Genomic DNA, 72,089 nt, shown 5'->3' with positions numbered 1-72,089 from the left:
GTAGCACGGGACACAGGTACATTCCCGTTCCGGTAGAGAGCCAAGCACCATGACCCTCTTTAGACAGAGGAGAGATTTTGGAATCACTGTTGCTATCGTGGTTGCCATTACAGCTGGAGTAGTGGGAGCCACCAAGGCTGCCATTGCCATGCATTCCACTGTTGACTGCAGCTGCCTTAAATAACCTGTCAGCAAAAGTAGCCACTGCTTAATTAAAAGGTGGTATTATGGTCCTAAATCAATGAATTGATCTAGTTCAGGAACAGATTGACACTTTGTGGCAGCACAAATAGAATGGGAATGGAAGATGACGGGGCTATGTGTGACCTCTGTGCCATATCAAAAGTCAAAAGCATGCCTCAGTATGGGGCAATATTTGGAATGGAAAGCCATATGGCATGATCTTAGCCAATCACAGGCCTCCATTGATTCACGATTAAAAGGAGGATTGATGGTAGTCAGAGAATTGATTTGGTGCAGGACCAAATTGACACACTCTGGTAGCTAGCCCAACTGGGCTGTCAATGAAAATATTCCAATTTATGTGTCACCAGTGTACAATATGAAAATTATACAAGAGCTGCAAACCTTTCTAAACAACTTTTTCAGTATCTTTTAGGTGAATGGACAGGAGAATTTGATAGCCTGAAGGACCAACTCCGAATGGCCATCATCCATGTGAATTCCACCCATGTGGACACCTCTCTATCAGAAGGATCGTTCTCCTGGATCTCCACCGCTTTTTCCCACTTTAAGGATTGGACAGGTGTAATGGGGTTTGGCCTGCTGTTATGTGGTGGGGTGGTGCTCCTGCTCTGGTTGGTGTGTAAGCTACGTGCTCAACAGACACATGACAAAGTGGTTATCGTCAAGCCCTAGCTAATATGGAGATAGACTCCTCTCCCACTGTGGGGCTAAGCATGTTTAAAAATGGACATTAATTGTCCAATAGGACAGCCCTTGCACCCTGAGTCTTCTATGACATTGCACCATGTTAGGGTGTCCATTTTTTACCAGAACAGACCTAATGCTCTGCGGGGTTTTTTCCCATTGCACGCAGACAGGTGCTTCTTTAGTTTAGCCTACTGTAATAAATTCTTCACGCTCAGGTTGTTTGGCTTAGCACTGCACTCTGTGTTTACTCTGGCCATGAGCAGCTCCAAGAAGGGCAAGTCTGGTTGCATGTGGGTTGGTGTCCAAGGCCCCACCTCCAGGGAAAAGATGCCGGACGGGTATGGCACTGACTTGGCTGACTACCAGGATTCAGGGTCATTACAATGTCCATCTCATTACTGGAGATCAGACCACTACCCTTGCCTGTTGCGTTTATAAAACAAAAAAGGGGGAGATGTAGAGAGCCACCGGTGCCATTCCCGAAGATGGTGCCGGTTTCCTGTCCATAAGCCAGCAAGGTGTGGATGTGCGATCCATGTCATGGGGTGACCGTTACAAGTGTTTCGGGCTGCAACTGTCAGTAACGGACACGGCTCCTCTGAGCATATAAAAGCAGAGCCCTTTTTCCTCCTCGGGGTCGTCCCTCAACTTGCTGTAATGAGCCGCGCAATAAACATAGCTGCAGAAGAATCCTGTTGTTGAGCGTCGTTCTTGCAGGCAAGGTGATAGCACTCGACAGTCCTTCAATGCCGTTCACTGACCATGGTAATGGGACAACATCTGGAGGTAAGGGACAAATCAGCTTGCAGGGAAGATAGGAGACCCAAGGGGTGTAGAGGACCCATGGGGGCAATTTGCCCCTTCCTGAGAGCCTGCCTGATACCACTGTCATGTTGCAAATTGTCCCTCTACCTAGAGAAGTGCCTCTGCAGGGGATCTCAGCTCTCTGATCTCTGAAGGTAGTTGCATGATCCATCCAGCTACTCTCCCCTGCCCCTACCCACATACTAGAAGCAATGAAAGAAAGAATATTCCTCAAGCTTATTCATAGATGCAGAGTCTCCTTTCAAATTACCTGTAGAATTCATAAGTCTGTGGGTTGAGAAGCTTGGAGGAAGTGACCATATTCCACAGGCACTCAGGTCTTTTTGGAGAACCCCAAACATCCTGACCTGTCACTCAAGTCAAATGTCTATAGTTGGAACAGCAATACAGGTGCAGAACATGAGCACCAGACTCCCAGTGGGACATCACTGGCAACTCAGGGCACACAGAGAAGGTTCACAGTACTTCAAGTTATCCACTTCTGTTCAAGTACAGTGATGACTTGCCTTATGCTGAGCACACGCCACTAGTCCCTCCCTCATTCTGGTCTCACTTTTGATACTGGTCCTCTCAAGCCTCACTGTCCTGTAAGACTGCAAACCAAGAGCTCCCAGGTGAACTTTGAGCTTTTGCCTTGCCAGTTTCTGACATTTCATGGAGTTAGGTTACTAACTTAGAATCCTCGACTTCCCAGAGACATGTCAGGAAGTGAAGTCCAATATCTTCCAAGAAACCCCAATTCCTGTGCCTCCATTACCCAAATTTCAGCTGAAGGCAAACTTCTACACAGAGCTCCTCATCTCCTGCCTAGAACTTTCTGTTCTTTCTTTTGATCCATTTCTTTTTTCATGGTTTTTACTAAAGCTGAATGTCAGCTTTCTTCACTCTCTCTCTTGTCTGTCTCCCCTGTCCATTTTCTCTCCTAAGGAGATTCTCAATCTTGCCAGTGTGTTCCTCATGAACCTTAATGGCACTGAAGGTCTCTAAAAGGCAGTTGGTGTTGCTACAACACAGGTGACATCACAGGATTCCAATGTGTCCAGGATACAATTGAGTGTTTAGGAGTGGGGCTGCTGATGTCATATGGAATGAGCATAGCCTCCCTGCTAACCAGCTTTCCTCATAAGTCAGAAACAGTTAGGTATTCCTATCCAGGAATCTCTCTTGGGACATAAAGCATACTCTGCAGTACCTCCTTCTTTTAAAATCAGAGATCTCTGGTTGATTGGAAATCATTTAGTAACTTCCACATGGGGAAATACCTCTTCTGTCCTAATGAGTAGGTTGTGTAAAGCCAGCTAAAGGGCCAGGGAGAGGTCCAGTCCTATTCAGGGTTCCTGGTCTATCCCAGTGCAAGTAGCCCCACAAAGAGTCTAAGCTACCTCAGTCGAGATGATTTTTTTATCCTTATTCATTCGTCTATAAATTTCATAAGTACCACATTTTCTTTATCCGTTCTTCAGTTCTAGGTCATCCAGTTTATTTCCAGGGTCTGCCTATTTGTAATAATGCTGCTTTGAACCTAGTTGATGAAGTGTCCTTGTAGTGTGATTGAACATCCTTCGGGCATATGCCCAAGATTGATTTAGCTATGTCAAATTTTCTGGTTGAAACTGACAAATTGATTTCTAATTGGCTGTACAAGTTTGCATTCTTACCATAATTTGTGAAATGTTCCCCTACTCTGCATCTTTCTAATGCAAACTGTTACTAGTTGTTTTGGTCTTAGCCATTCTGACAGGTGTGAGGTGGAATGTTTGTATTAACATTTCCCCATTGGAAAAGGATGCTTCCCAATACTCCAAGTGTATCTGGACCATTTGTGGATCTTCTCTTGTTTAGATGTGTCCCACATGTTTAATTGGATTATTTGGTATTTAGGTGTCTAGTTCTTTGGGTTCTATATTTAAGAGTAAAGCTCTCTGTCAGATGTGGAGTTGTTGAAGAACTGTTCCAATTATGTAGGCTGCCCTTTTATCTTATTGACAGTATCCTTTGCCTTATGGAAGCTTGTCCATTTCAGGAGATCCCACTTATTAATTGTTGCTCTTAGTGTCGGGACTACTGGTGTTCTATTCAGGAATTTGTCTCCTGTGCCAAAGTATTCAAGACAAGTTTTCACTTTCAGTTTCAGTAACTATATTCATGTTGAGGTCTTGGACTTGAGTTTACTGCAAGGTGATAGATATTGGTCTTATTGTATCCTTCTACATGCTGTTATGCAGAATGCCAGCACCATTTTTTAAAGATGCTTTTTTTTCATTGTAAAATTTTAATTTCTTTTTCAAGTTAAGGTGCTCATTGGTGTGCGTATTCACATCACAGTCTTTCATTCAATTTCATTTATTCACCTGTCTGTTTTTCTGTCAATATCATACTGTTTTTATTAATATAACTCTATAATAGAGCTTGAAGTTAGAGATAGTGATGCCTTGGAACTTCTATTACTGTACAGGACTTTTGTACTACCCAAGGTGGTTTTTGGTTTTCCATATGAATATGAGTATTGCTTTTTAACATCTGTATAAAATTTAAATGGAGTTTCGAAGTAAATAGCATGGAATCTGTAGATTGTTTTTTATAAGATTGCCATATTTCCAATTGTGCATCTAATAAGATGATCGTGTGTTTTTTTTTTTCCTTTTGGTTTATTTATATGGTGGATTATATTCACAGACCTTCCTATGATGACCTATCCTTGCATCTCTCAGATGAGGTCTACCTAATTATGGTCAATAATTTTTTGGATTTGTTCTCAGGTTCAGTTTACCAGTTTTTATTGTATATATTTGCATAATGTTCCTGAGGCAGATTGGTGTGTAATCTCTTTCTTTGTAGCATCTTTGTGTGGTTTAGCTATCAGGGTAACTGTAGCCTCAGAAAAAGAATTGGCAATGTGCCTTCTTTTTCTCTTGTGTGGAACACTTTGAAGACTAGCAGTTTTAACTGGTAAAATTCTTTACTAAAACCATCTGGCCCAGGGTTTCTGCCTCTGTTTCTATCAGCTACTATGATAACATATAAGTTAGTCAGGGAAGGGCATTTAAGGCAGCCCTTCCACTGTTGCTCACATTGTTAGTTAGGGTCATCCTTGTAGGTCTCTTGGCATTTCTCTAGAGTCAGTTTCATCTTCAAATATATAATGGCTCCCTCTATTATGATATCTTTTTTTTTTTTTTTTTGCTCTCGTCTATTTGTCCCCTGACTCAACCTTCCTAGTCCCACATGTTCTCCTCTCCTCCACTTTTCTTTCTCCTACCTCCCTCTCCACTCACTGTCCCCCTACCCACTCCCAATGTGCACAAGAGCTCTTGTTCCTTTCCCCTTCTGTGAGGGACTTTGCATGAATCTCTTAAGTTCCTCCTTGTATCCTAGTTTCTCTAGCGGTGTGAATTATAGGCTGGCGATCATTTGCTCTATGTCTAAAATCCATATATGAGTGAGTACATAACATGTTCCAAGTTTTGTGACTGGGTTACCTCATTCAGGATGGTTTCTTCAAGTTCCATTCACTTGCCTGCAAATTTCAAAATTCCATTGTTTTTTTTTTTTCACACTGAGTTGTATTCCATTATGTAAATGTGCCACATCTTCTTTATCCATTCTTCAGTTGAGGGGCATCTCAGTTGCTTCCAGGTTCTGGCTATTACAAATAGTGCTGCTATGAACATAGTTGAACAGATGTTTTTGTTGCATGAGTGTAGATCAATTGGGTACATGCCTAAGAGTGAAATTGCCAGGTCCTGTGGTACACTAATTCCCATTTTCCTGAGGAACCACCATACTGATCTCCAAAATGGCTGTACGAGTTTGCACTCCCACCACCAGTGGAGGAGTATTCCCTCTCTCTCCACATCCTCTCCAGCATAAACTGTCATTGGTGTTTCTAATTTTAGCCATTCTGACAGGAGTAAGATAGTATCTCAGAGTTGTTTTGATTTGCATTTCCCTGATGGCTAAGGATGTTGAACACTTTCTTAAGTGTCTTTCAGCCATTTTGGATTCCTCTATTGAGAAATCTCTCTTCAGTTCTGTACCCCACTTTTTAATAGGGTTATTTGGTGTTTTGGTGACTAATTCTCTTGAGTTCTTTGTACATTTTGGAGATCATCTCTCTGTGAGATGTGGGGTTGGTGAAGATCTTTTCCCAGTCTGTGGGCTGCTATTTTGTCTTGATGACTGTGTCCCTTGCCTTACAGAAGCTTCTCAGTTTGAGGAGGTCCCATTTATTAATTGTTGATCTCAGTGTCTGTGCTACTGGAGTTATGTTCAGGAAGCTGTCTCCTGTACCAATTTGTTCAAGCATACCTCCCACTTTCTCTTCTAGGAGGTTCAGTGTGGCTGGATTTATGTTGGACTTAAGTTTTGTGCAAGGCGATAGACATGGGTCTATCTGCAGTCTTCTCACACCGTCATCTAGTTGTGCCAGTACCATTTGTTTGTATAATTTTAGCTGTTTTGTCAAAATTCAGGTGTTCATAGGTGTGCAGGTTAATATCAGGATTTTCAATTTGATTCCATTGGTCTACCTGTCTATTTTTGTGCCAATACCAAGTTGTTTTAGGGCTTCTGTCCTTCATCTTATGCTAATATTCTTAGGGCTGGTATTTTCATATGACCTCAGATTTCCTGTATGCTTTTTGTTAGAAATTTTTGGGTTTAGCATTTTCTTTGACCAATGAATCTATTTTTTATTGTGTCTACAATGCCAGATATTCTGTCTTCTTTTATTCTATTGGTTATGCTTGTTCTGTAGTTCCTCTGTGCCTAGCCAGAGTTTCCATTTCCTGAAATCCCTCAGTTTATGTTTTCCTCATTGCTTCTATTTCAGTCTTCAAGTCTTGAACCTGTTTGATTGTATATTCTTGCCTTTCTATAAGGGATTCATTGGTATCTTCCATTTTTGCTTGCACTTTCCTCCATATTTTTAGCAAGTTTAATTTCCTATTTAAGAGACTCTATCATCTTCATAAAGTTGTTTTTAAGGTTGTTTCATTATTCTTTAACAGTGATGGACACTTCAGGTCTTGCTCTTGTTGGATTTTTCTGTTGCTACATTACCCACCATTTAATTTTATATATTCTTACACTGGCATTTACTTATCTGGGTATGGGATAATTACAGGCATGAGTGTTGATTCTTGTGTTTTCTTTGTTGGATAGGTGTTTTGTTCCTTTTTGTCTGTTTCATTTATTGTTTTCTGTACTGAGTGTCCATGGGTTTTGGTGAGTGTCAGGTATCCCTGTCCAGTAGAGATTTACAACTGAGGTTTGTGAGTGTTTTGGTGCCTAGATTCAGTGTAGATTCCTGTTCTTGTCACTGGCATGTGTTGTTCCTGGCCTATGGAGTCTGTTATTTTTCCAACTGCTGTGGGTTGTGTCTGTGCTTGAGGGGTCTGCAGGAGTTTCAAGAGAAGGCTGGCCATGGGGAGCATGACAATTTGGGTGGGTGTCTTACTTTAGCTAAGTATTGTACCCAAATCTTATCAGCCACGGGTACAACACTGCAACAGAAAAACATCACCTTTTACAATAGCCACAAACAACATAAAATATCTTGGGGTAATCTATCCAAACAAGTGAAAGACCTGTATAAGAATTTTGCATCTTTAAAGAAAGAAATTAAAGAAAATACCAGACTTTGTTCACAAAATGGCTTTGGGAGCACATGTCCCATGGAGGGATACTCCCTTAACCTAGAGATAGGAGGGAGGGCCTCCTTGACTTGAAAGATTTTGTTGATCCCTTCTGGAAGGCATCACCCTCCCTGTGGAGTGGTGGTGAAGGAGGATGGGTTGGGAGGGTTGGGGACATGGAAGGGAGGGAGGAAGGGAGGGAGGGAAGGAGAGGATACTGGGATCGATATGTAAAATAAGAAAAAAAAATTTTAAAGGATATGATAAAGGGTAAAATTAAAAAAAAAAGAAAATACCATAAAATGAATAGATCTTCTATGCTCATGGATAGGCAGGATCAACATAGTAAAAATGGCAATATTGCCAAAAAACAATCTACAGATTCAATGCAATCCCCATCAAATTCCCAGCACAATTCTTCACAGACCATGAAAGGACATTTTGTTTGATGTTGGCTGTTGGTTTACTGTATATTGCTTTAATTATGTTTAGGTATATTCCTGCTATCCCTAATCTCACCAAGACCTTTATCATGAAGGGGTGTTGGATTTTGTCAAAGGCTTTTTCAGCACCTAGTGAGATGATCATATGATTTTTCCTTTTCAGTTTGTTTATATGGTGGATTACACTAATAGATTTTCATACGTTGAACCATCCCTACATCCCTGGGATGAAGCCTACTTGGTCATGGTGGATGATTTCTCTGAATTCTATTTGCCAGTATTTTATCAAGTATTTTTGCATCAATGTTCATGAGGGATATTAGTCTGTAGTACTTTTTCTTAGTTGTGGCTTTGTGTGGCTTGGGTACCAAGGTAATTATAGCCTCGAAAAAAGAGTTTGGCAATGAACCTTCTGCTTCTATTGTGTGGAAATTTTTGAGAAGTATTGTTATTAGGTCTTCTTTGAATTTCTGGTAGAATCCAGCACTGAAGCCATCTGGCCCTGGGTTTTTTTGTTTTTTTGTTTGTTTGTTTGTTTTGGTTTTTTTGATTTTTGTTTTTTTTTTTGTTGTTGTTGTTGTTGTTGTTTTGTTTTTTTGGTTTTTTTTTTTTTTGGTTGGGAGACTTTTGATAACTACTTCTATTTCATTAGGGGTCTAGGTCTATTTAAGTTGCTTATATTTTCTTGATTTAATTTTAGTAAGTGATATCTATCCAGAAATTTTTTCATTTCCTTTGAATTTTCTACTTTTGTGGAGTACAGGTTTTCAAATTATGACTTGAAGAGTGTCTAGATTTCCTCAGTGTCTGTTGTTATGTCCCCCTTTTCATTTCTGATTTTGCTGATTTGCATGTTCTCTCTTTGCTTTTTGGTTAGTTTGGACAAAGGTTTGTCTATCTTGATTTTCTCAAAGAACCAACTCTTTGTTACATTGATTCTTTGAATTGTTTTCCTAGTTTCTACTTTATTGATTTCAGCCCTCAAATTGATTATTTCCTGGCATCTACTCCTCCTGGTGAGTTTGCTTCTTTTTATTCTATGGCTTTCAGTTAATTCTCCAATGTGACTATCCTCTGTTTTCTTCATATGGCCATTCAGTGAAATGAACTTTCCTCTTAACAGTTTTCAAAGTGTCCCATAAGTTTGAGTATGTTGTGTATTCATTCTCATTAAATTCTAGGTAGTTTTTAGTTTTTTTTTTTTTTTTTTTTTTTTTTTTTTTTTTTTTTCATTTCTTCCTTGACCCAGGAATGGTGCAATTGCGCATTGTTTAATTTCTGCAATTTGTGTTGTTGTTGAATTCCGACTTTAAAGTATGGTGGTCTGATAAGATACAGAGGGCTATTCCAATTTTTTTCTATTTGCTGAGGTTTGTTATGTTGCTGAGTATGTGGTCCATTTTAGAGAAGATTCCATGTGGAGCTGAGAAGTGTAAGAGTAGGTTTTTCCGCCCACCGCTGGCCTTGTCCCGCTGCTGCGCCAGCCCCAAATAACGCACAGAGACTCTGTATTTGATATAATGCTGTTGGCCAGGTACTTGTTTCTTATTGGCTAGCTCTGTCTTAATTATTAACCCATTTCTGTTAATCTACATATTTCCACGTGCTTTCATCTTACTGGGGAATGGAGCCTGCATCTGGTCTCCCCAGTCTCTCCATGCTGACTCCTCCTTACTACTTCCTCTTTCCTCCTTGTCTCCTAGTCCCTCCTATCTTCCTTTCCTATTGGCCAACAGTGCTTTATTCATTAGCCAGTGTGAGAAACATATTTACAGAATGACATCTCCCATCATCTTTTTCCTTCGCTGCTCTTAATATTCTTTCTTCATTCTATTTGCTAGATGTTTTTATTATTATGTGGTGAGGGGACTTTTTGGGGCCCAGTTTATTTGCTGTTCAGTATGCTTCTTGTACTTTCATAGGCATGTCCTTCTTCAGGTTGGGAAAGTTTTCTTCAATGATTTTGTTGAATATGTTTTCTGGCACCTTTGAGCCCAGCTCAAAAGACATTTTTAAAACAGGTGTTTTACTTTACTTTTAGTTATATGTATGTTTGCATGTCTGTGATGGGAATATACAGGTACCCAAAGAGGCCAGAGCAGGATGTTATTTCCCTTTAGGCTGAAGTTAAAGGTGGTTGTGAGCTGCCCACTGTGGATGTTGAGCACAGAACTCAGGTCCTCTGTAGAGCTGTATGTGCTCTTAACCCTTGGGCCATCTTTATTTCCTTGCTTGCCCAAGCTTTAATTATGGAAATTGAGTATTTATTCCTTCAGGAGCTCTTCCAAGTACAACCTGTTTGCATTTCCTTTGTCTGGATTTGGTGGGTCATTTCTTGTCTAATTATATCAGTTGAAAATTATATCAGTGGTATATCAGTTGAAAATGTAGCTCCTTCAAGATGAGTGTGGCTCCTCAAAAATGTTGAGTCCTGGTTAGTGACACATCATTATGGGTCATTATAATGTAATCATTATGTGAGATTGATAACACTGGGGCTTTCACTGTTGTGTCACAGTATAGAGAGTGGACTGTAGTCAGCTGCATGCATATCTCTCCATCCACTCCAATAGGATCCTTCAGAACGGTGATGGCTTGGGGAGACAAATCACAAAAACACATCCTTTATTTAAAAAGTAATAAAATTCAGACAGAGGAGCAAAATCAAATTTGAGAATCAGATTGCTCAACATCCAGGTTTCTCCTTCTAACTGAACCATTGATAAAAATTCAAACACTCGTTACAATGTAAGGAGATTGTTTTTCAAAAGCCCGCAGAAGGGTCTGTTCTGTGTAAATTAAGGGTATATAAGGGCCAGCTAGGGACTGAGTTGACAGCTATTCCTGTAATAAAATGATGAATCATGGGGATAGTTAAAGAAGCAAGAGATTCCATATTCTTGCTTTGTTAGAACACTTAAGCAACAAAACATCTGGGTCCTTTTGTTAATCACCACCAAGTACAATTCACACAACAGAATTTAGTTGTTTAATTACATTATTTATTCCAACAACTTCAACTAATCCTAGTGCTAATAATAGAATTCATTTCGTAATAAATATCTTTAAAAATGTTTGCTCTTCAATAATTATTGCCCTTTATAAGGCTGCCATTTGAAAATTTTAAGTTCCACTCCTGCCTCAATATGCTTGTTTTAAATATAGATAGGTCTGGAGGAGATGGGTCTAGCCAGTGCTATTCAATAATACTGTTTGGTGACTGTAGAATATTTTATAACTGTGTTCACAGGTTCGGTAGCAATTAGCCACAGGTGGCTATTGAACTCTTGAAATGTAGCTAGTACACACAAGGAACAGTTTGAAATTTTTCTGAATTGCAGTGAAATTCCATCAATATGGACACACTAGATTTGTGGTCATCATATTGGATGGTGTTAGTCTATAGCAAGTCTAAGACTGGAAAAACACAGTAGGCCTTGACTTGAAAGTTAGAGAAAGAATACATATTATTTTGGATATTTTAGGGATACAAACTTCTTCCCAGTTCTTATTTAAAACAACTATGCTCCACTATGCTCTGAGTCAGCCCAAGGCCAAAGTCATCTTTAATGCAAAGTTTCTAAGTTTACCATACAGAGAGCTAATTCCATCCAGAGAGCAATGGGCAAGAATGTTTTTTGTATTTTCCTCAACACCACCCTAACTCCCTGAGCAAACTTTGTAGCTGAGCCTCCATTCTGCTCATGTTGAGGTGGATTTCCCTCAACCATGAAAATTTAAGTGGAAACCACATTTAGGTGCCACTTGCCATTGTTGTGGGTTCCTAAATGGCCCTCGAAAGCCTCGGGAGCATTCAATGGCCAGATCCATGTTGTCTTGTAAAGATTTTGGCTCTGATGCTGGCATCTTTGCTCTTCAACCATTTCGGTCCAAAGGTAGCTATGTCTCATCAAAGCCAGCACAAGCCTTCTAGGGCATTAAGATAGTCTCTCTACCATGGCACCTTTGTTCATGAGCCTGCTCAGGTGTGTTGATCCTTCCAGTGCTAGTGACTGAAGTGTGGGTAACTGAGCTAGAAAAGGCTAGAGCAGGTGAATGGAAGTAGAGAGTTTTAAAGGAACTGTCCTAAAGGTAAAGATGTCTTACCCACGTCTGTTGACTCTTCCCTGGACCAAGCTGAGCTAGAGAGTTGGGACAAATATCTCTCTAGTCTTCTTATCAGCCCCACCCCATCTCCCTCCATTCCCTTCTGCTTCCTGTTGAGCTAAAGTTCAATAAAATATATGCTAGTAAGCCTAATCAAAGATTGGGACCACTAGGCTATTACATGCCCTTCACTCTAACTTTCACAACTAGCCATGTACACCATCTGAGTAAGGTCTATGAAAGGTCAAAGAAATTTATCTTGTGCATTTTATGTCTCCTGGAGTTGCTGTCAGACAATGCATATGCCTCTCTCTATAGTCAGAGATAAAGCAAAAGTTAAGTGCTCAGTCAGGAAAGAAAAGATACTGCTCTGCTTTGTGATGGTCATTTCTGAAGATGGACACAATGACTCCATTGCTTCTTTCTAAATAACAGCCAGCAGTTGATGACATAAGGAACATGGAGAGATTTTCTGTGTTTTTTTTGTTTTGTTTTGTTTTTTTGTTTTGTTTTTTTTTTTTTATGGAACTTTGTTCCCTCCTACACCAGAAGCCTGGGCACAGAGGACTGGCCCAGGGCACTCAGGGGCAGTACTGTGATGCTTAGCATTTGCCTTGCTCTCCACCACTGTTACTCAGTGTTCATCCACAGGGTAGACCTGGTCGAATTGCCACAGCTGACTGGTCCTCCCATCACATTGACTCAAGTGCAGATCCTTATTGTCTGGATTAACCCCAGCTTCCATGCATTTCCCAGAAAGAATGTGGGTGATCATTCCATCCTGAAAAGAGAAAGGAGCCAGTTCCTAACAAAGTCAGCAAAGGAGTACATGTTTAAGATTTTGCAGAGTCTCCTGAGGCCTGGGGACTGTGCATGGGGGAACATGTCCCAGTGGACCAGGCTGTCTACAGTCTGCCAGTCCCATCACCCACAGGAAGAGAAGACCCATCAGAGAATTGGACCTGCTTGCACCCACCAGAAGAGAACCTTGAACCCATAGCCACCAGGAAAGGGAGAGACACCACAAGTACTCACTGCAAGAAAGGATGAGAAGATGACAGTATAAGAACAACTTCAACAACAGAAAGATAAATATGATGCCACCAGAGTCTAGGGACTCACACCAGCAAGACCTGAACATCCCAGCATAGATGCAGCAGAAGAGAACGGCACTGAAAACAACTTTATGAAGGTGATAGAGATACTAAAAGAGGGAATAAGAAAATCCCTTAAGGAAATGGAAAAAGCAAACAAAATTTCAAGAAATGGAAAAAAAGACAAACCAAAAATTGCAAGAAATAAACAAATCAAAAAAAAAAAAAAACAAGTAAAGCCAAGGAAAAACACAACCAATCAAGTGAAGGAAACAATTCAAACAATGCAAGCCTTGAAGGCTTGAAAGCTAAAATAGAGGCAAATAAAAAATAAATAAAACAATCTGAGGGGAATAGAAAAGCTGGGTAAATGATCGATTAGAACTACAGATGCAAGCATGACCAACAGAATACGAAACATGGAAGAGAGAATCTCAGGCATTGAAGATATACTAGGAGAAATAGATACATCAACCAAAGAAAAATTTAAGTCCAACAAATTCCTAATTAAAAATATCCAGGAAATATGGGACACCATGGAAAGGTCAAACCTAAGAATAATAGGTATAGAAGGTAAAGAAACCTTCCTCAAAGGTGCAGAAAATATATTTAACAAAACCATAGAAGAAAACTTTCCCAACCTAAAGCAAGACATGTCATTGGAAGTACAAGAAGCTAACAGGACACCAATATTTGGACCACAAATAAAGCTCCCTTGCCACATAATAATGAAAACACTAAATATACAGAATAAAGAAAAAAATATTAAGAGCAACAAAGGAAAAAGACCAAGTACCATATGCAGGCAAAGCTATCAAAATTACACCTGACTTCTCCATGAAAAAAAAAACTGAAAGTCAGAAGATCCTGGATAGATATTCTACCCAAACTAAGAGACCACGGATGCCAGCCCTGACTACTATACCCAGCAAAGCTTTCAAACACTATAGATGGAGAAAATATGATATTCCATAAAAAAAACAGATTTAAACAATACATATCCACTAACCCATCCCTACAGAAATTTCTGAGAGGAAAACTACAAACCAGGGAAGTTAACAACACTCACAAAAACATAGGCAATAGATAATCCCACTTTACCAATGGCCAAAAGAAATACAGGGGGGAAATCCACACACATTACCAACAACAACAGCAAATGCAAAACAAACAATAATTAACAAACAATGGTCATTAATATTACTCAATATTAATGGTCTTAACTCTCCTATAAAAAGACACAGGCTAACAGAATGGATATGAAGACAGATCTATCCTTCTGCTGCATACAAGAAACACATCTCAACTTCAAAGACAGACGTTACCTCAGAGTTAAGGGTTAAGAAAAGATTTTCCAATCAAATGGCCCCAAGAAACAAGCTGTTGTGTAGCAATCCTAATATCTAACAAATTAGACTTTAAACCAAAATCAATCAAAAGAGATGAAGTGGGTAATTTCATATCCATCACAGGAAAAATCCATCAAAATGAAGTTTCAATTCTGAGCATCTATGCCCCAAATACAAAGGCATCCACATTCATAAAAGAAACATTACTAAAACTATCTCACATAAAACCTCACACACTTATAGCAGGAGACTTCAACACCCCACTCTCACCACTAGACAGAAACTTAACAAAGAAACAAACTAACAGAAATTATAACCCAATTGGGTTTAACAGACATCTTTGGAACATTCCATCCAAACACAAAAGAATAATACCTTCTTCTCAAAGCCACATGGAATCTTATCTAAAATCAACTAGTACTCAGTAACATAGCAAACCTCAACACATACAAAAAAGAAAAAAGAAAGAAAGAAAGAAAGAAAGAAAGAAATAGCCCCCTGTACCTTAACAGACCATCATGTTTTAAAGTTAGTATTCAACAACAACACAAATTACAGAAACCCTACAAACTCGTAGGAATTGAACAATGTGCAATTGCACCATTCCTGAATCAAGGAAGAAATAAAAAAGAAATTAAAGACTTCCTAGAATTCAGTGAGAATGAAGGCAAAACATAAACAAACTTATGGGACACTTTGAAAGCAGTGCTATGAGGAAAGTTCATAGCACTAAGTACCCACATAAAGAAACAGGAAAATGGTCACACTACAGAATTAACAGCACAACTGAAAGCTCCAGAACAAAAAGAAGAAAACTCACCCAGAGGAGTAGATGCCAAGAAATAATCAAACTGAGGGCTTAAAACAATAAAGTATAAACTAGGAACAATACAAAGAATCAAAGTAACAAAGAGTTGGTTCTTCAAGAAAACCAACAAGATAGACAAAACTTTATCTAAGCTAACCAAAAGGCAGAGAGAGAATATGCAAATTAACAGAATATGCAAATAATCAGAAATGAAAAGGGGGATATAACAACAGACACCAAGGAAATCCAGAGAATCTTCATGCTATGCTTTGAAAACTTGTACTCCACAAAATTCGAAAATCTAAAGGAAATGGACAATTTTCTGGACAGATATTACTTACCAAAATTAAATCCAAAACAGGTAAATAGACCTATAACCCCTAATGAAATGGAAGCAGTCATCAAAATTCTCCTAACCAACAAAAGCCCAGGGCCAGATGGTTTCAGTGCAGAATTCTACCAGAAATTCAAGGAAGAGCTAATACCAATACTCCTCAAATTGTCTCAAATTATTCCACACAATAGAAGCAAAAAGTTCATTACCAAATTCTTTTTTTTTTTTTTTGAGGCTACAATTACCTTGGTACCCAAACCACACAAAGACACAACTAAGAAACAGAACTACAGGCCAATGCCCCTAATTAACATTGATGAAAAAATACTCAATGAAATCGACTGGAAAATCGAATCCAAGAACACATCAGAGAAATAGTCCACCATGATCATGCAAGCTTCATCCCAGTGATGCAGGGATGCAGGGATGGTTCAACATATGAAAATCTATCAGTGTAATCCACCATATAAACAAACTGAAAAAGAAAAACAACATGGTCATCTACTACATGCTGAACAAAACCTTTGATAAAATTGAACACCCCTTTATGATAAAGGTCTTGAAGAGATCAGTGATAACAGGAACATACCTAAACATAATAAAAGCAATAGACAGCAAACCAACAGCCAACATCAAACTAAATGGAGAGAAACTCACGTGATTGCTCTAAAATCAGAAACAAGACAAGGCTGTCCACTCTCTCCATGTCTCTTCAGTATTGTACTTGAAGTTCTAGCTACAGCAATAAGACAACAAAAGAAGATCAAGGGGATAAAAAATGGAAAGGAAGAAGTCAAACTTTCATTAATTGCAGATGAGATGATAGTTTACATAAGTGACCTGAAAAACTCTACTAGGGAACTCCTACAGCTGATAAACACCTTCAGCAAAGTGGCAGGAAACAAGATTAACTAAAAAAAATTAGTAGCCCTTCTATATACAGACAATAAAGGGGCTGAGAAATAAATCAGAGAAACATCACCCTTAACAATAGCCACAAACAACATAAAATATCTTGGGGTAATGCTAACCAAATAAGTGAAAGACATGTATACCAAAAAAAATTGAGTCTTTCCAGAAAGAAATTAAAGAATATACCAGAAAATCTAGAGATCACCCATGCTCTTAGATAGGTAGGATCAACATAGTAAAATTGGCAATCTTGCCAAAACCAATCTATAGATTCAATGCTATCCCCATTAAAATCCCAGCATAATTCTTCACAGACCTTGAAAGAGCAATACTCAACTTTATATGGGAAAAAAAAACAAAAGACCCAGGATAGCCAAAACAACCCTGTACAATAAAGGAACTTTGGGAAGCATCGCCATCCCTGACTTCAAGTTCTATTATAGAGCTATGGTCCTGAAAACAGCTTGGTATTAGTGCAAAAATAGACAGGTAGACCAATGGAATGGAACTGAAACCCTGTTATTAACCCACACACCTACAAACACTTGATTTTTCACAAAGAAGCTAAAATTCTACAATGGAAAAAAGAAACCATCTTCAACAAATGGTGCTGGCATAACTGGATGCTGGCACGTAGAAGACTGCAGATAGATCCATATCTATCACCATGCACAAAACTTAAGTCTAAATGGATCAAAGACCTCAACATAAATCCAGCCACACTGAACTTCTTAGAAGACAACGTGGGAGGTACCCTTGAACAAATTGGTACAGGAGATTGCTTCCTGATCATAACACCAGTAGCAAGGACACTGAGATCAACAATTAGTAAATGGGACCTCCTGAAACTGAGAAGCTTCTGAAAGGCAAAGGACACAGTCAACAAGAAAAACCGCAGCTCATAGAATGGGAAGAGATCTTCGCCAACCTCATATCTGACAGAGGGATGATCTCCAAAAACACCAAATAATTCAATTAAAAAGTGGAGTACAGAACTAAACAGTGTATTCTCAATAGAGGAATCTAAAATGGCTGAAAGACACTTTTAAGAAAGTGTTCAACATCCTTAGCCATCAGGGAAATGCAAATCAAAACAACTCTGAAATACCATCTTACACCTTCCAGAATGGCTAAAATCAAAAACACCAATGACAGTTAATGCTGGAGAGGATGTGGAGAAAGGGAGTAGGAGGGGGGGTGGGGAAGTGCAAACCTGTACATCCACTTTGGAAATCATAATGGCGGTTCCTCGGGAAAATGAGAATCAGTCTACCTCAAGATCTAGCAATTCCACTGTTAGGCATATACCCAAAGGATGCACATTCATACAATAAGGACATTTGTCCAACTATCATTATTCGTAATAGCCAGAACCTGTAAGAAACTTAAATGCACCTCAACTGAAGAATGGATAAAGAAAATGTGGTACATTTACACAATGGAGTACTTACTCAGCAGGAAAAAACATGAATCTTGAAATTCGCTGGCAAATAGATAGAACTAGAAGAAACCATCCTGAATGAGGTATCACAAAAGGACAAGCATGGTGTGTACTCACTCATATATAGATTTTAGACATATAGCAAAGGATTATCAGCCTACATTCCACACCACCTGAGAACTAGGGAGCAAGTAAGACCCTATAAGAAACATACATGGTCTCCTGGAGAAAGGGAAAGGGACAAGATCTCCTGAGAAAATTGGGAGCATGAGGGGAGGGGTGAGAGTTAGGAGAAAGAAAAGGGAAGAAGAGGGGGGGAGGACATGAGGGAGCAGGAAGATCAAGTCAGGGGAAGAATGGAGGAGAGTAAGCAAAGAGATACCATAATAGAAGGAGCCATTATAGGTTTAAAGAGAAGTCTAGCACTAGGGAAATGTCCAGAGATCTCTAAGGATGACCCCAACTAACAATCTAAGCAATAGTGGAAAGGCTTCCTTAAATGCTTATCCCCTATAATGAGATTAATGACTTCCTTACATGCCATCCTAGAGCCTTCATCCAGTAGCTGATAGAAGCAGAAGCAGACACCCACAGCTAAACTCTGAGCTGAACACCTGGAATCCAGTTGAAGACAGGACAAAGGGGTCAAGACCAGGCTGGAGAAACTCACAGAGATAGCTGACCTGAACAAGGGGGAGTTCATGGACCCAGGTCTGATAGCTGGAAAACCAACCCCCTGAAGGTGTCAGTTAGGAAGCCTGGGCAGTCTATGAGGCCTCTGGTAGTGGATCAGTATTTATACATAGCATACAAATGGACTTTGGGAGCCCATTCCAAATAGAGCGATACTCCCTCGCCTAGACACATGAGGGGAGGGCCTAGGCCCTGCACCAAATGATGTAACAGACTTTGAAGGTCACCCATGGAAGGCCTCACCTTCCCTGGGGAACAAAAACAGGATAGGGTAAAGGGTCATTGGGGTAGAGGGGAGTAGGGAGGGAGAGGTCACTGGGATTAACGTGAAAAACAAGATTGTTTCTAATTTAAATTTTTTAAAGGGAGGAAAAAAAGATTTTAAGATTTCTGCTGAGCTCTGACTGAAAGACTAACAGAGGTGGGATGACCTAGCCTGGAAGAAATGGTAGGACTTTTAGTTAATAAGAAATTTCAATAACCCTAAAATTTAGATGTCATTCAATCCTAATGAATCATAAACCCAATTATCTGTATTGCTGTTATATGCTTGTGTCATTTCTTAGAAAACTGTGGCCAGAGTAACTGATTATGGTATGTTGTCAGTCAGTGTTACCACTTCATTCATGAATTTCTACTTTCAAGAGGGTTTCATTAATGCTACCCTGGTCTAACCCTGCAATTTGAAATTGTGGCCATTAGGTTGAAGTTGAGAGCAAGACTGAGGCTACCCTGAAGGTCTAATTAGACCAGCCATATGGAAGGTGTGACTGGACTCAACTGGGTTCAGTATTGACCACTGCACCCCCTTTCAAGAGAAATCTGATTTCTTTACAAAATTAAGTAATTTTAACCATATGGTTATAAATTACTGGTCATTGTTGAGATATTCCGAGTTGTAGGCCATTTTAAATAAACCAGTTGTCTCTAGTGTATCACAGAATATTTCCATCACTACCCAAAGACACTTCTACCCTTTAGCAGTCATTAGGCCATCCTCCCTCCTTCCAGCCACTGAGAATCACTAGTTTCCATTCTAAACATTTCGCCTATTCTAAACATTTCATATAAATAGAATTGTACCTGAATATTAGCCTGTGTAGCATTTGCATGCAGTGCCAGCAGAGGCCAGATGAGGGCATCAGATCCTCTTGAACCAGAGTTACACATGGTTGCTTCCTCCAAGGGTGCTAGCAATCAAATCTAAGTTCTCTGGAAAAGCAGCCAGTGCTCTTGACCACCAAGCTATCTCTCTAGCCTCAACAGCTACATATTTATATATCAATATCTGCTTTTAAATTTTGCTTTGCATCACTCCTCAATCCACACTACTGAGTGGTTGTTTCTGTAACGTGCTCCACCATCCTACCTGTGATCCAAGCTAATGACCTGTAATGTATTGGGGACAAATTATGACATCTCCTGTGGTTGAGTTGATTTTACATTCACCTGAGATCCCAGTGTCAAGCCATTTAGCTCAATAACAGAGGCAATATCATAGAGAGTACCTGATATCCTGGAAGAACCCAGGCTGCCATGCTAACATGTCAGCTGCCTGGAGGTCCTTGTGATCTGTTGGTATTCCCAGAAAGGATTAATTACCTCCTGGAAGTCCCAATGCTGTTGATGGACAGCAGGGCCTTCCTCCCTGCAGTTCTGCAGAATCACCTGTTCTCCTCTGACATCAAAGCACAGCTGCCGTTGGCTGCCAAAAAGAATCTCCTTCCTGCTGGTGTGCTCCAGGTTCTGGGGCAGAGGAGATGGCAGTTAGTATAGCCCAAAAGACACCTTCTCCAGAACCATGAGGAGAAAGAAACACACAGCAGAACTGTTTTCTTCAGATTCTCCAGGGGTAGCTTTTCACCTTGGCCTTTCTTCATGTTCTCATCTCTGCAACCTGGCCTGTTTCTGTAGTATTCGTTCTATTTCCTGTATACAGATAAGGCTGCTTTAAAAGTCTGCAAGTGCTGGGTGTATCTGGTGGAATGGCAAGAGAGGGATCTTTCTGAGGCCTAAGCTGATTTCCTTCTAGAGACATCTACCCTGACCCTAACTAACTTACCTGATATTTTCTCCATTCCCTCCAGTTCCCATTCCCTCCAGGGTTTTAGAGTTGGACTATGTGGGCACTTATAGAAGGGTTTTAACTGTGAGGCACTTGTGTTTACTAATTGGACAGCATATTTTGGCAAAGCAGTCTTCTGTTTGTTCCTGGCAGATGCAGTCTGAACTGATTTTTGTTAACTGTGACTGAGACAGGACTGGCATCTCGGGCGTGCAGTCACATGAGCCCTGTGTTCAGAAAGTCTTCATGCTCTTAGTTCAGTCTCTTCACTGCATGCACTGTCTTGAAATTCTTAATAACTGTCAAAGTAGATACATCACATCTTCCATTTGCACTAGGCCCTGCTAGTTTGCAAATTAAGAATAGTGGTCTGCCCTGCTTGAAAGTTCCCAAACTGCACGGTTAGCATACATTTAAACCCTGAGCACATCTCAGAAACTTATGGGCAATTCTCAAGAGAGTAATTTTTCTACTCAAAATCCCACCTGTAGTGGTAGATGACTTCCTAGTTTCTGCTGTTTAAAAGTAGCCTACAGCACATGAAGAAACTGTGACTAAAATGATTTTTAAAAAAACTGTCAAGATTGCACAGCTAGCCAGTGGGAATTTGATTCAAACCTGGCTCTAGATGTCAGTAAAGCTGAGACAGTTGTCACCCCAGCAAGTGACTTCTTCACTTGTCCCTTTATATACTCAACTCTGTGTCTAGTGTTATAGTTTAAAGTGTTGTATCCCCCATGGGCCCATGCTTTGTATGCCCCAGCTAATGACTCTGCTTTAAAGCCTTCCGGGCCTTAGGAGGTAGGGCCTGACTGGCTGAGCCTCTCAGGGTTACATGCACCGGGCTTGCTTTCTCTGCTCCTTAGTCTGCACCATGTGAGCAACCTACCAAATGTCTCATACGTTCTGCCATCATAGACCAAGCCATCCCCACTGCCATGCCCTTCCCATAGTAAAATGAAATCCTCCTGAGACTGTGAACTAAAAACAAAACAAAACAAAACCACCACTAACAACAACAACAAAAAGAAACTTTTCCTACCATGTTTCTGTCAGGTATTTAGATTTCACTGATGCCAAGTACACTAATGTGTCTGCTATGCCCACTGGTGTTTTAGGAAAGAATGGTACAGTCAGAAAACAGAAGAGACCAGGTGAATCCTGAGCTAACTCCTTCCCTGTGCACCCTCCAGGCCCTGAGCCTGTGCCCAGCACTCTAGGTTTGCACTGCAAGGCTGGGACCAGATTCCTATAGAGATACTTTGGCTTGCACTGCAAGGCTGAGACCAGCTTGCCTTCTGCCCAGGATTTCCAGGTTTCACTTAACTGTTGTTTGCTTTCATTAGGTAACTTTGAAGTATGATAGTTCACTCAAAGGACCACCTCCCCCATCCCATCACAGTCTGAATCAGGTCTGGGCCAGTCTACACTAAGTTATTTGAGTTTTGAAAAGAAATGAGCTTTTGGCCTCTTGGCCAGGACAGTCAGCTTTCTGTTCCTTGGTCAGTTATTCCTATGATGAAAAATTGAAGCAAATAAGACACACTCTAGGGATCACAGTGACTTTCCTAACAGCCAAAGAGTCCAGACCCTTCCCCTGACTTCATTACGTCTTTTCTACACACACTCTTGGACCCTTCCTCAAGCCTGGAGAATCTGAGATGGACATTCAAGGGCTGGTGGTTCTATGACAGTTTCCTTATCTGCCAGATTCAAGGGCTGGATAAGCAGCTTCTTCATTCCTTCTAACTGAGATGCTTCATTCTTTAACACTGGTCCAGATCTAAGGTGGGCAAACCTGTGACAAGTCATCACAGTGGGAAATATGGAACCACAGAAAGGAGCTACTTTAATGGGAATTGAAGGGCACCCTAGGAAACAGCACTCACTTAGAAGTCTTTTTTTTTTTTTTGGCTGAAATCCATCTTAAGAAGCATTGTTACCCACCTACCTGTTGCTGCCTGTTGTCTCTGCAAGGGGCCAATGTCATGGGGCAGCCCAGGATGTCCCCTTCTACTTGGCAGTCTGCACAGAAGCCAAGTCCAGTGTTGTGGAGCTGAAAGCGGACATCCACAAAGATGTGAATCTGACCTCCACTGTGAACATGTCATGAAGCAGATTCTAATCCTCTGTCCTCTTTAGACCTGACCCCAATGTATGTGGTTCAGTCACAGTGAGCTGGGTCACACCCAAGCCACTCATCTTAAGACACAAGCCTCCACAAGGAGTCAAGCCACACTCATCTTGGTGAAGGGATCTGGCATGGGTTATAGAGGAACAGGGTTACTTTCTTCAGGCTGGGAGGGAGGGCAGAGTCCAAAGGCCTCTGAAGACCTCTGAAGGTCTCCTGAGCCTATAACTGGTTGCCCAACGTAAGGGATGAATGTTCTTGTCTTAGAAAGTGACCCTCTCTCTCCTTTCTTTCCCACATCCACTGAGCCAGGCCTTGCCTTTCCAGAGAACCTGGGTCTGTGCTCAAATGGATACAGCTCAGGGTAGACATTGGCCAGAAACCAGTGGAACGTCCGACAACCCAGCCTCCTTTGCAGCTTCAGGCGTTCGGTGCAGTCTGGTTTTGCAACCTGCAGTTAGAGATGGACATGGGGAGTAAGGTCAGGAAAACATGTTTTCCTCTCCAAACCCACACAATAGGGGAAGGATAGTGGTATATGTGAAGAGGCAGAAGGATCAGGACAGGATTGCAAACAGGAGGAAGGCTCATATGTTGAGAGAGGTTTAGAAGGTACAGCATCTGTTAACTTCTCTAGAGCCAGCGATATTGGAAGCATTATAGCCCTTCTCACCTCCAGACCCTCAGCCTACAAAGACCATGGTGTCTGTGCCTAAAAGTCTTTATTCTGGAATTGGAAGATGATGTACTCTACCTGCGTTGTATCATGAGCTAGCCCAAAGGTAGAGGAGACAAAGTCAGCTGGGAAAATACTAGGGTAGGGCCTGAGGAAAGGCAAGTTTATTTTTCTTCTTCCCCAAGTCTCATGTTTCTCCATTGAACCATATATTTAGGCTAAACTGGCCCCTCCCTTTATGAAAAACTGAAAGAGAATGGACACCAGCCCTCAACACCGGTTTAATGTTTTAGGTTGAGTTGGTAAGATATGAAAACACCTATCTAGAAAGTAAGTATAAATTTCCTGGAAGAGAGAGGCTATAAAGAGAAGTTGGAATAACCAAATATGGAGATAGGGTGTAGGAAATGGGGAAGGAGAAAACAGGAAAGAGAAAATAAAAAAGAGAGGGGGTGTCAGTGTTCCACCTTGGTGGACTCTGGCTTTTTGTAAGACACAGAGGGGCCAAGCAGGCTGAAAATACTTCACATGCTGTATTGGGCTAACCTTATCCAACATGCTGTGTTCTAAGGAGCCCAGAACATCAAAAGCATGGATATATTTAATTCTTTTTATAGATTCTTTATAAATGAAATCTGAAAGCAAGTAGGAAATACTAAACTGACATCCTTTACATGAGATGGGGGGAAAAAACAGCCCCCTATAGAAAGCCCAAAGATTAAAAGCCACAGCACCTCTATGGTACTCTATACAACTCTGTTGGAGGGTACCTACTCCCCACTGTCAACTGGGTAAAACCTGGGCATAGTCTAAACTCTTTATCTCAACCCTCAGAGGATTCAGGATCTTCCCCCAACTCCTCCTCTGGGGCCTGAGTGATCCCACAAAGCCATAGTTGAAGCTCTGCCTTTTCTGATGACTATTTCCAGGATGTCTAGATTCAAGATATAATGGAGTCCTCATAAAAATTGCCCTTTCATCTCCAATGCTGCTCTACACACCCAGCCAGAAACTACAGGAGTAGGGTCCTTCTTGTGTGTAAAGGAACTGATGCTACTTTGGGTGAAGTTTGGAGTCACTCATGGTAACTCTGAAGGAACTCTGCTACCTAGACCTTGGGACTAAATTGAAATTTTGAGTGCTATCTCCCTTTAAAGAGACAAACAGATATACTATGACAGAGTTCTGAAAATTATCTGTAGGTTAATCTGTTGTAGGAAGGGAGTGGGTCTGGATAAAAAAAAAAAAAAAAAAAAAAAAAGAGCGAAATCCTGAGGACTTCAAGAAAAGAGAGTACTGGGGCTTCTGCATGGCTGCCCCTTTTCTGACTTCCCTGAATGCAGTGGGCATGGGTGTGTCTCTCTGCGGACCCTGCCTTCGTCTGTGCTATCCAGCAGTGGACTGTTGAGGGACATGTGGTAAACGTTTCCTGACTATACTGCACCTTTGGGACCCTACTTGCAGTGCAGTAAGTGTAATGACAGATCGTGACTCACAATAGATATCATGTGTGAGTCACTCCACAGGAACTGACCAATAGTGAACTGAGGGACAGTTAATTACATGTTTAAATTTTCAACTTTTCTGTGGCTTTTCAGATTCCTCGAAATTATTTTTATCTCAAATCTGTTCTTTGTCTTGGATATTCTTCAACCCTTGATCATCACAGGATGAAAGTATTCCTCAGAGATGTAACTCATCTCTCATTTGGACCTATCTCCCCTCTGGCCCTGTGGTAAAATGTTGCCTCCAATTTACAGCATCCCACAGCAGTCTGGGAATTCCAGGCCAAGGTCAACTATGGTGCTCCAAGTAGAAGGGTCATTCTTGGGGTCCAACCAGAGAAGCCCAATCCAGAAATAAGGGAGAAGTTCCTTCTTGGCTGACCTTAAGCTAGTGACCTTATGTTGGCCCAAAATACCTAGGATCCCCTCCCTACCTTGCTCAGGGCAAAGGCCTCTGGGATGTGCCTGTAGAAGGTTTCTTTGAAGGACCCCAGCCAGGTCTCAGCGATGCGGATCTTATTCCTCAAGATAACCTCAGGGTCAATCCCAGAGTTGGCATATTGGCTTTGGTAAATGTGTCCTACTCGAGAGCAAGGAAGGATTTCTACAGAGCCACCGCAAAGCCAGGCCTGTCAGAGGAAAAAATAAAAAAAAGAAGGTGGAAAGGTGGATGGCTGTCCCTTCTACCTCCCTGTCTGTGAGAACTCCAGGAAGTCATAACCAGAATGACCAATGCAGTTCCTCAATCCCAGAGTGTGATCATCAGGGCAGCAATGGGGGAGGTGCAGAGGGCTGACAGGTGATGGCTCACAGCCATGCACCTTCCTAAGGATGCCACCTGGAAACATGTGCGGAGTCAGTACACAAAGCAATGCAGGTTCAGCACCCCCTCCTACCAGAGGATGCTTCCCCAGGGAAAATATGTCTTCAGTGTCTGTGATGTCTCCTGCTGCAAAGACACCAGAAACAGACGCACACCTTTCTTAGTCTTCTTCACTCCTTCCAGAAGCTTCTCCCAGCACCTACTGCTCATTGGACAAGAATCCATCATCTTACTTGGTGATAGAAATTACAATTGGATAATGCTGGACAGGCTGTGGTTCAAGAAATAAAAACACACTAGGCAGGCTGGAGAGATGGGTCAGTGTTTAAGAGCACTGGTGTTCTTCCAGAGGACCCATGTTCAATTCCCAGCACTCACATGGTGGCTCACGACTATCTGTAACTCCAGTTCCAGGGTACCTAATACCTTCACACTAATGCACATAAAATAAAGTTAAATAATTAAAAACATATAAAAATAAAAGAATTTTAATAGACACACTATGCATGGGGTTCTCAAACTCCCATATCTCTAGATACCTCAGAGGACTCAAAGAGCTCTGCAGGCAAACAAACTTGGACTTTGTGCAAAACTTCCAAGCTTGATGTAGTTCACACATCTACATTAGATTGGTCTTCCCATGTTAGATGGTGGACATCTGTTCTGGGTTGGTTTGGGGCAATGGGTGTGCCTGAAAAGCAAGTATAATGCTAGAACTAGTGTGGAACAGAAAGTGCAGCTGGTGGCTGTCCACACAGTTTCCAGGACAGAGAGGCCAGCTACACCCAGCAGATCCTAAGTCAAGCGAATGCCCATTGTTTGGATGGAACTACTCAGTGCCAAGAGTGGTTTTACATTTGGATGGTGGGTGCTGTAAAAGATCCCCTAGATGCTAAGGATGCCAGGAACAGAGAATATACCAGAAGCTCTGATTCTCTGCACTGAGATGTGAATTACTGATAGTTCACCTTCTCCTCATGAGGGTTTTCAAAGTCAAATTCACAGAGAAGGCTGAGAGGAAAGCCAAGGTAGGCCTGGGAGGAGACAGGAGGTTTGACATGTCTGGTTGCATGACTTCATATAATTTGCCCACAAGTTTATTCCCAACACCTGCCTTTCCTAATCTCTGCCTTTGAGATGATTACATACATGGCTCCAGAGATACCACCCACATCCACGGTTGACATAGAACCTACCTTGAAGGACATCTCGAGATTTTCAATACCCTGCAGTGACATGAGAGGATCATAAGCTCCAGTGTTTTGGAAGTAATGTCTGTCCACGGCCACCACCTCTCCAGGTGCCACAGGGCTCCTGCATGGAGAAGCCAGATAAGAGACTACAGTGACAAAAACAGGGCCTGAGGGGCTTTCCAGAGGCAGGTCCAATGAGTAAGACAGCTGGCTCTGCACTCTGGTGAGGCTCAACATTTTGATCCACAGAACTGGAGCAGAGCAACAATGTTTGAAACCCAAGAAGTTTATAAAGAGAACTGGAGACTGGAGAGATGGCCCAATCGTTATGGGTACTCGCTGTTCTTCCAGAGGACCCAAGTTTGGTCTAGCACCCATGTCAAGCTGTTCACAACTGCTTGTGACTTCAGCTCCAGGCACCTGCCAAACAGCATGTCCTCATACAGCATGTCCTCGCACAGACACATTAACAAAAACAAGACTGGTGATTAAGGGAACTGTATAGCTTGTCCTCGGGTCTTTTTCTATAGAAGGGATCAGTGATTACTCTTGAGTCCCTCTAGAGTGAAGTTTTGGAGATTTTAGTTAAAATAAGTCACCCCAAGAAAGGCCCAATCCAAATGAATAGGTAGGCTCTCCTTTGGCTTGAATCTGAAATGTCTCTCCGGGTTCATGTTTTGAACACTCTGTCCCCAGACTGTGGCACTGGCTTGAAGGCTTGGAGCTCTTAGGATGTGGGACCTTGATGGGAGAAGAAGGTTACTAGAGGTGGGCCTTTAAAGGCTGTACCCATCCCTGGCTCTGGTCTAGCTTCCTGCCTGAGCCATGTGAACAGGGCACCACCACCACAGGGATCTGCAGAACTGACTGGGCTGCTCCAGCCACCATGTATTCCTCCCATGATAGGCATCCTGCCCTAAGTTGCTTCTGCCAGAAGTTTCCTAAAGGGGAGGAGAAAGGTAACACACAAGGTCTTCCTCTTCTTTTTTCCCTCCCCTTCCTTCTTTTGTCATCTACCCCCCCCCACTTTAAGATGAATCTAACAGGAATTCTGGAAGTAAATAGGTCCCCACCTTCACTGGGGAAAATCCATGATTTATACATGCAGAGAATGAGAAACTCTGAAGGAAATGGGATGGAAACAACAGTTCTCAGAATGGCATTGAACAAACCAGGTTTGGTGGTGCATGTCTTTAATCACAAAACTTGGGAAACAGAGGCAAGAGGATCTCTGTGCGTTCAAGACCAGCCTGGCCTATGTAGTGAGTTCCAGGACAGTCAGGGGTACATAATGGGACACTCTCTGAAAAGAAAGAAAACAAACAAACAAACAAACAAAGAAGTTCACAGCTGAGGTTTGTGAGGATTGAAATAAAAAGTTGCATGCAGTTCCAGGCACCATACATGCCATATTTTAACTACAAAGCTGTACAGCTCTGAGTTCACTATTCCTCTCTGAAATTCATAGTGCTGTTGTTTTCCTGTGTTGTTTGCATCTTTGTCTTTGTTTTGCTTTTTTGAGGCAAGGCCTTGCTGTGCAGCACAGGCTGACCTCAGACTCATGAGACTTCTCTCGGGATACCAGGTTTGCACCAGCAGCATCTGGCTCCTAGTGTGAGCCAGAATTCAGAATTTAATTCAGAATTTAAACTGGGGCGAACATGACAAAGCCTCTCAGGTTTAGTCACTGCACTCTTTAGTGAGGTGTGCTGGTGACTTCTTCAGTCATCGAGTAACCATTCTGAGTAACTCTGTCACCACGTCAGTCCAGGTACGCACCTGCTGCCCAGTGCATTACGACAACATACTTGGTTTCTAGGGCTTTGGATTTTGTGGTTATTAGTTGTGGACTGCAGATGTGTGCCAGCCACCCAGCTTAGGATAGCAGGAAAGTACGTGGTTTTAAGAGCTGGCTACCCTGCATTTCCACCGTTATGATGTAGGGAATTTAATCTGTATGTGTCACGGGCACAGTAGAGACAGGCAGCCTGACTGAGCCATTCTGGAGCTCATGACCCACAGAGTCTGTGAGCTTGGAGAATAGCTATTGTTTTACACACTAAAATTGAAGTGGTTTGTTACCTGGCAGAGAATTTCTAAACCAAACAAAGAATAAAAAACTACTTAAATAATTGTTCAGAAACCAAACACAGGATTAAGTAGCAGCTTTCAAAGCTGGATCTTTACTGAGGATTATGGTGTCACAGGGCTCAGCCAGCTAAATCTTCCTTTTCACTGACCAGGAACCTGAGACCAAGGAATTTACTGTTACCTTGGGTCAAGGTCAGCTCAAGTCCTGCCACCTTCTCACCCTGGGCATCCACAGAAGTTTCTGGAAGGGCTTCACTGGACTCCATTGATGTCACAATGACAGCAGCATTGCAGCTGGCTGAATGTTTTGTACATATTCGCTGTTTGGTTCTTATACCTGTCCCATGTGCTAGGCACTGACATCAGGAAACTGGGACTCAGGTGAGATGGCATGCTGTCCAAGTGTGGAGCTCAGGGAAGCAGGGCCTCACCTGATAGGGCTGATGGGGGATGGGAGGGCCATCTGCTCCTGCTCCCCCAGAGGCTCCCATCGGAAATCCAGTTTCCAGTCCAGCACCCCTCGTTGCAGCTCCTTGGGTGGGGAGTACTGAAGTGTCTTCCCATCAATCACATCTATGACGGGAGACACCACTCGGCTCCTGGAAAGAGCATAGGGTCATGCAATGATACATACAACTCACCAGCAGGTGGACAGAAACAAGATCTATGTAATGTGTGGCCCAGTACAACAGCCACAGGCCAGTCACACCTGTTGGCCTTGAATCTATGCTTTGTCCCAGGTAAGAATACAAATTTAGAAGAATTAATATTTTAAAAGAGGTTGTGAAAACTTTCAATAATTTTTATATTGATTACACACTGATACTATATTTTGAATATACTGTTTACATTATTAAAATTAATTTTAGCTGTTTTTACTTTTTAACATGACTGCTTTAATTAAACATGTAACCCATGTCGTATTTCTTCTGTGTGGCACTGTGCTATATCTACAGGTCTCTATGTGCCTCAGATAGGAACAAGGGCAGGCAGTCATGGGAAACAACCTGGGAGGATGTAATCATTCAGTTCTTTCTAGAGATGCCCTTTTCCTTTAGAAACATTCTTATTTAGAGGTGTGATTGTCTGCCTTGCTTGACAAACAGCACAAAGCAGGTAGAAGCTGGGCATGGTAGACACCCTTGGCCTTCCACATTGCTACTTTATAAGGAAGCTGCCATCAGTCAGCATCCCAAGACTGCCCCAAACCTGTTGTTTTTTGTGTAGGGTTGCTTTGTACAGTTATAGGGCTTGTGTACCACTAAGCTCCAGAGAACATCTCAAATACTATACATATTATAAAATGCATATTTACTTTTACAGTTTCCTTAAATAAAAGAAGACACTGTATAATTTTATTCCAGGGCTAGAGAGATAGCTAGGCTAGTAAGAGCACTTGTGACTCGGAGGATCCAGGTTCAGTTCCAAACACCCATGTCAGGAGCTCACAAAGGCCTTCCCTTCAATTCCAGATTATCCTCCTCTGGTCTCTGTGGTCACAGCACACTTATGTTGCAATACATACATACATACATACATACATACATACATACATATAAAATAAATAATAAGAAATAAAACTCTCTCACTACAACATAACCAGTATACTATGACAAATGTTTGAGGAGAGTAAAGAATGGTGAGAAATGAACAATTCAAACAAAGTTGCCACATGGCTAGGAGTAGATCGAGCTCCCTGTCAGGGTCAGGTGGCCAGAGCTGATCATGGACTCCAGGTTCTTTGACCGGGGTGTGGAGGAAACTATGGCTCTGCAAAGCAGCTGCCCCTGCTAAACTCCCTATGCACCTGTGTATTGAAAGCTCCTAGAGATTTTTTTCTCCTTTGGAGACACTGGATCCTCATATGATGACAGAAAGTCTCCTGACACAGGCTTGAGAGGCAGCAGCCCCTTCCCCCCCCCCCCGTCTCTCTCAGAGAACAGCTATAGCTCTGGCACTTAGGCCAGAACAGCTTTGCTTTCAGAAAGGTGTGGTGTGCTGTGCTGTGCTGTGCTGCGCTGTGGTATGCTATGTTGTGGTGTGGTGTGAACTGATGTGGCATGGTGTGGTATGGTATACTATGCTATGGTATGCTATGCTGTGGTGTGATGTGATGTGGTGTGAACTGGTGTGTTGTGCTGTGGTATGCTATGCTGTGGTATGCTGGGCTGATCTCTGTTGTGCTGTGGTGTGAACAGGTGTTGAGCAGCTCAGAAGAGCTGGTAGGCCAAGTCCCTGAGGAAGCTACGAGGGCTAGGAAATTAGACTTGCCCATTGCTCAAAGTGCCACTGTGGAGAGTCCAGATAGGATTCCTCAGATTACAGATATAGCTTTCTTTCAGGTTCTCAATGAGCTAGACAAGGTGGATCAGAGGAAAGAGAGTGGGCCAGAAGCCATGAAGAGGCTGTGGAGGATAAAAGATGGTGGAATCCCAGAGAGCAGCCTGCATGTGAAGAGAAGGACCACATCAAATACTCAAAACCAGAGGTTCTAGGGGTGGGTGGTGGGCATGAGAGAGAGAGGGAGACAGAGACAGAGAGAATGTAGGTAGGTGGGTCGGTTTATTGGAAGGGAGGTTCCTGGAACTCCTGAGGTGTCACATGTGTAACCGCTGATGACTCCTAAGGCTCTTCTGCATCCCTCTGCCTCTGCCTACAGTGGACTATGGAGTTCTGGGGTGGGAAAGACAAGAGGAGCCATTTCTCTTTGAACAGCTTCAGTGGTTCTCAAGAACAGATCACACAGGGCACTGGACAGCCCAAACAGACACCTGTCCTTCACACTCTGCCCACGGCTTCAGCGCTCTGAGCCTCAGTTTCCTGCTCAGGAACAGAGGCAGAAACACCTGCCTGAGCCACTCTATGGGGCAGGGAGGGGAGTCACTAAAAAGTGAAACATGAGACAATAACATTACTTAGTTTCCAAATGTCTACAAGTGGGGTTTTCAACATGTAGAGCGAAGTGATCTACAAGGTGCCCCTCAATCACCTATCCCTTATACCAGGATGGGGATTAGACACAGGAAATGGCCCAGAAAACTTCTGATCAGCAAGAGCTCCAGGATTTTGAGAGAGCTGGTACATGGAACAGGCCTCCTTGTAGGCCTGGTGAACTTTTCTTGTCCTCAATCTGGTGGTAGACGTAGCACACAATTCTTTTACTTATTGGAACATAGGCCAAGAACAGGCAGAGATGTCCATTTTGGAACTGGGCTAATGGGTCTGTTTTGGTTCAGAAATTTTTTTGTTCTGTGAGATCACCCCCAACTTAATGAGACCAAGAATAGGAACAAGGATGTCTAGTTCTGATAGCCCAACCTAGATGGGAGCCAGGAGGTCCTACTGTGTCTCAGGTCTGCTTGAGTGGTTGGGTTTTGAATGGCTGAGGCCTTCTCCCCACACTCTTAGGTGAGCTAGTTACCAGGGTTAGGTTTTCTGAATAGGTCATTCATATTAAGGGGCATGATGGATAGGTCAGTCTTAGGAAGTAGGGGAGATGAGAAAGAGCGAGTGGGAAAGACAGCATGTTAGGGGTCAAAGCAATACTAACTTATGGGATGTGGAAAGGCCCTCTCAATTCCGTGTTTCCTAGGCTTGGTTTCATTAGAAAGTTAGAAGCACTGTACAACTGCCTGGGCTTGGGTGACCTGTGATCTAGGCTACTTACAATCTCGATGGAAACCATGTCAAAGTTGGGGGTAATGACAAGCATGGTGGGTGCTGCCCTTCCTCTCAGCTTAGCAGGACTGGCTGTATTTGGATGGTACAGAATCTGTTCTCTAGCCTCCCTCCCAACAGGAACTCCCACACTTCTTATAAGGCCCAAGCATCCAGAAACCACAAGTAAGCGACAGCCATCAGTGGAGACCAAGGTGCTTCTCAAATGATGGATGGATGCTCTGTTCCCAGAGTGACTACACCCAGGATATTTCTCCCTGACCCGCTGTTTGTTTTGCAGATCCCAGGTGGAATGCATTACCTGTCATCAGCTATCCTGCTGAGAAGAGGCTCCAGCCATCCAGGGTGGCATTCACAGTGGGCATCCATGAAGACCAGCACATCCCCTGTGGCCCTGGTGGCCCCCAGCATCCGGGCCCCGATGGTTCCAAGCCTCTTGTTGCTCCTGAGCAGCTTTACAGCCTCCAGCCTGGCCACATAGTCACTGAGAGCAGACTTCTGTTGTTCTGGAATTGACAGGGTCATGTCAATGGGGGCCATGGATGCCACATGGAACAGGGCTGTGGCAAGTCTTTCAGTGGTGACTCGTTTAGAAACCTCAGTGGGTACCAGATTCTGAGCCCCCAATGTGGTACTAAAGGGTGGTGATTTCTAAGGTTTGAGATGGCACAGTTCTTCTCTCTGTTAACACCCAGAGGGGTGGAGTGGAAAACCAGAAGAGGAGAGACTTTGCAAATGATATTCAAATGAGAGTACAACCCCCAAGAAGGATGCAAAGGCTGTGGTTCAGCTGCAAGCCAAGAATCAGATGCCCGATGGTGGGAAGCACTGCATCCGAGGACTTGGAAAGAAGCCTGTTTTGGTTAGGTTTCTATTATTGTGATAAAAACACAATGACCAATAGAAGAAAGTTGGGGAGGAAATGGTTTATTTCTTCTTACAACTCTCAAGTCACACTCCATCACTGAGGAAAGTGGGACATGAATTCATGGCAGGACCCAAAGTAGCTCATCAGCTGACAGAAAGGGACAATAATCTATTCTCTGAAGGGCTCTGCCCCAGTCAGGACCCTAAGGGATTTCGGGCATCTTTACCAACCAGGCCAGCCCACTGCCTTCCCATCAACCTCAACAAATGCTGGCCAAATGTGCCTTGCTAATCTCATGCAATCCCAGTGCCAACCCTCTGCAATGGCCAGGCTGACAAAACCAAGATAGGAGAATGTCAAAAAGTCCCAACAATAGCTGCATGTACCCCTCCAGCCCATTCTCCCTTGTCATAGAAGGACTGTGAAGACCTCAGCAGGGCTCAGCTTTCTGCCCAGTGTCTCTACTTTCCCTTTAACTCAGTGGGGCTGCTAAATGGCATTTAGTTGAACAAGAATGGAATACTTTGACCCCCAAGAAAAGACCAGATCATCACTTCACCTGGCCAGCTTCAGCTGGGCACAACCAAGATCCAAAGACTCTGGGGTGGCCAATGACTGGGGGTGGGACCCAAGACTTCACACAGGATAGGCAAGTGCTTACTGAACTATCTCACAGCCTTGGTTTGTTTGTTTGTTTGTTTTCTTTTTTACTTTTTGAGACTATAATTTAATTACAATATTTCTTCCCTTTCTTACGCTAGACCTATATCCCTTCCCACCCTCCTTCAAGTGTATGGCCTTTTTTTTCCACTAATTGTTATTGCATACATATGTATCTATATATACATATAATATTTCTAAATACGACCTGCTGAGTCTATGTAATGTTATTTGTATGTATGTTTCAGGGATGACTGTTTGGCATTAAATAAACAGTTAGTGAACTCTTGCCGGCAAAGGAACGCCTCTCCTTCTCCCAGCCTTCTTGTTACCTATAGTTCTTTGTGGAGTATGTGTGGGCTTTTGCCCATCTGGTTTGGTATGTTCATTTGAGACAGGGTCTCAATGTGTAGCCCAGACTGTCCTTGAACTCACAGAGATCTGGTTGCCTCTGCCTCCATAGTACTAGGATTAAAGGTAAGAGCTACCACACCTGGCTCATATTCTTAAAACTTTTTATACAGGTTCTCATTAAATTGCCCAAGCTGACCTTGAACTCCATCCGTAGTACAAGCTGACTTTCTCAGACTTGTAAATCCCTGCCTAGGCTTCCTCAGTAGCTGGGATTACAGGCTCCCACTTCCACCACACAGCCACTTTTTAACAAGTCAGTCTTTGGAGCAAATGGAGTCTGAGACCCACTCACTTGGAGGTCAGGCAGGGGCTTCAGTCGCAGCCTTCTTTTCTCATGCTGTTCCTTGTCCTGAGCTTCCAGACAGATACAGCATCCACACACACCCTACAGTCTAGGCACTGCACCCAACTCTGCACCACTTAGCATGACTCAGCTCTGCTTACTTCTCATCTTTGGTCCTCAGTTTCCCATCTGGACAGCACCCAGGAGGCAATGAACACCCATGTCAAGACCACCTTCTTTAGACAGTACATCTTGTGGATAGGCTAATAGGGTGGGGTGGGGCCTGAGGAGGAGAACCCCAACAGAATCAGACTGAAGTGACCCTCCACAGGGGCCTCAAGGTTTATCCTCTCCTGAGAGTTCCCTGTTCCAGGACTCTTCCTGGTCTTATTATTCCTTTTTTGTCCCCTTCCCTGTTGCCCACTGATCTTTGGGCCCTTCAGTAATAAATTACTAACACCAGAGTATATGTTCCCTCTTTGTCTGAAGCTCTGCATGAGGGAAACTTGCCTTATATGAAACTTCCCCTCCCTCTATCCTTCCCTCGCCATTCTGGCCCAAGGCCAGCCCTCCTAGTGATTCAGGATCCAACTTCAGTTACCTTGCTGGCTGAGGTCATCTACAAGAATGATCTCCTGCAGCAAGGCCCTGGGTGCTGTGTCCAGGATGCTGTGCACGGTTCTCAAGAGCATGGGCCAGGCCTCATCATGGAAGCAGAGGATGACACTGGCTGTAGGCAGGCCACTTGCAGGGTTCTGCTGCAGACACCTATAGGGGAAGAGTGTTAGGAAGCCTCCATGGAAGGAGATGCAGTGGAGAGACCAGCCGCTCATCCCACTCCTCAGTCCTTGCTGGGCCACTACAACCACAACGTCCTTTCAATTCAGTGGCTCTTCTGGGATTTCTTCAAGTAGCTACACAGAGATCCCATCACACATTGTAGCATCACCTTCTAACTCTCTACCTTCAAATCACAAGAACTCTGCTCTGCTGAACCGAGTACCTTCTTTGAACTTGAGGGGAGCTGGTCCCATTCACTGAGATGATGACCCTCAATTGTACAGTGGGCATGAATGACAATGTCATCATCTCAAGTAAGGGACCTGAAGTTCAAGAAGGAGGCCAGGCTCCACTAGGCCCTGTCAGTAATACATGGAGCCCAAAACACTCTACCTCCAGAATTCCTGGGTGATTTCTGCTCCAGCCATTCTTGACCGGATACTCTGATGCACTGTATTACCTATACCCAAGGGGCTATGTGAGCCCATCAGTCCTATGTGGGAGTAGCGACTCAGCATCTGCCTGACTCACTGTCATGGTGTCCACTGTAGAGGAAACAGTGGTAACAGCTCTGATAACAGAGCAGCACGGCACTCGGATTTCACAAAAGGACCCTCCTAAAATGAAACTTAATTCTGGGTCCCTCTTCTGAGGGAAATCAGACACAGCCCCCCTCAGTGCTGCTGAGTGTCCTTCTGTCCCCCCATGCTCTTGGATAGGTAGTATAAACATAGTAAAAATGGCAATATTGCCGAAAGCAACCTACAGATTCAATGCAATCCCCATCAATATCCCAACACTATTCTTCACTGACCTTAAAAGGATAATATTCAACTTTATATGGAAAAACAAAAGACCCAAGATAGCCAAAACAACCCTGTGCAATGAAGGAACTTCAGGAGGCATCACCATCCCTGACTTCAAGCTCTACTATAGAGCTTTAGTCCTGAAAACAGCTTGCTATTGGCAAAAAAAAATAAACAGGTAGACCAATGGAATTGAATCAAAAATCTTAATATTAACCCACACACCTACGAACACTTGATTTTTGACAAAACAGCTAAAAGTATACATCTTCAACAAATGGTGTTGGCACAACTGAATGATGGTGGGTACAAGACTGAAGATAGACCCATGTCTGTCACCATGCACAATACTCAAGTCCAAATGGATCAAAGACCTCAACATAAATCCAGCCACACTGAACCTCCTAGAAGAGAAAGTGGGAGGTACCCTTGAACAAATTGGTATAGGAGACCGCTTCCTGAACATAACTCCAGGGGCACAGACACTGAGATCAACAATTAATAAATGAGACCTCCTCAAACTTAGAAGCTTCTGTAAGGCAAAGGCCACAGGTAACAAGACCAAACAGCCCACAGACTTGGAAAAGATCTTCACCAATCCTGCATCTGACAGAGGGCTGATCTCCAAAATATACAAAGAACTCAAGAAACTAGTCAACAAAACACCAAATAACCCTATTAAAAAGGGGTACAGAACTGAAGAGAGAACTCTCAATAGAGGACATCAAAAAAGCTGAAAGACACTTAAGAAAGTGCTCAACATCCTTAGATATCAGGGAAATTCAAATCAAAACAACTCTGAGATACCATCTTACTCCTGCCAGAATGGCTAAAATTAGAAATACCAATGACAGTTTGTGCTGGAGAGGATTGGAGAGAGGGGAACACTCCTCCACTGCTGGTGTGAGTGCAAACTTGTACAGCCATTTTGGAGATCAGTGTGGTAATTCCTCAGGAAAATGGGAATCAGTCTACCTCAGGACCAGGCAATCCCCCTCTTAGGCATATACCCAAATGATCCACATCCATCAAACACATGTGTTCAACTACATTCATAGCGCGATTATTTGTAATAACAAGAACCTGGAAGCAACCTAGATGTCCCTCAACTGAAGAATGGATAAAGAAGATGTGGCACATTTACACAATGGAATACTACTCTGTGGAAAAAACAATGGAATTTTGAAATTTGCAGGCAAGTAGATGGAACTTGAAGAAACCATCCCGAATGAGGTAACCCAGTTCAAAAAGAGGAACATGGTATGTACTCACACATATATGGATTTTAGACATAGAGCAAAGGATCATCAGCCAAAATTCACACCGACAGAGAAACTATAGGATACAAGGAGGATTCTAAAAGATTCATATAAGGTTCCTCACAGAAGGGGAAACGAACAAGATCTCCTGAGCATATTGGGGGGGCAGTGAGAGGAGAGGGAGTTAGGAGTAAGAGAAGGGGAGGAGAGGAGAACATGTGGGACAAGGAAGATTGAGTCGGGGACGAATAGATGAGAGCAAAACAAGAGATACCATAATAGAGGGAGCCATTACAGGTTTGAAGAGAAAACTGACTCTAGAGAAATGTCCAGAGACCTACAAGGATGACCCCAACTAACAGTCTGAGCAACAGTGAAAAGGCTACCTTAAATTCCCTTTCCTGATAATAAGATTAATAACTAATTTATATGCCATCATTGAGCCCTCATCTAGTAGCTGATGGAAACAGAAGCAGACACCCACAGCTAAACACTGAGCCAAACTCCTGGGACAAAAGGGAGCTCATGGACCCCCAGACTGATACCTGGGAAACCAGCATTGGACTGACTCAGACCCCCTGAACATGGGTCTCAGTTAGAAGGACTGGGCAGCCTAAGGGATGTATCCCTGGTGCAGGAAAGGATTTTGGGAGCACTTTCCCCATGGAGGGATACTCCCTTAGCCTAGAGACATGAGGGAGGTCTAAACCCTACTCCAAATGACTAGATAGATTTTGATGATCCCTCCTGGAAGGCATCACCTTTCCTGTGGAGTGGGGGGGGGATACAGGAGTGGGTGTCTGGGGGCATATGAGGGAGGGAGAGGGCACTGGGATTGATATGTAAAATAAGAAAAAATTATATATATATATATATATATATATATATATATATATATATATATATATATATTAAGGCTGTGTGAAGTGCATGTAAGCAAAGAGTTGCACTCTGTGATATGTCCAGAGCTTTGGCTAATTAGCTGAGTGTCGTTTGATTTCCTCATGCAGCTAACTGTGTGTGTTCTGCTCCCTCTGATTCCTGCAACACAGCATAAGGACTAATATGATGTTCCAGAAACAATAGGCTTTTCCCTGTGCTCCATCCATTCAGTCCCCGACCCACCATTGGGTATCCGGGCAACCCAACACTAGCAGCTATTGTACCCAGAGAATATTGAGCCTTAAGTCCCACCAAAAAACAAAAAACAAAACAAAACAAAACAAAAAAACAGGGTCTTTAAAAGGTCCTAGAGCTTATTGAGGCTAACTGCCCCTAGGTGCTCCAACACCTATGTTTGTGGGTAGAGAGAGCACTATTGTCATAGGCTAACAGGCAGCCAGAGGGACAGGAACCCAGATCCTATTTCCCTACCTCCAAAAAGCCATGCCACTCTTTCCAGACCTCCCTGGTTTTCAGTAAACATCAGATGCACGAATGTGTCTGTGACTCTCCTGAGTTTTAAAGACTGAGTGGCCAGACAGTCAGATGTGGTGTTGCCCATCTGTAACCCTCCCTCCTTGGAGGCTGAGTCAGGAGAATCAAGAGTTGATTGCCAGTGTGTTACACACACACACACACACACACACACACACACACACACACACCATCTTATATGCCAAGCAGGTCTGTGTTGGGATGTGACCAATGGCCACCATTCTGTGATGTCTATCTGAGTTACCCAGTTGTTCTAACCATCCTGCATTAGCAGTAATTTTTCTCAATTGTGCGTAATGTTCTGCCCTTGACATTTCTTTCACCCTCTAAGAATTGTGGTGTTTATCCCAGCACCCTCAGCCCTAGGAGTGCATGCTGACAACTCCAGAGTTATGCACAGCCCTATCTTTCAGAACTCCAGCTTCCCCTAGAGGCAGCCACCTTGTAGACACAGCCCAGCCTGGCAGCCTTCTCGGCTCATCACCTCTTCCCAAGCTCTGCCACAGCTTCCCAGGACAGGTCTTATGGCATGGAGCTTATATCCAATCATTTAGAAAACAGAAAACCAAACCCGGATGTAAGAGTTATACAAGTGCCCAAAGGAGACCTAGGGAGGTGAAGGACTGAAGAATGCAGAGGGCAGTTCATTCAGGGTGGACCTGGAGCTGAGGAGACATACCCCAAAATACAAAATTTACCTATATTTAACATTCATTACCATATATGTACAATAACAACAATTTTCCATTTTGAGATGTATCTTTTCTAAGTCATTTTCAAATCAATTGAACTAATAAAGTCAATGAAAAACAGATTGATCCTGGCAAGAGGTCTCAGGTCGGTAGGTACTTTGCCTCTTGAAACATCTGTGTTGAATGTGACACAAGTCACTCTCGCTGTGTCTGTGGTGCAGCCTTCTTCAGTTTGGAGTTAGGAGTTAGTTACAAGAAGGACCTTGCAATTTTGAAGGTGACCAGTCCCTTATGCTGAGACCTTGAAAAAACGTGTGTGTTGTTGTTATTAAATGGTGGAACTGCTTCAAATTTCCTTCCCTATCTGGAAAATCCTCACCAACTCAATTTTTAAATGTCCACCTCCACCCACATTGGTTCACCCTCTAAGTGGAACATTGGGAGAGCCTAAACAGAGGTCTTTGGGCCCACGGTGCCTCAGGTTGGAGCCTGCCTTTGCTATTGACATCACCAATTAGCCAGCACAGGGACATCATCTTTCTCTAGGAGTGTGGCCTGAATGCAAAGGGACAGTCCTCAGCCAAAGAGCATTTCAAGGCATGCTCATTGTCTCAGCACCAGGTTCCGGTGTACCCCTGTGAACATGGCAAACACATTTGGATGGTGGCTCTGAAGAGGCTGTCACCTCATTATAGCAGATGGCCTGGCTGGAGCACTAACCTCCTCCCACCTGTGTCGCCTGGCCAGGGTAGAAAGCCTTCTGTCAGTCCCCTAGGCTGTGTTAGCAGTACTGTTTGATTCCCTGGCCCCACTGTATCAGTGGAAGCCTGCGCTAGGTGGCCTTCCATATCTCCACTCTCACCGCCACCCCTCGGTTGCTGGTCTGCAGTTAAGAGCACTTGTTGCTATTGCAGAGACCCAGGTTTGTTTTGCATCATCCATATATGGTTCCCAACCATCCTTAACTCCAGCTCCAGGGGATCTGATGCCTGCTTCTGGCCTTCTTGGGCATGCACCAAGCACATATATGGTGCACATACATACACATATGCAAACACTCACAGACATAAAATAAAATAAATAAATCTGAAATTTTAAAAATGTTTTGTTCAAAGAGTGAAGAAAGGCTCTGATCTTGTTCTCAAAGAGTATACAACTCTAACTGACATGAGTTAATATCATAAAGTCAGCCTCCAGCATCATGAAAAAGCCCTAACATTGTTATTTGCCTGTGGATGATGGCTGGCAATAGCAACTTCCAGGCAAGGCCTGGGGATGCTGGGGCCTGGACATGGATGAAGAGAAACACTTAGGAAAGTGAAGAGAGTGGACCAGATGCTCTCAGATAGCACAGGTACCCAAAAAGGGCAGAATGTGCTAGGAAGCTGCCACTGCCACCTGCCACTTTCCATCATGGGACACATTCTCTGATGGAAGTAGCAATCTTAGGAGGGACTCCATTGTGCCCCTAGTCACCTCTGAGCCTCTCTCCTTGCTCTGGATCACAGATGGGCACCAAATGGGAGTTCATGGGTCTGAACCCTGATCAGAGACCCAAGAAGTGTCCTAAAGAAACAGCTCTACCTGCCAGGGCTAGCCTTCCCTGGAAAGCATCCAGATGACCCTTCCAGAATATTTATCCAAAGAGTTTGCTCTTTAGAAGTTCAGAGAGGACCAACTACTGAGAGTAGGACTCTGACAAAGAAGAAACCCCAGGAGGGCCATCTCAGAATGCTTTGGTGCAAGTGGGCACCACAATCAAAGGGACCCTGTTAAATGCAGTCACTCTGAGCGTGTCTGCATGGGCTGTCCCTGAAGCCTTGCATTTCAAGCTGTGGAAGCCCTGAGCTATAGCTGTGGTTGTCAAATAAACTTTGCCACATTTGATTATATACTATGTGTGGATGAAAACAATTCAAGAGATATAAATAGAAAAAAGGAATCATCTTAAAAACTGAAGAGCCAACATTGAGCTACTTGGGAACTATGTGCCACAGAAACAACTCATTATGGCAATGACTCTGACCTCTGAGCTAGTGTACCAGCAATGTCTCAGTCCCTGCAAGACCTTCCCCTGACTCACTAGCTGCACTTACCATGTCCACTTAGCCTCATTCTCCACCTGCCTTTTCAGCTGGCTTACTGTATATCTTTAAGATAATTGTAGGGCAGCTGGGCGTTGGTGGCGAACACCTTTAATCCCAGCACTCGGGAGGCAGAGGCAGGTGGATCTCTGTGAGTTCGAGACCAGCCTGGTCTACAAGAGCTAGTTCCAGGACAGGCTCCAAAGCCACAGATAAACTCAAACTCACAGAGATCTACCTGCCTCTGCCTCCCAAGTGCTGGGATTATAGGTGTGTGCCACCACTGTCTGGCTGTGGCTAAGCATTCTTAGACTAATTAAACCTCTCACTTTGCCCTGATTACAAAATAGTGGAACAAGCCAATATGGAACAAAATAGAACATAATGAAGCAAGACAAATCTACAGGGCCAGGTCAGCTTGTGAGCACAGACAACCCTGGATGCCTGGTCTAACTGGAGTGTGTACGTGGCCCACATCCAGTGGTGCCCTCCGCTTGCCTCATGTCTTCTACCCAAGGCTTTTATTGTAACAATAACATCATCCATAGCAGCCATCCCCTTAACCCTGGAAGAGTTCAAACTCAGACACTCTAAAATAACACATTTAAATATACTTTATTAGCATTTGAAAAAGCTGCAGGCAAGCATAAGTAACTTTAGTGCATTTTCAGAAAAGTAACCTCAAATCATATATGGATATATATATCAGAAAAGATTGTGAATCAAGCTGAGGAATTAACAAATACCACTGCAATAGAAGTCTGCTGCCTGCCTGTTTCCTTATTGACAAATGAAAATAATTCTAAGAAGTGTGTGTACAGGCTCCTACAGAGGTTAGAAGAGGGCATCTGTTCCTCTGGAGCTGGACTTATAGGCTGCTGTGAATGATATGGCTGCAAGGAACCAAACTCAGGTTGCCCTGCAAGAACATTATGGACTCTTAACTGCTGAGCCATCTCTCCAGCTCCTCACATCCCCACCACCAGCACTTGTGTTTGATTCTTGGACCATACATGGGCTAGGCAAGTGCCCTTCCGCTGAGCTGTTTCTCGAGCATCACCTTTAACATGAGTGTAAATGTCCCAGGGATCATGTTAAAGTAGAGATTTTTCACCCCACATGTCTGAGTGGAGCCTGGAGTCTTCAGTATTGATGCTGAATGTCTGGGAACTCCACTTGAAGCAACACCAGATAACTAACACTGGTATAAACCCCTCTCCTTAGAAATTAAAAAGAACATAGCTGGATGATGATGGTGTACACCTTTGAAACCAGACACCAAGAAGGCAGAGGCCAGCCTGGTCTACAGAGTGAGTTTCAGGACAACCAGGATTACACAGAAAAACCTTGTCTCAGAAAGAAAGAAATAAGGGGAGGTAGAGAGGGAGGGGGGAGAGGGAGGAAGAACAGGAAAGGGGAAGCTGGGAAGCTGTATCCCTGCCTAATCCTGTTTTCCCCCTCCTGCTTCTAGGATTACTTTCTGACTGACTAATGCTGTTAGCCACAGCTTCTTTTCCTCTTACAGGTCAGGCTGTTGTAGTCACAAGATGGGCAAGTCATTTGGTGACTCACTCACTGCCTGGCATGCCTCAGGCATCACAGGGCACTGAATGGTCCCTGAGAATTGTAATCCTGCTTTCTGCTTGACAACAAGGCTACCATCAAAGTGTTTCCCTTCCCTGCTCTGATCCTGGTTCTGGGGAAGAGAGCCCTCCCCAGCTCCCTGCTAGTTTTCAAGACTGGGGACCACTATTGCAATTAAGCCCTAGTTTTCAGCCTGGCTGCATACTAGAGCCACTCCCTCAAGTGTTTCAAATATGTGGTGGGGCTGAGTAGTCCTAATATCTGTGTTGTAACACTCAGGGTGGGTGAGCCTGCCATGCACATATGTGAGACTCTCTGGTGTGGCCCCTGGCTGCTGAAACTAGGGCCTGGGGACCACCGGACCTTAGCATCTCAGGCTGCAGCCCCAACTGACCGAATCCCATTCTGCCTGTCAGCACACTGCTGTATGCTCAAGGATCCCTGGTCTCCCCAACCTGGCCCAGAGAGTTGACTTTGCACGAAGTTCGCAGAGCATCTTTAGAGCAGCTGTGGTGCCCAGAGGCCCATGGAGGATGTCTGAACCTACAACAAGCCTTCTGAGGCTTGGGTGACAACACAAGTGTTAGCACAGCTTGGCAGAACCCCTGGCCTGGATTTTGAGATGCAAAACACTCCCTCCCTGGGAGCCTGTTTTATCTTGGTTCCCTTCTTGTCCATACCAGAAGTCAGAGCAATCAAAGAGGGGTGTGGTGGGGGAACTGAGAGAGATTTGTAAGTTCTCATTGCTGTGAGACACTAGTGAGCAAGACACGTGTGACCCTTGACCCCTCAGTGACAGCAGCTTCAGGGTCTAGCTAACCCCATGCCTCAGCTCCTGGCTCCTTTCAGAGGTCTTTCTCTTTATTTTGTCTGTGTATTCTGATCTCTGTGTATGTCCCCATAGTACAGCCTTCACATGAGTTTGAACCATCTTGTAAAGCATGGCAGTGTGTACAGCTTACACCTCCCCCCTGAAGGTTGGTTTGGGGGGGGGGGGCCTCTGTGTCTGGCTTCATCCCTCAGTAGGAGTTTTCCAAGGGCCACTTGAAAATGGGATGTGTCTTCATCAGAGCAGCCATGGTTCCCAGGAGCCCATGGAGGATGCCTGAACCTGTAACTTCAACAAGCCTCTTGGGTGCCTGCATGGCACTGTAAATATTATTAAGTAAGCCAGGTGGGCATTTTGTAGTTGTATCCAGCCCTCCAGTGTCCTAGGCTGAAATGGCTGGCAGCTTCAGCTCTTTGGTACTACTGTGGAAGCTGTGATAGTCATCCACCTGTGTGTTCTCAGAGACAGGGGAAGTGGCTGGCTTTAAGATCTGCAAACTTCAGTGCATGCAGCCTAGGTGCCTTGCCCAGGTCTGGTCTGAAACTGGCAGACTCAGAGTCTATCATGATGGTTAAGAGCTTGACTTTGGCATCAAAAGGGCTTCCAGGTCACAGGGCACTAGTCCACTCACCCTTTCTATATGTTAGTCTTTCTCAGTCATAAAAATGAAACCCACTGCACAGATCTGTGAAGCTAATTAAGGAAATAAACCCACTCATTGGGGTATCCAGTGCATAAATAGTGCTCACTAAAAGATCACTAGAGCTTTGCCTCTCTTTCCAGAGATGTTTGTTTTGAGGCAGGGTCTCACTGTGTAGCCCAGGCTGTCCTCAAACTCACAATGCTCCTGCCTCAGCCTTCCTTTCCAAGTGCTGGAGGCACAGGCATGGTCTGTCACACATGGCCCCAGAGCCTGTCTTTTGCCTTCTTTCACTCTAATATTTTGCTATTTCAGTCTTACATTATTGGTAATTTCCTTGAACGCCCCCTATGCAAACTGACCTCCAGCCATGATCCTAGAGGAAAAAAAATCTCGAACCTAGCAACAGGACAGACAAAAGCCAGGGTAGTGTGGTGTCTGGGTGAAGGTCAGAAGAACATTTCTGGGTTAGGAGTCAAGGAGAGGAGCTTGCAGAAGTTTGGAGACTGGAGGAGTGTGGGACAGAGGACATTAGATGCAAAGGTCTTCCTCCCCGATAGGAAAGTGCAGGCCCCCACACAGCAGACAGTGGCTTCATATGTGGCATTTCTTGGAAAATGGAGTGGAAGAGAGCACTGTCACCTTGGATAGAGGATAGGGGTTGTGCCTGGCTTTGCAGAGACTCTAGGGTATCCCAGAGACTTCTGAAAGGCTTGGAAGGCTGGGTGGGTCCTGGAGTCTGACTGCAGATGCAAGCTCTGGCTGCACAGCCTGCACTCACTCAGGGAGGCCAGCAGATGGCACTGTCCACCGCTATATAGAGCTGGTAATGACAAGCCCAATTCAACTGTTTCACTTATGGTGGAGAGATTTCTTGGCTGCTTAGAGTCTTTCAGTGTTGAAAGATGGCAAGTCCCAGAAAACTGAAATGCACTGGTTACCACAGAGGGAAGAAACAGACAACAAAGTGATCTGCCCAACATATATGCAAATGTACAAGCTTGTTTGCATCAAATGCACCTGGTTTGTCTGTATCTGCTCATTCCACCAGTCCCCCATTCACACATGTACATCACACCACAAGCATAACACAATCAACACACTTGAACACAAGCACATGACCATTGCAAGAAACATTTATAACACATGTTACACACTTGCAACATACGCACATGCCTCTTATAGCATGAAAACTAAACAGTTTCATACACAGTTCATCAACTTGTTTATATCAAACACATAACACATACCATACACACACACACACACACACAACATACTCATGCATGCCATACATAGTGCATCTATGCCTGTGCATAGCACTTGTGCCACAAAGTGCACCCACTTTGTACTGTACGCACAATGTATCCATACACTACCTAGAAAATGAACACTACATGCACATGTGTCTTATATACAGTACATTGACGATGCATATGCAATACATATAATACTTGCAACACATTCAATATATACACTGGCACTATACACACAAAGGTACATAATACATAGGAAATAGTCGACTACAGCACAATACACATATACACTACACAAGCACCTACAAGACAAACATACATCAAAAATAATACATGCCCCAATGCACAATAGATACACTACATTTATGTATGCACTTCACACATCCACAACATGAATACACACATGACACCATACCAATACAACTCACCTATAATGGGTGGTATGATACACACACACACACACACACACACACACACTGCATATACCAAACCCCAAACTACTATACACATGTACTCACACAAAATACATATATTTTATATGAGCAGCATAATGTACACTTAACTCACAGTGCACATGTGCATAAGCACACATGCAGTTCACCCACAAGTATACATATGCATAGTGCTCTGAAGACAAAGTTACACACACATCCCCAGAGCCAACATTTCTTGTTTACAGAATAAAGACTTCCACTCTTGTTCTCAGCCAGTGAAAATATGCATGGGGAGAACTAGAAAGTTGTTCCTTCATCCATCGGTTGTTTCTGTCCGGGTGGTGTGTGCTGGATGCTGAGACATGCAGTACATGATTGGTGATGACCTTCTACAGACTCTGAGCACAGTGTGGGAAGCAGGCAGTGCACAAACACACATAATGATGGCTATTTGGTGTCTGTTGTGTGAGGGGCCGTGATTTCAAAGGGAACCTGAAACTGGAGTGGGGTAGGTTCCTAGGCACACCTTTCAAAGCCAAGGTGTGAAGTCAGCACAGCAGAGCTGGGACTATGGGCAGGTGAGTGCTCCAGGACACAGGGCCCAAGGAGATCTGTGCTTATAGGTGATCAGTGGCTCAACAGCCAGGTTGAGAAGGATCGGGGATCCAAAGAGTCATGGTCCTGCTCCAAGCTGTCATTGCAAATGCATCCTTTTTCTTCCAGGGGTAGAAGATATGCTTGCTTTCCAGAAAGATCAATGGGCTGTGGAAAGAGCCATGGATTCTAGGGTAGGGCCCTAGGCCACTCTAGCTATCCAGCCACATTGCTTCTGGATTTGCATAAGCAATCTCTGTCTCTGTGGCTATTTGTGGTGGGATGGGTCCAGGGCCTGGAGAATAAGCCACCATCTCCCTGGATACAGATCTACATGTCGCATACACTTCCCATCCTGGAGTGGGGCACCCAGGAGGCTGAGTGTAGTCAGCACATGAGCTCTTGGGCTTTGGGAACTGTTCTTTTCTTGTTGCGACTGTGGAGGGTGGCAGAGAGTGGTGCTTCAGGTCTGGCTGGCACTTTAAATCCTTGAATCCAAATTCCTACTTTGATGCTTATCTGCTGTGTGACAGTAGGCAAGCCATGGGGCCTCTCTGTCCCTTACTTTCACTGTACAACCAGGCACGAAGCTCAACTAGCATAATGCAGAGGACTGTGTAAGACTTTCTGGGTTGCACACGGAAAGCTTAGATTTAAACCAGAAGTTCAGAAGCATTTCTTGCAGCCTTATCAGTTGCTGCTTTGATCCCAGAGCAAGGAAACACTAAAAATAAACCAGTATGGTAAACAAAACTTCCAACATGAGAACTGGAAGGTGCCCTAAAGAACTTCTACTTCCATCTCCCTAATAAAACCCTGTAACCCAGGGAGATGAGCAGTGGGACTAGAACCCAGGACTAGGAAGAGAGTGAAGGAGTGAGATCTTTCCTTTGGGACTTGTTAGTGGCAGATCTTGGATCAGGGGTTTCTGACTGAGATGGGACTTGAGAATCTTCAGTTCTAGCACTCCATCAGCAAGGCCCAAGGACTACATCTCAGGGAGTACTATCCCAAGGATAGGAGAGGCAGACTATGGATAGTGAGCACCCCTGCCTTTGCTATCATTGAATCACACACTTAGACCAGAGAAGGGAATGCAGGCCTTACTTACATTGGGTGCCGGACCTCAGGCAGGACTCTCCTCAGGGGCCAGCGGGCACTGAGTACCTTGTTGAGGCCATCTGAGTCCAGGCTGAGTGGGATCCTCCCCTCCTCTGATTCCTCCCCATTGTTCTCTGTTCTCCAATCCATCTCGTGAGCTTCCTCATCCCGCCTCCTGCTGGGGTGTCTGATGAACTGGTAGCTGCCTTGGTGTCTCCTGCCCTGGCTCTGATTCTTCCTAGCCCTGGGTGAAGCCACAGCCACCAGCAGTTGATCCTCCTGCAGGGAGATGAAGGGCGGCAGACCGTCCAAGAAGCTGTACTCCTCGCTCTCATCCTCAGCCTCCAGAACCCATTCCTGGGAGTCCCCAAAATCCAGGCGATACCCAGTGTTAGAACTGTGTTTGCTGGCCTGGACTGTGGCAGTCTGGTGCAAGGTGGGAGGGGGGGGATGCAGCATGGTCACCATCATCAGGACACATCCCAGTGTCAGGAAGAGCAGGAGGAACTGAAGCCTGCAGCGTCCATTCCTGGGTCGCTTCCTCAGGAGCATGTCGCAGCCACTTGCCCAGAGCAACAGGTCCTGATGAGGTTTGCTTCCTCCTTGTGCTCCAGGGACCTTCGAGCTTGTCATTGAACCTGGACTATTCATTCCAGCAGAGTGGCTTTTTGTCAGTCGCCTTCTCCTTTTATCCCATCTGACATTTGCCAAGAGCATTTGTAAGACCCACTTCCCTCGGAACCAGAAAACCCCAGGAGCCCCCGGATCCACTCTGGATTTTGTTGTCTTGTGAAAGGATTCTCCAGCTGTGTTGTTTGCTCCCTTTCACTCTGCTCTTGCCCATTCTGCTCTGGTAGTTAGTGCCATGTTTCTTCCCACCTCTGTACGGATGCTCAGGTTCTATGGGATGTCTGGGGCAAGTTGCTGGGGATTCAGTCAAGCCAGGTCAGAACAACAGATGTAAAGCCCCTGGGCCAGCACTGCCCGATTTCTTTCCACACATAGCTACAGCTCTGCTTGAGCCCTCTGCCAGACACAACAGGAGCCAAGCATCCGTCTCACTCCTGGTCCTAATGCCCTCACTGTTCCAGGCTTTGTACAACCACACAGCATCACTCCAAGAGCTAGTTCAAAACAGCATCCTCCCAGGAGTTCAGATTGGAGCCTCATTCATAGGGAGGCACCCTCTCCCCACCCAGAGGAGCAGGAAGGTGAATTCCCTCCTAGCTCAACAGGCTGCCAAGGTGACGCAGATGCCAGGAGCCAGCTGACTGTTGGCACCTTCAGCCTCCCACAGCAGTCCCAGCTATGTTGTGCTCCTTCCTAGGCCCACTAGCCTTTCCTTTCTTAAAGTGGGGGGGCCCCTGTAAGTCTGCCCGCCTAGATCCCATGGAGCACTTGGAGGCTGACAGAGAGGCATGCTGCAAGCTTTTTCAGTCTTCAAACTCCATTCAGCTCACACACGTGTAATGAGTGGTTACGGTTACTGTATGCCCCCAAACTGTTCCCTGGACCAGGTGTATAGCATGAAGAGTGCCGAGCTAGAATCTCGTGATACTTACGTGATGATGAGGGGGTGAAGAGATGATTCAATACAGGATGCAGTGGGCCCCACTATGTCAAAGGCCAAGGGAAAAACAACAACAACAAAAGAGATAGAGATGGGAGCTGGGGAATATGGGCTTTGGGCTGAAAAAATCAATCTTAAGTGCCACTGCAGTTTTCCTAGAAGAGCCAGCAGGTTTGTGAGGAGGAGAGCTGGGCAGAAGAAATAACAGAGGTGAGGTTCTTCGAGGGGTAGGCCTGGTGTGTGGAACAGCCAAGAGCCAGCGTGGCCAGAACAGAGCAGGCCAAACGCAATGTGAGGGACAGAGCATGATGGGAGAGGGCGCATGATGGGAGATGCTGAAGCAGGGCTTGAGAAGTATGGCATGCTAGGAGATGGGGCATGCTGGGAAGCAGTGCGGTAAAATGGGAAATGGAGCTTAACTGCAGGAGGGTCAATGGGGGATGGCCCACAATAGGGGGTGGAGCCTGAGGGGAGGTGGGGTGCAAAGGAGGTGGGCCAATGAGAGGGAGTTTGGAGCAATGGGAGTCACTCACCCTAGAAAAGGTACTCACAACAGACCAAAGTAATGACTGCACTAAAGGTCAGTTTGGTGGGTCACTCAGTGGTTATTGGAGTTAGCAGCAAGTGTATGGGTCAGGGCTTACAGGAGGGGGATAATGCAGAAAAGCAGCTGCACCACTGAGAAGCTCACCCCAACATAAGCCAGCGATGGTTTATGAAAGCTGAGACCCTGAGTTCTCTGCACAATGTGCAGGCAGCTCCTCGGGTTCAGCAAACCTGCAGCTCTGCAGGCCAGTCTCTTTTCCCAGGGGAGCCCTCTCGAAAGCAGGAGGGAGGCCTCTGAAAATCTTCCAAGATTCCACTTTCCCAGACACCTGACCTCTTGTTTCCTTTCTGAACCTTCCCCTCCCCTGGGGAACGTTTCAAGTCCCAAGAAGTGGAACATGATGGTAGGTAGAACACAACGGGAATTGAGGACCATGGAGGTGAAGCAGGGTAGAAAGAAGAGCGATAGGAGGTGACAGTGGGCAGGGGTGAGGAATGAGGAAGGCCATCTCAATACGGCATGGAAGAAACCCTGGCTTTCCCTCTGAGTGAGATGAGAGCCCTTGGAGGCCTGTGGGCAGAAGGACGGTCTAACTTGGGTTTTAACTAGATCACTCTGACTGTCGGGCTGAGATGACAAAGGACAGAGGCAGAGACACTGATCACTGGTGAAGCTCAAAATGACATCAGCAGAGATGAAGAGAACATGAAGAGAACATACAGGGACAGATGGATTTTAAGAAAGAACCTCTAATGTGTGCTAACAAGTCTAGTTAGTATATGAGAGAGAGACAAGTCATCGAAGGGTTCCATGAGATGTCAAAAGATTGAAGTCACCAACAACTGAGTGAAGAAGGCAGGGGGCAGGTGGAAGGAGATGAATAGCAATGGCTTTTCTGGGGACAGGTGACACTGGCAATGTCTGGCAGAAGGCAAAGGGAAGATAAAGTATTGGCTATGGGATACATGTTCACTCGGCTTCCTGGATGGTAGCAGAGAGGCCCAGCTTGCAAAGTGATACTGCATACTGGGTCACATGGAGATGGTAAACAAGGGTAAGATCCAAGGCCTCTGAGGGCATGTCCAGATAACAGAGAAGGGATTGTTCTAGCTTCATTTCTGTTGCTATGATAAAATAGCTTGATAGAAAGCAGCTGGGTGGGAAGGGGCAGGTGTTGGTGGCTCAACCTTTAATCCCAGCACTCGGGAGGCAGAGGCAGATGGATCTCTGTGAGTTTGAAGCCAACCTGGCCTATAGAGCTAGTTTCAGGACAGGCTCCAAAGCAATACAGAGAAACCCTGTCTCAAAAAACAAAACAAAACAAAAAACAAAAAGAAGAAGGAGAAGGAGGAGGAAGAGGAGGAGAAGAAGCAGCAGCTTTGGGAGAAAGGGGTTTATTTAAATTTATAGTTCCAGGTTACAGTCCATCATGGTGGGGATATCAAGGCAAGAACTTCAAGCAGTCCTGTGACAGCCATTGTCAAGAGAAAAATTAATGCATACATGCTTGTTTGCCCATACTAAGTTAGATATATTCACTCTTACAAAATTCATTCAGCACCTCCTGGTTAGGGAATGGTGCCACCCACCACTGGCTGGGTCTTTGCACATCAATTAGTTAAGACAGCCTCCCATAGACCTTCCCCAGCCCAACCCAACACAGACAACTCCTCACTGAAATTCTCTTTTCAGATGATTGCAGATTAGGTCAAGATGACAATGTTAACCATTACGGAGATGAGGAACGCTGAGAGGTCTCTGGTTTGGGGACCAATGTTTGGTGAAGGGTAGCTGACTGTTGCAGTGAGCTGTAGACATGATGCAAGTAAATTGCCACTGGGGTATTCTTGAAGCAAACTTGACCATTGTTCTCTGTTTTGCTTTTGATCTTAGAATGTTAGCTTTAAATTTTCAGGTAAAAATGTTTCTACTTTTGAATCAATTGCTTCTCTCTCTCTTCTCTCTCTCTCTCTCTCTCTCTCTCTCTCTCTGTGCGTGTGTGTGTGTGTGTGTGTGTGTGTGTGTGTGTGTGTGTGTGTGCTTTCCTCCCTTCCTCCCTCTCATGCAACGGGCTATATGCAGATGTTTCCACAATAACCCAGTTCTAATCCAGTGCCCAGACTTCAGAATGCTTGGTTTACCTTGGTCTTCAAGTCTCCAATCAAAGATTGTCAGAGTTGGGTGGGAGCAGGGAAGCCTGTATGTCCTTCAAGTTCAACAGGCCAGGAGCCCAGAATTTCTGAGACATGTTGAAGTTGACAAGGATAATACAACCAAAGGTTTTAAATTGGAAAACTCAGAGGGTAGTGTCATCATCTTCTGGGACAGAGCTGTCACCCACTCCTCTCCTGCCATGCTCACTTCAAACTCACTAAACTTCCCAGCTGAGGGCCTTCTTTATCTACTTCCTTGGCCAAACTGCTGTGAGGTCCCTTTCCTCAGAAATGCAGCCATACGGTCTTAAGTTTCACTATTTTATTTCCATGTTTCTGTGTGTGTGTGTGTGTGTGTGTGTGTGTGTGTGTGTGTGTGTGTGTGTATCAGAGTTTCCCAGGCCCTCTTTTCTACATGCAAAGCCCTCTGCCCGAGCACAGCGTTCCCCAGCTCCTTCCCTTTTCTTTCTTGGGAGATACGGATCCCTCAACATCTGACAGGTTAAATATGAGATGTATGCTCATCAATGCTGGCAGTTGGTTTGTTTCAACTGTTTTCCAAATGACCAAATAAATACACACACACACATACACACACACACACACACACACACACACACACACACACACACGCGCATATACATAAAACCTATATAGAAAATTTGTCATTAAACCTATATAGAAAAATTGCTTCATAGAGATTTAGTGAATGAATGTGGAGGCAATCATATGGCCATTATGATCCAAGTAATATGACATCTGTGTGTCTTCTTGCACTCTGGGGTTGAGATAAGCTCCACATGGTTTCATATAGCCCATAATCAGGGGCTAACATTTTAAGGCTTGATTCTTAGATTCTTCAAAATAGACAGTAAACTCAGAAAATTCTTGTGGTGTTCCAGCTGCTTGTAGATGCTCAGGAATGCAACAGACAGTGCTGGTGTGTCTGCCACCAAGGAGCTTAGTCACCAGACTCAGTCACTGGGCTCCTTAGTCACTGATGAGCCATCGCAGGTTCAGATCCCTCTAAGATCCTAGGACATTCACTTTAATGGATCCTCAGGGCTCCTGCCAAGGCATCACTGCACAGTGTTAAAGGGGTCCCATGGTCTAGACTTCTCAGCATCACTCTAGATTAGAGGGAGCAGGAAGCTTTCTGCTCAGGCTCCAAGGACCTGCCATCTCTGCTCTGCCTGCTCCTAGCTCCTGGCTTGGATATCACTTTGTTTCCCACACATGCTTCCTCCTTTCATCTCCAGACACCAGCAGTGTGTTTTCACTGGCCTTGGCTTCTGTTCTCTTACAGCCAGAATCCTCCTTTCAGTGACCCCCTAGAAATAAAACTATTAACCCTTCTTCCACTGTCCCCCAGAATTAAAACTAACAAAGCCATGGATTCCACAAATAGACAACAAGAAGCCTTCTAGTCACCTGTTCTTCCTGGTCCCAGAAACAGGAGACTCATTGGGGCTCCTTGTTGCCCAGCACCTCAGGGCTGCCCTGCTTGAACTCCCTGGGGCACTAGGGTCTGGAACTTCACCCCCTGTCCTTTCCTCCATCATTGGTCAGGAGGCTCCCATCTGTTCCCCCACCCTACTTTGTTCCTGAGATGGGTTGAATCTTGCCCTCTTAGACATGGAGAATTTACCCCTTCCTCTGGACCTGGGATAGGATCTTCCCAGGACATGCACACCTTTGAATGACAGATAAAATGGAATCAGGAGCATTTTTAGTCCAATATAACTGGTGTCCTCTCGGGGGGGGGGGCATTTGGGGCAAGGAGAAACCCTGCAAGATGAAGGCTAAGACTGAGGTGAGGCATCTATGTGTAAACAAGAATGTCAGCTGGCCATCCTAGCCCTCCAGGCTAGGGGTGACATGGGATGGACTCTCTGAGGCCCTTATCAGACTTCACATTAATTTAAATGCACTCAAAAATTCTTGTTTCCCCATAATATCACCAGAAGAAAGTATTATTAACCTCTTAGCTCTTTACCAATCTGGTAAGTGAAAAACCACATCCAAAAAAGAAAAACAATTTTAAGATATCTGGTAATAAATTTTGTGAAATTTATGGGGAGTGGCAAGCACGTTACTGAAGGAACAGCGAGCCTGGAAAGATGCAGCTGGATCCCAGAAAGAGAGAGAACCAAAAATGTATGCTCCCTTCAGCTTCATCTACGAACTCACATCATCGTATTCAAAACTTCAATTCATTTTTTCACAGGTCCCAGGGAGCTAGTCTCCAATTCATCCACAAGTGCAAAATAATAAAGAAGATACACTAACCATGGAGATGGAAGTAAGAAATCCCTCTACCTCAATACCTCATGTTAACCTGTAACAAATGTCTGGGATAATTAACTTATAAAGAGATAATGTTCGTGTTATCTTGTGGTCTCAGATATTAGTCTGTGAGTAGTTGGCCACTATTTTGGGCCTGTGTTGAAACAATACAACATGGCAGATGAAAACTGCAGATCTCCTGGTTGAGGCACAAGAAAGAGGAGGAAGAAGATGGGACCAAGTTTCCTTGTTACCTCCCTCAAGGGCACACCCCAATAACCTGTGGGCTCCACCTCTCAGAGATTCCCTGATCTCCTCATTCTATCATGCTGGAGATCCAGCATCAAACACATGGGTTTTGGGCGTTTGGGCAGGTACTTAAGTCCAAACTGTAACTGCTAACTAAAGCATGTGGTATTGGCACTAGTGAGAAGAAGAAGAAAAAAAAATCAATGGATAAGAACAGCTAGATACAGACTAGCTAAACTATTGAAAAGTTTAAATAGTTTAAATACAGTCCACTCAACTACACAGGAAAAGGGACCTCTCAGTGCTGTTAGCAGCAGTGTAAGTTGGGGTTGGGCAGTGTCCATTGATGTCAATGAGGCTCTTACGCTACAGCTTTGAATTGCCACCTGAGAGAAACTTCTGCATGTGTTCACCGGGAGTTGTCAGGGTGTTCTCTGAGCACTTCAGCAGCTGCCTCAATTATTATGGGAGCTTATTCGGAAGTACTATCCAAAGAGTGTATCTACTTGTATACACTTGACCTGAAATTAACCATCCTTATTAGAGAGGGTCATCATTTTCAATGAAGCACACAGCTTCAGGAGGAATACACCTAGAGTGGTGAGGAAAGAAGGATATACCTGCCTAGCCAGCCAGATCAGCTGGATTGACCCTAGTGCTAAATGGAGAGAGAGATGCTGCAGCCACCCCACATCCTTCAAGGCTCATGAGATGTCCAAGGAACATTGTTCTTCATGACTCATGGGAGTCTCTGGTATGTTGTTGGTGCCTTCCTTCTTGTGAAAAATTGGCCAAGCTTATTGGGCTGTTCATCTAGTTGCTGCTGATATGCACCACCAGTGTTGTAGAATATGGTCCTTCAAGCAAACAGCTACCATCTTTATTGGGTCAGCTGTGCCTGCTTGCAACAATCTATGCTGCATGCCAACTGTTGACAGTTCCTGCAGAAAAGAGGGGTATAGAGGCTCTTTGACCTTCACCTGAAATTCTAGTACCTCCTCCAAACCATTTAAATGCAATTCTGCCTTAATTGCATGTGACTTCTAAATCGTAGGAGTTGCTAGAGTATGTATAGGCTGGGAGACAGTTAAGGGAGAGGGGTTCTATCTATGCAGGAAGTCGTCATTCTCACTGGGTGAAATCTTCTCACTGCAACTGCTTTAGGGTCAGCTACAGCACTGCCAGCCCTCCCACCTCCCACCTCCCACCTCATATCTAAGGTTTGTTGTGGACTATTTGTTTAACTAGACAAAGATGTGTTACATTTGTTTATGCTGTATCTGTTTAAATATGTAAAGATGTGCTGCATTTGTGTTAATTAAATAAAATTAACCTGGACTCAGATAGGTGGGGTTGGCAAGTAGTTGACAAGAAGTAGCAAGGAGGAGTGTAGCTTTTGGTTGGAAGGAGAGAGGCTTCCTGAGACCCCAGCTAAGAGTGAAAGTTAGCCAGTTGCTACTCTAATTCTCTGAGCTCACAGGTTTTCACCATAAAAACAACAACAATAACAAAATAAATGTAGTAGGCTTTCTGTTTGGCTGCCAACCAGCTCCCAAATCATGACACAGAGAGTTAATATTAGTTATGAATGCTTAGCCTTACCTTAGGCTCATTTCTTGCTGGTTCTTAGAACTTAATTTAGCCTGTTTCGTCTACATGTACATTTTGCCTCAGAGCTTTTTACCTCTCTTTCATTCTGTATGTCCTTTTCACTGCTTCCTCTGTGTCGCATGGCTGGCTTGCGGCTGCATGGCTGGCTGGCCCTGGGTGTCCCTCTCTTTTTCTTCCTCATTCTCTCTTCTCTCTTGAGACCAAATTCCTCCTCCTACTTAGTCTCTCTGCTCACCAGTCCTGCCTATTCCTCTACTGCCTAGCTATTGGCTATCCAGCTTTTTATTAGACCAATCAGATGCTTTAGGCAGGCAAGGTAAAACAGCAGCATGTCTTTACATAGTTAAACAAATGAAACATAAGTAAATGCAATACACTTTGCATAGTTAAAGTTATATTACACAGAATAAACAATTGTAACACATTAAAGTACTATTCCACAACAAAGCTTAATTGGTTTCTCAGGGTGAAAGGTGGTGGGCTCCTACATTTGTTTGTCACTGGGATCTTATGTGCATGGGATATAAGATGTTTATGTCTCCCCAGGGAAGAAATTCTTGAAACAACCAGCTAGCCACTGAATAGCTGAGAATAGTCTGCCTCTCAATCTTTCACCTACAGGGTAGACTCTTGGGAAAGACAGATGGATGATACGCAGTGGAGATACACATAAGCCCAAAGTAGAGTGCATGAAGGAAGACTACATCCATGTTAACTCCTGTTGCTTCTGACAGTGGAACAGGCATGCTAAAGAAACTGAGGCACATGGCCCACAACTGTGGGAGAAGAATGCTGGAGAACAACCAGAAAGATAGAGCAAGCACGGCCCCCTTCCTGCCAGTGAGGTGCATCAACACCCGTGACACGTGACACGCGTGTGCTTCAGTGGCTGTCACCTCTGCTCACCTACCTCTGAGGGTCTCTCCTGCATCTTATCTCAAAGGTTGGCAGAGCTCTCTGGCTTGTAGCATGCCTGAGGATCTAAGTCTTGACCCATCCTGAGGCAAGTGTTGTGGAATCTGTAGGTTAAAGTCCAAAGCTCCTTGCCATACCCAGTGCAGCTTTCTTCAGTGTGATTTGCAACCACCTGGCCAGTGTGACTAGGCTTGCCTATGCTTAAACCATCTAATGCCCTGGGGTGGATTTCCAGAAGCCAGGATTCCTGAGAACTTGTGAGGGTTTGAGGGTGACCTTTGGGTCTTCCTGCCTCCATCTACCTATCAAGTGTTGAGATTTCATGCATGAAGACCGTGCAGTACTAGTGATCAAACTTGGGACTTGGTGAATACTAGGCAAGCACTGTGCCATCTGAGCTATGACCCTAGCCCCTGAGCTGCATCCATTTGTCTGTTTATTTGTTTCCTAATGTGTTTTGAGATAGGGTCTTATTATGTAGACTGCTTGTCTCAAACTCGATCCTCCTGCCTCTGCTTCCTGTGAGCTGGGTCAAGGTTGTGCACCACCATACATTGCCAACACCTCTGCTTTTAGTCTTATTTGAGAACTCTGTAGAATCTGGGAAGTTCTTTTGTCCTGGCTAGTTTTATGTCAACTTGACACAAGCTAAAATCAGAGAGAATGGAACCTCAATTGAGAAAATGCCTCCATAAGATCCACTGTAAGACTTCTTCTTAATTAGTGATTGGTGGGGGAGGGCCCAGACCACTGTGGGTACTGCCATCCCTGGATTGGTGGTCCTAGGTTCTAGGAACTTGCTTCTAAGGAAGCAGGCTGAGCAAGCCAGTAAGCATCTCCCCTCCATGGCTTCTCGCATCAGCTCCTGCCTCCTCCAGCTTCTTGCCCTGTTTGAGTTTCTGTCCTGACTTCCTTTGATGAAGACCAGCAATGCTGAAGTTACTTTAAGCTGAATAAACCCTTTCTTCCCCAACTTGCTTTGGTCAAGATGGTTCATCACAGCAATAGGAACCCTCACTAAGACACCTTTCATATATCAGAGATAATGAAAACAATCCTCACTCCACAACTGATGGAAAACATACAGGAAATAAATTCTGAGAATCTGTCCAGCTCATTAACATATCACAAAGTCAACCAGCTCTCCATGGGTCTTGGTGCTCTGTGGCTGCCATATTGGTACAGGAAAATCCATTTGTGGTTGTATTAATTACTTCTTCTATTGTTGTGACAAAACACTCAACAAAAGCTACTTATGGAAGCAAGGGGTATTTTGCCTCACAGTTTGAGGTTACAGTACATTACAATGAGGAAGGCTTGGTGGCAGAAGTGGGAGGCAGCTGCTCACATTGCATCCAGAATTGGCAAGCAGAGAGAGATTTGGTGCTCGGCTGACTTCCCCCTTCTATGCAGTCTGAGATCCCACCCAATGGAATGGTGCAGCCTGCTCGATGTAGAAACTCCCTCACAGACATGCCCAGAGGTCTATCTTCTAGATTGTTCTAGGTCTTATCAGGTTTATAATCAATATTAACCATCATGATAGTATAGAAAGTGAGTATCCCAGACCTAGCAACTTGTAAAGAAACCAGTCCATATGTACGTGGGAAATCCAGAGCAGAGGCATGAGGTGAATAAAGATCGGCTGGTGCCTTTAAACATCCACCTTGTGATGCTGCCGTGTCCATTTCTGGAGTTGCAGTCAGCTGGGGAAGGTGGCTGGGTTATTGGTTATTAGTGGTGGGCTGATTACTGCATCGGGTGCTAGAAATTCAACGCCAGGGTAGAAAGCAAGCTGTCTGTGTGTGAGTTTCTCTGGTCCTAAGGGACTGCTCTAAATGGCTCTCCAAACCTGTGAGCCCTGCCTGCTTAGACCCACCAACCTGATTCCTTGACCCAGAATGGCCTCATGGCTTCTGTTACCACTGAGAAACATGACTAGGCTTGAGCTCATCCACTCTCAACTGCCCTTCAAGGTGGAGAGGCACTGGAGAAAGAATCTGTTACTGATGGTATAAAATCTAAGTTGATGGGGAGAAGATGAATATGTGAGTGCTCAAAGATTAGCCCCCGTCCCCCAGGGGTGGGGAGGGCAGAGAGGAGACTGTCCTTCTGTCCTTCTCACCTTTTCACCTCCTGGAGTTTACACAGTGTCCTCTCTAAATACCTGGCAGGTGGAAAATTTCAGATTCAGCCTGGGCCAGCTCCTGGTAGGTCATTTGAAAGTCCCCAGTTTGTATACAGGTAGCCATGCATCCTGATGGCTGATATGACAGAGGTGTTGTGAGAACATCTTGACCATATTGGATTGATTGGAGAGTGGAGGAAATCTCTTGAAAAATTGACATCTAGGGTGCTACATGTGAAGTTTCTGCACCTGATTCTGGTTTGATTGGCAACACCACGGGGGCTGCATCCCGGTGTTTAGCCACTGGGTTCACAGGCTTAGCCAGTTCCCAGGTTCGGCCCTGGACATACTCCTGCAAATGTTCAGGGATAACATGCCAGATCTGCAGATTAGAAGTTCCTGAGAGCTGTGGCGCAGAAGGAGACATGCACTGGTGTTTACAGAAGCAGGTTCTTCAGTTAAACAAACAGTTGAAAAGGAAAGGAAAAGAGAAGAAGCTGAGAAAGTAGGAAGTTGTCGGCTGGGAGAGACCTATGATCCCCCCTTTCCACCCACATTGTCAGGGACACCCCTGTGGAGTGGTTCACAGCCAACAGTGAAGGGAAAATCTCTCTGCTATGATTCCTGGAAACAGGGCTGTCAAGCCATCTGCTGCAAGCATCTAGGTCAAGTGGCCTGGGAGGAACCCCTCCAACTCTGGGGCTTCATTCCTGGCTAGCAACCTGCTCAGGACCAACACACACACACACACACACACACACACACACACACACACACATACACACACACACCACGGCCCACCCTCTGCTCACTGCTGCTGGAATTCTACATCCTTGCCCCTGGGTTTGAATGGCTTGGTGTCCCTGGCTGACTATTTCTGGCACCAGCTCAGAAGATGCCAGAGAAAACCCCCATCCTCCCGGGCCAAGATGCTGGTCAATATAGCACCTGATACTATTAAAATGAACCCCTCAGCAAGTCTCACATTAGTCTAAGGACAGCAAAGCCAACTTCAAGCATGGCTGGATCTAGTTCTTCAACCTGCACCCCTCCCGCCTAGTGTTCTGTGGAAAGGTGACACTCCCTGCCTCTCTCATAGCTTGCAGGGACTTGATTGACAGACTTCTCTCTGAGAGCAAATGGTGTGGAAATGCATTGAATTGTAACATTTTGCTGATTCCATGAGTGATGTCAATACTGCCATGCTTCATTGTTGCTTATTTCAGGCCACTGACTTTGAACTTGGGATTGGGAAGAAATGTGCATTAACCAATCTATAGCAATTCAGTTATACAAAAGTAATCAAGTTTGGGGAGATAGATAATTGTAAAGTAAAAAAAAAAAGAACAAGTAACTTGGGGTAGCCATTATATTTTGGTATAATTTGTTTAAGCATAACCTCACAAATAAACTTTTAATATATTTAACAACTGGCTAACAAAAAAGAAAAAAATAATAATTGGCTCCCTTGAGCTCATACCAGCAAGATCAGCATATTATTGATTCCAGAACTGGGCTCAGTGATGATTAGGCTGTGATCTATTAATAATGTCTGCTAAGGCACGAGAGAGCAGTAAAAGATACGCATGCCACATATCACATGCCACACATAGTGATTCATAAAAATAAGTTATAAAGTTTTTTTTGTGGTGTTTGGTGTCCCCAAAGGAGAGCACATATGCCCCCATCCCTTGCCTATCTCCAGTCACAAAGCTTTTGTGCTGTCTAACTGCATCTGGTCATTTTTGACAAAGTCCTGGAAAGAAAGGAATGTGAACCACCTGAGGAAGGTTCTTATTTTTATTTCAAGGTGCCAACACCCCTTAAATGCTGCACCATCCAGAACAGTCCTTGCAGAAGGACAGAATAAGTCATCCTCTGCCTGATTTGCCCAAGTACAGGGCATCCATAAGGTCAGAACCACAGATGAAAGCAAAGACGCTCTGCACTGGCTTTCCCATCTCCTGTTTCTCCAGGTGGAATTGGCCAGCAGCTGAGCAGATCTAGGCTCTAGCTGGTTCTCAGAGGAACCGGTCACAGCTGCCTTCATGGAAACATGAAGGAGTTAATGCTATTTCCTTAGTGCCTGAGTCCCCCTAATGAGCTGTTAGCATTTGGCACAATCTGACTCCATGGCTGTAATCTCAGAATTTCCAGAAACTGTTTTTGGAGTTGGAAAGTCTCCCAAATACCCACAAAGTGGGGCTGCTGATCCCAAGCCCCCAAGCCCTTGCTATGCCTGGGATGCCAGAGCCTATGCTGTACTTGATAAACCTTCCCAAACTGATAGAGAAAAATGAGGAGGGGAGGAAATGGTTATTCTCTCCAACAGACTTTTATTTTGGTTCTTTAGTGAGGTGCAACTTTACACATATTATAAAATGCATAATCTCCCACATGCCACTTTGAGTTTTTGTGTATTCTGCAAAAAGAAAATTCTTCAGCCACCAAGATACAGAAAATTTATATCACTCTACAAAGTCCCCAGTCCAGTCAGTAAACATGTCACCTACTAGCCCTATGCAGCCACTCACTACTGACATTTTTCCTCCAGGACTTGTACATTAGAGCCCTGGTCTCCAGCTGGATGGTGTTTGATGTAGGGATCCTGAGAGTAATTAGGGTTAAAAGAGGTCATGAAGGTAGATCTCCAAAATGTGATGTGTATTCTTAAAAAAAATAAGAAGGAACAAAAGCATGCCCCCTTCCAACAAGAGCACTTTGATCTACAAACCAGTCGAAGAGCCATCACTAGGCACAGATATGCCTATGACTTGGCCTTTAGTCCATTGCATTTCTGTTGAAGCTGCCTGAACTGACTAAAACACTATTATTCTGACCTTACTTTAATTTGGTTTATTCACACTTTCATAGCAAAATGCCACAGTTCTAATAGCTAAAATTCAAAGGTCAAATCTTTGGTCAGCCAGTTTACTCAGGGCTGATCTCTTTGCTTCTTGCAGAAGACCCTCCTCTCTCCATCCTCACATAGTATTTTGTCTTAGTTACTATTCTGTTGCTGTAATGAACACCTTGACAAACACAGCTCCAGGAAAGAAGGGTTTTGGCTCACAGTTCCAGGGAACAGTCAGTCCATTGTGGCAGCAAAAGTATGGAGACAGGAGCATGGGGCAGATGACTGAGTTGCAGCTACAGTCAGAAGCAGAGGGAGAGGAATGAATGCTGTTGTTCAGTTTGTTGTCTCCTTTTTATATAGTCCAGGATCCTAGCCCAGGGAATGACACATGCATAGTGGACAGGTCTTGTCTCTATTAACCTAATCAAAATATATCCTCACAGGTGTGTCCAGAGGCCCAGACTCTCATAGTCTAGTAGGTGATTGAGAGTAACCATCATGATGATGAAATGAAGAAGACTGAGTGTGAGCTTCCCAGTGTTACTTTGAATAAGGACACCAATCCCATTGGAGCAGGGTGCCACCCTTATGACATCTGTTAATTCAGTTACTCCTTTAGAACCTGGAGGTTTGACTCTCATTGGGGACTGGGGTTCAACATATGAATTTGAGAGCAAACACACACACAGTCCACAACAAGCCTGTATCATGTGGGTTAGTATCAGTGGCTCCAAAGCTTTGGAAATGGAAACAGGCAGTCTGTGCTCCTACATGTCAGATGGGTTTCTCTCATTTTCATCCAATGGAATTACTTTGGAGAGTCATCTATATTGTTGCATAGATACATGTCAGTGGTTCATTCTTTTTTAAAATGGAGAAATATTCCGGTACAAACCATACTTTGTTTGTACATTTTTCTGCTGAGCTAGTTCCACATTGCCAAAAGCCATTGGTTCAATGTTATTCACTAAGTTAGCAGCCAGGCTATAAAGAAATGTAAAATATGACCTATGAGCAATGCATGACTTTGCAAAACCACCAAGAAGGCACCAACATAGAAAATAGAGTATGATTGACTCATTGAACAGAGATGAAGGCAGGACTCAAAGGGAAGGAATGCTTTTAGGAGTACCAATTAGGTCTGTTTGTAAATACTTGCACTTAGAAGATGAACAAATATAAAAAACATAAGCTTCCATGGAAAAGAAAGTGGTGCCAAGTGAGGCCAGAGCCAGCAGGTGCTAACTGGCTGTGTGGTGCCTCTGGGAAGCCTCATGAAGTTTTCATCACCTGTCTTCTACCCAAAAAGCTGCACAGTATTGGAGATGGGTGAAAACAATCCTCTTAGACTGAAGCTGGCTCAGGCTTTGTTTTTGTAGTTTCTTCCAAAGGGTGGGGAGGCAAAGGTCTATCCTCCACAGAACAGCCAGGCGCCGTGCAGCTCCTGGTAAAAGAGGCCCTAGGCCAGCTTAGACAGGGATGCTCTGAGTGCATGGGAGGTAGCTGGCATAGGGTATGAGCCTGGGGTCCCAGTTAGGGGTCTGGTGACTGCATATTTACCACTATGGCCCAATGTTGTGTTGGAGTCAGCTAAATAAGATATATGGTACTAGGATTGGTGCCATGAAGTCAGGAGTGGGCAGATGGAACTCATGGCCGTCCAACCAAGTGCCTACATAGGAGCCTGCCCACAGCAACACTAGCATCCCTACTCCTGGTTCTGAGAGTTGAGGTCTCTTGTGTCTTCATAAACCTTTAGAAGCCCACTGCCCCAAATCTACCCATCATGACAGGATCCAGCTTTTCCTCAATGCAGTCACCCTGTACCATAAAACCAGTGACACCAGGGCTCATAGCCTTCAGAGTGGAGGGGTGATGGCCAGAGGAAATGTCTTTAGCAATGTGGTTTCAGGATCACATTGATCATAATTGTCCATAACTGGCATCACATTACAATCATGTGCAGCTTTCTCCAGCTTTAAACTTTCATTTTTAGCATTTTTTATTGAAATAATGAGCAATATCATTTGAAAAAAATCAAGAAAACTTGCACACAGTCCTTCCTAGCAGGTGAGTTCATGTGTATTTACCTTTACTTCTTATTGTGTATTTGATACTTTCCTAAAGCTCCAGCATTTTCTGTATTGCTGTAATTGTCTCCAGGATGGCACTACCTTTAGTTGCATAATATTAAATGCTACAAAATGATAATTACATTATAATAATACTATGATGTGCCAAAATTTTCTGGGTTGTTTTCACTATTAGACATCATATTTCCAGAGTTTGCTACAATCTACAATTCCAAGATTGACTGATTCATTTTGCAAAAGAATGTTTAAGTTTTCATGTCAGGCCTAGGGAAAGGTCACTCTTTCCCCTATGGATCTGTTTGATGTGATTTTTAGTATGGAATCTTGCTATCTAGCCCACACTAGCTCCAAATTTCCAGTCTTCCTGCCTCTGCCTCCTGAGTGCTAGGATTACAGTTACAAACCACTATACCTGCCTCAGAGCTGCATTTTTAAGAATGCAAAGGAAGCCAAAACTGACCAGGATGAAGAACTGCCAATGTCTATGCATTTCCAAAAATGCATAGTTCTCAAATGAATACACACATGTGTGTGTAAATAAAAAGAATATTCAAAGTTTTGAACAGTAAAAGTAATTGTACAAGAAAGTCAATGTCTGTTAGGATTAACAATGAAGGCCATGAAACTTTTTGAATTTTTTCCTCAACTTTTAGACTTTTTCTGAAGGGAGATTCCATCCTAATATCACTTGTTCCTATGTTCCCAGGATCTTCTAGATTGGAAAACTAGAAATTTAGTATCTCAGAAATTTCAGAGTCCCAGGAAACTGTGTCCCCTGGGTCAGAGTAAGCTGCTGAGACTAGGAGTTGCAAGTAAGGGAAATGTGTTCTCACGCTCTAGAAGATGTGAGTCCAAGATCAAGACACCAGGATGATCAGCTCGCCATAAGCACCTCCCCCTGGCTTATAGATAGCTGCCTTACCACTGTGTCCTCACCGTAAGGTGTGAAGTATAAGGGGGAAAAAGAGGGGAGAGCAGATTGGGGAAGGGGAGGAGGAGAAAGCTAGAGAACACATTTTCTGCCTTCTCTTTCAAGAGCATACTATTCCCAAAGCAAGAGCTTGGCAGTTACAATTCCATCCCACCTCAGTATCTCCAAGAAGTCCATCACAAGCACAGACCAAACGTACGTTAGGGCTGAAACACATGGAGTGTGGTGTAGCTCAGTGCATAGGAGCTGGTCACTTTAAATTCAGCCCCACTCTTGTCTTGAACAAAAGCAAGAGCTGTTGTCAGAATCCCTCTGGCTCCTAGCTAGCTCCCTTTTGCTGTGTCCCTCTTAAACACCCTCTTGATTAGGAAGGCCTGAGTCTCACACAGGATTTGGTTTTTCCCTGCGTGCTTCATTCTAGAACAGAAATGAGTAGAACTTCTGCATTTCTGTTTTCCAGCAAGGAGATGTTTTTGGGCTTCTAAGCAGACATGAGCAGCTGTGTGCGATGTTTGTTTTCATGGACTAGCAATCATTCATGTCGCTTCCTTTCAGAATTATAGGCTCAGGAAGGAAGGACAGATAGAAAAAAGAAGAATAAGGACTCCTGTGTGGAGGGCTGGCTTCACGATAGATTGAGTGGTGTGTGCCTGAGCCCTTAAAGGACAACAGACCTGCCATGCTCATTTGTACCTGGACACTGTTTTTAAATGATCTCTTTAGTGCTCCATCCCATTCTAGGGTCTTTGGAAGAACAGGCTGATAACCAAATAGAAGGAAGGAAAGAAAGTACCATGTTGGTGTAGATGAGGGTGTCTGAACTCACTCAGGACTTCAAGCAAGAGCTCTGAAGTTGAAGCCAGCTGTCAGTTTCCATGGAGATGAAGTGATTACTCTGAGAAAAGGATTACCAAATATTATGTGGCCTGGTGAAAAGGGGAAAACCTTAAAAAAAAAATAAAGACACTTTCTTTTCTTGAAAAAAAAAACACTTTTTTCAGAGATGAAGGATTTTATTTCAACTGATGAGTCATCTGTGTGGGTTTTTTTTTTTCTTTCCACCTAGCCAAAAAAAAAAAATGAGGTTTTTAAAAACATGTTTTCTGGCTAATTCTTCCAGTTCTTGGCTTGCCATCTTCTGAGAGACAAGCCCCATGATCACTGTGCATCTCAGGAGGTGAGATTTTTAGCTGTCAAAGTTTGTTGTGAAAAAGCAACCTCAGTTTAATAGTCATGATCTAAAAGCAAAATCAAAAAGGTGGGGGGGGGGATGAAATTTAAAGCATAAATTTCAATGACCATTGAGTGTATTTAGAAGTGACACACCAGAACTGGAGAGGTGCTACAGCTGTAATGTGCTTGCCCAACAAATTCGAAGACTGCATTCAATCCCTGGAAGCTATCTGAAGAACAAAGCTGGGCATGGTAGTGTGCATTTGTAATCCCAGTAGTGGGGAAGTGGGAACAGGAGGATCCCTAGGCTCACTGGACACCTAGACTAGATCATTTAGCAAGTTCCAGATGAGTGAGAAACTTTGTCTCAATCAACTAAAAAGGGTAACAGTGACTGAGAAATGACCCCAAAGGTTATCCTCTGGCCTCTACATACACATGAACATGCATGCACACACACACACACACACACCAAAGACATACTAAGTGCACATCTGTAATCCTAGCACTTGGAAAGCTGAGGCAGGAGGATCTCAGTTTTGAAGCCAGTCTGAGTTATATCATGAGATCATGTCTCAAACAAACAAATAACACAGCAAATGTCAGAAAGAGAAAAGAACCAAGAGAGCTTGACACCCTTGATTGTGTGGACATCATAGTCCTACTATCAAGAAATCTATGACTTCTGAATGAAAGTGGGTGGGCATCTGTGACTGCCCAGATGAGCATCACATGACAGCAATGGCAGTGCCAGATATTTAAGTGTCTAATTAGAAAAGTCCATGCATATTCCCCTGGATTGTGTTGGGATACTCTGGAAGCCATCAGCCACCTCATGACAAGTCTCACCACATAAGAGCTGCCATACTGGATGGCTCCACTGACAGACTATACAATGATAGAGAGCAAGATCAAGACAGACAGAGAGAGAGAGGAGAGAGAGAGAGAGAGAGGGGAGAGAGCACAGATGGGGAGAGAGAGAGAGAGACAGCACAAAATAGGAATAGAGAATGAGAGAGGGAGGGAGAGAGACGCAGAGAGAGATACATTAAGAGTCCTGCTGCTCTAGCCTCAGCTAGGAAACTTCTCAAAATACCAAATATGCAAATGAAGAAAATTTTGAAGTGATGCCTCACCTAGCCACTGCTGAGATCCCAGTCAACTACCAGCACCAGTTTGAGGGGCCCCACTGGACACTTGGAAGTGTCTGCAGCTACATGGGCTTCTTTACAATTATTCCTAGAGCCAAGCACCTTCTAAGCCTGGACCCACTATCTAGAATGTTCCTTTCACCATTCCTTCGCCTGACCACTCCTACCCACTCTCTAGGACCCTGATCCTTCTCCTGAGGTCTTAACTTTCTCACAGACACTTGGAAGGTATTTTCTCAAAATCACCACAGCATACTTTTGATCCTACATGCTGTTCCCAATTTGGCCACTGTCTTATCAGAACTTCATAAGTGTATTCTTGATAGATTATGGCAGGAGTGACATTGTGCGGCTGAATCTAGATCATGAAGCAATTTGGTTTATATCTCACTCCCCAAGAAATCTACCCTGGGAACTCAGCCACCAAATTGTGTTCCATTAAAAAGCTCCACAGACCCAGAAGACAGCCATTATCAATTGCCAGACACGTGAGATTACCATGAGTTCAGTCCAGTGACTAGCTGTCTGACACTGCAGCTACTGTCCCTCCCAAGTGATCCTCAATATTATGTGCTCTTAGTGACATTGTTTTAAGGCTAAATTTAAGGGGTGCTGAAGAAATGGCTCAGTTGGCATCCTGCCTTATAAACATAAGGGAATATGTAGTGATGTAATCTTGGTAATGGAGGGTGCAGAAGGGTAGTGAAGACAGATTCTTGGGGCTTTGTGTTCAGTCCACCTAACTTTAGGTTCAGTGAGGAAGTATCTGAAAAAATAATGAAGTGGAAAACAATAAATGAAGACACTCAGTATTGACTTTTGGTCTCTACACACATGCATACATGTGAACAACTAGCTACATGCTCACATATATATATATATATATATATATATATATGTATGTATATATATATATACAAGACTACTTAAAATAATTAATAAAAATGTAAATTCTAGGCAAATAGTTGTTATACTGTATTATTTATGGAACAGTGACAAAAAGAAAATGTAAACATATTCAGTAAAGATGTAGATTTCTCCTGAATCTTAAAAATCATCTATCTGTCTAGCTATCTATTTTTATCTATACACATGCGTACATATTCAGTAGCTTACTTCTAACTTACACTGTTCAGAGCTTCCTTACCCGGGGGAATTATGCCTCCCACAGTCATCAGGTCTCTTGCGTATATATAGTAAATGAATAAAATATGTATATAGAATGGCCTAAAAATAGTACATGGATATATCATCCCAGTACCTGAAGAGAGGAACAAGTCATTTTGGCTTTAGAAGAATGAGGGAAAATACAGCTCAGGATGCTGAGCCAGAGAGATTACCACCAGTTCAAGGCCAGCCTGTTCTACATAATACATTCTAGAGCAGCATGAACTACAATATGAGACCTATCCCACATGGACTAGAGAGTGGTTCAGCACTTAAGAGGACTGACTGCTTTGCCAGAGGACCCAGGCTAAATTTCCAGTACCCACACAGTGGCTAACATCTGTAGCTCCAGTTCCAAGGGATCTAATGCCCTCTCTGGCCTCTGTGGGCACTGAATGTACATGGTACACTTAAATGCAATCAAACCATACACATAAAATAAAAAATTTCAAAGCACTGAGAGAGATGTAAGGAACAGGAAATATGAAGAAAGTAATTCTACATTGTAAGACACCTGTGGAATATGCACACTGGGTTGCAGTTTGTTTTGTGTTTACCAACCTAGTGCAGTATACCTCTTTTAACTCTATTAGTTTGGCCATATCCAATCACTCTTAAGTAGTCACAAAACAATCAAAATAAAAGCCTTTTATTGTCTTTTGGCACCTGTTGAATTCAGTGTAAGTTCTTGGATCCAGAAACTTTCTTTATTCTTATATTTATAAAAGAATTATAATTGCATAAACAAACAAAAATTATAGTCAGGCATGGTGATTCTTCTGGGAGGGCTACACAGAAGAAAACATGTTTGGAGACAAACATGCTTAAAGCAAATTGGGGGCCCAAAGAGCTGATAAGTGCTATTGCAAAACACTCAACTATTATTTTTCAAGAACACATGGGAGACTGAAGTCAGGGAGGTTACCACAGTGTCCATCCTTCCAAAAGGAAACAACTTCTGAAGAAAGGATAAAAACAGAACAAAATACCAATTTATCAACTTGCAAACTCCAGACAGAACTGGGTCCTGAGCAACCAGCTTGGCTAAAAGAAAATGGATTTAGGGCCAAGACCAGTTGATGACCTGTGGGGAGGAGGGCTTCACAGGCTAAAGAACCAATCACAGAGCAATAGATGGCTCTAGTGGAACCTTTGGAGACCTTTCTATACAGGTAAAAACAAATCTAAGAAATAGAACAGAGATTTGGTTCTACATTGGTTCCACATGTCACTGTTGGGAGCCCCACGAAACACAAAACAACAACACACACACACAAAACTAGGAGGTTTCTTCTGTGCATTCACCTCTGTCTCTGAGCTTCTGGCTAGGAATCTTGGTCACAGTTGTACCAGCAGCCTTCCTGGCTGAGGTAAGAGCAGGAAGCCTGGCCAGCCGATCTCTTCATAACATCCAGGACTTATGCTCCAGTTCATTTCTTTCACTGTGAGAACTATACTGACCAAAATGCAGCACAGGGTAGAAAGGGTTTACTCGACTTACAAGTCCAGCTTGTAGTACATTTTTACAAGGTCAAGGTGAGAACTTAAAACATCAGATCTACAATCCAGAACAAAAGGAAACTAAATGCATAAATTTTTACTCTTGCTTGCTTTCTGCTTTCAGCTGGCTTACTCCTTTCTTACACTACCCAGAGCCTCCTCACCCTAGGGATGGTGCCTCCCACAGTGGGCAGGTTTTCCTGAATCAATTAACAATTGAGACTTTCCCCACAGACACACCCACAGGCAGTCTGCTTAGTTGAGGTTCTCCTCTCCGATGGCTCTAAGCTGTGTCAAGTTCTGAGTTGCCCAGGACCCTGGTGCTCAGTAAATATTTGAGGGACAGAATCCTTGTGAACTTTTTTGGAAGACAGAGTATTAAAACAAAACAAAAGAGTAAGTCAATGAGTTGGTCTCTTATGCTGAAAAGGGACTTCAAGGTGAAAAGCAAAATCACAGAGGTTAGAGAATAGGACATGGTTGTTAGTGAAGCAATCACTGAGAACAGGATGTAATCTGGAGTTTAGGGCCAATGAACAATCATCAGGTTGCCCAGCTAAAAATTACAAGCAAGGATAATTTCTTTCTGGATGTAATGTGTGTTCTCTGTATTCAAACAATGTAAAACTCAGCTTGGGAAAGGTAGATTGTAAGTATACAAAGAGTCTCAGCAAATAGAACACTGAACACCTTTAAAAAAAAAAAGGAAGGAAGGAAGGAAGGAAGGTCGAGAGAGAGAGAGAGAGAGAGAGAGAGAGAGAGAGAGAGAGAGAGAGAAAGAGAGAAACAACAGAAAAGAACAGGAGTCACAGGTTAAACTGCCCTGAAAAATAAAGAAATTATATTTCAATCAACTGACTGTCAAGACATTGAAGAGCCGACAAAGACAAAAGACACTCTATTGGGCACAGTAGCTCAGGCTACCATCCCAGCTACTCAAGAGGTAAAGATTAACGGTTTAAAGTGTAAGATCTGCCAGTATGACAGTGAGGTCACAGCCAGCCTGGGCAGCAGTAAGACCCTGTCTCAAAATAAAAGTTAAAAGTGGGAGAGATTGCTGAGGAGATATGGCAGTGATTGAGCACTTTGCAAGGCCACAAGGTTTAATCCTTAGCAAACACACACACACACACACACACACACACACACACACACACAGTGGTGGGTGGCACTCTGACCTTGACCTATAAAACTGTAGCATCTCACCTCTGGATCATTTTTCCCACAGGCCATGCTAAGAGCCTAGAACTTAACAATAGTTTTTAACAGCTTGGGGCCACATCCCTAAAATGACAACCCCAGACCTCTTGAGTTCCTGCCAAGAAAGCTCAGTGTGTTC

General features: G+C 43.8%; 1 protein-coding gene across 1 annotated transcript; it reads right to left on the bottom strand.

The window, feature by feature from the left end:
- Positions 1 to 12,443: 12,443 nt before the first annotated feature.
- On the bottom strand, positions 12,444 to 49,082 carry Galnt15 (polypeptide N-acetylgalactosaminyltransferase 15). Its single transcript, XM_051177856.1, has 10 exons — positions 48,430 to 49,082; positions 35,525 to 35,691; positions 33,000 to 33,204; positions 29,452 to 29,619; positions 26,933 to 27,050; positions 25,348 to 25,542; positions 23,052 to 23,183; positions 22,553 to 22,657; positions 20,139 to 20,282; positions 12,444 to 12,686 (listed from the first exon to the last, which is right to left on the bottom strand). Exons 1-10 carry the CDS (start codon positions 49,068 to 49,070, stop codon positions 12,540 to 12,542), a joined length of 2,022 nt encoding a protein of 673 aa, XP_051033813.1. The 5' UTR covers positions 49,071 to 49,082; the 3' UTR covers positions 12,444 to 12,539.
- Positions 49,083 to 72,089: the final 23,007 nt, after the last annotated feature.

Source organism: Phodopus roborovskii, unplaced genomic scaffold, assembly GCF_943737965.1.
Source record: "Phodopus roborovskii unplaced genomic scaffold, PHOROB, whole genome shotgun sequence".
Classification (NCBI taxonomy): Eukaryota; Metazoa; Chordata; class Mammalia; order Rodentia; family Cricetidae; genus Phodopus; species Phodopus roborovskii.
This window is presented reverse-complemented; position numbering and strand designations above follow the sequence as displayed.

Coding starts and splice junctions, on each gene's coding strand:
- Galnt15 (XM_051177856.1), bottom strand. CDS start 49,070: ATGAATAGTCCAGGTTCAATGACAAGCTCGAAGGTCCCTGGAGCACAA. Junction 20,283..22,552: donor GAGACAACAGGCAGCAACAG/GTAGGTGGGTAA, acceptor CCTCTGCCCCAG/AACCTGGAGCACACCAGCAG. Junction 12,687..20,138: donor AGCATTGGGACTTCCAGGAG/GTAATTAATCCT, acceptor TTCTCTTTTCAG/GATGGAATGATCACCCACAT.